Here is a 71,355-nt window from a genome sequence, read left to right on the forward strand (position 1 = left end):
GGCCGCGTGTGACGCAGAGCTCAGCGGCCTGGGGGGGATCTCCTGCAGACCACGGCTCCTCCGGCGACTTCCCGAGATTATCAGAGATTATCTGGGATCATTCGGCATCATTGGAGACATCACAGGCGTCGCTGGTTCTCACCGTCCTTGACGGCACGGAGCTGAAAGTGAATGCACGGTGCGTGCTCGGGGAAGGAGTGCCACCTGAGGCAGGAAACGAAGGACAGGCCAGGTGACACCCCCCCCCCCCCCCCCACGGCGGCAGTCCAGCCTCCCGGCCAGTGGGGCTGCTGCCCGCCCTGGACACCCGATGCCGGGACCCCACCTGCGCTCACGCCCCAAGGAGAGCGACGTGCTGCCAGACGAGGCGCGGAGGATGCCAGCGGACTCCAGGCCCAGGTGACATCTGCACACGTTCTTGTCGGTCATTCCCTGCTCATGCCTCCGGGGCCACAGGTGTGGAAGCCTTCCCTGCGCCCTGTCCGTGCCCGCCCCTCACCAGCCCCATGGGGACACAGCGTGGGGCCCAGACGCACGGAGTGCAGACCGGAGCCCCCCACCATGACCGTGGGCCGCAGGGCATCCACCTGTACCCCACCGCCAGACTGGTGTGAGGACAGCCCTCAGTTGAGGGCCGGCATTCCGCGAGCACCCAGTAGGAGGGGGTTGTCACCACCGGCATTAGCGCCCAGGCCAGTGACACCCATCACTGCCCGTGACAGCCCTGTGTGTGTGTGGGGGGAGGGGCTGCCTTTTACCCACGTGTGGTCCCTACCCCACCCATACTTGGCCCCCAGCACCGTCCCCAGCTGGTGTGGAGACCCCTTGTGGGGGAACACGCTCAGCTTCCGGGGGTGCCCCCTGCTGTGGGCCCAAAGGAGCCCCGTGCACCGAGGGCGGGACCCACGGCAGCACGGTCGAGCCTGGCCAGGCAGCTGTGAGCTGCCCCCGCCAGCGGGCCTTTCCAGTGAGTGCAGAACTTGGGGTCGGCAGGCCGAGGCCTGAAGGCTGCTGTCTGTGGGCCCCGGGTGCCACCCCCCTCCACCGCGAAGGCCCAAGGACCAGGGTCTTGGTTAGTTTTCACACCAGCTTGCACGGTACTGTTCTCGACTTCTACACGCTCCTGCTGAGCACGCAAGCCAGGTCGTGACGGAAATGATGGTTCCATCCCCACTTAACACCGCTGGCGGGACCCTAGCGCCAACCCCACCTCCGACTGCAGCAGTGTGCCCAGAACGACGTCCTCCAGACCACAGGCACCTGCCGTTCCTTCACCGACGGAGCCGAGGAGTCGCCGTCACCCAGGCTACTCAGTCCGGGCTCCCCCCCACCTCTGCACAGAGCACAGTGCGAAAGACGTCTCCAATTCGGACGTTCTCCTCAACCCCCTTACGCAAGGACTTGCCCACACGCGTGGACTCCGGGGACGGCCTCCGGCTGTGAAAATAGGGCCACTGAGCTCCTTGGAGAAGAGCGGGCAGAGACTTGGCCTTTGCTGTTGTCCCACCGTGAACGGCAATGACTTGTGGACAGCGGACCACCAGACTCTTGAGTCTTACACTAGCTTCTAATTAGAAACTTGATTTTTCTTAAAAAAAAAAAAATAGCGTGTCTAAATCCACACATGAATAAAGCGCATTCACCCCAACCCAGGTCACGGGCCTAGACAGCACGAAAGCGTCAAGGAAAACAGCAGCACAGAATTCTAAGAATGAAAACAAGTCCCACAGCGGACTTCCAGGAACAGAGACAATGTCTGTAACTGTAAAGGAGAAAAGGGCAAGGCTGCGGTGGCCGCGGGGACAGCGCTTCCCTTCGGCTGGGTCCCCTCCGTGACACGGAAGGCCCGCTGTCTACGTGGTGGGAAAAGCTGTCCGAACACACAGTGCAAATCCAGGTAAACATTTAAAATTTATTACACCTTGTGATCAAAATAGGGGAACACATACATACAATCCCATTAGACCTTTTTTCTGAAGGACCAGGGGGGATCGAGAACTCCGCGCCACACCTCAGATCTGTCAATTGTGCCACCATGGATATGCAGTAGGAATTATTTTTTTAATTAATTGTACTTTTAAATTCTCCATTTCTAACTGAATGTGAATTAAAGTGGCATTCCATTAACATTAATTCGAGACATTTGTTCTTACAGATCCATATCGTAAGTAAGCAAAATACGCCTTAAAATTTCAAGAGCAGTGCAGGCGCCCCGGCGCTCCCGCCCCTGGAGGACACTGGGATTTGGGCCCGTGTGTAAAATGCCAGGAAGGGCCAGTCACTTAGCACCGTCATGCGTCTGTTTCATCTTGGGAAATGCTGATTTCTGGTATCAAAGGGCCTACTTTGCAAATACACCCCAAGGCGGGGTGTCCGCACGCAGTCACAGTTCCCTCTGCCGCATTTTCAGCAATATGAAATTCAGCATGCATGTAATTTCAGCAATTTTTAAAAAGAATATCCCTCCCACAAGTACTCTAAAAAGGTTTTAAAAGCAAGCACGTCAGTGTTCCGGCTGTGAACCGGAGGCGTACCGGAACCCAGCTGTTTTATAGCAGCCGTCCTGCTGCTCGCAGGGCTCCTTCTCATAGGCGGTCCGAGTTCAGGTCCGCAGACCTTACCTGGCGCGTTACCTGCACTATTTCCACAGAAACGAAGCAGAGTTACCGAGTTTGGGACGGACGGGTTCAGAGGACACACGTTTTTCACTGTTCCAAAGCACGATTTTGCAGAATTTCATCATGTGCAAGGAAAGCAAATAAAAAGCCAATACTTGTCTTGGGTTTAAAAACACTTTTTATAGTGTGTTGCTTTTATTCAGTGGCCGCACCAGAAGGTGTGACGGTAGATACAGGTGTGGGGGGAGTAAAGCTGCCTGAGCCTGCTCGGGGAGCCCATGCCCTCAACGGGGGCCGCCTGGGCTCGGAGGAAGGCGCAGGGCGGGGGGACACGGCGGCACACGCGTGTGAAGGCCCGAGTGTGATGGGGGTGGGGGGGTAAGAGTTGCAGAAAGACAGACGTTCCATCAGACAACTTTTCTCTCGGGTGTTAACTTTTTGGTCTACAAACTGGAAAGGAAGGCTCAGACTGAAATAAATACATTTATTTTGATAATGGCCTTTATTGCGCATCATCCGCCAACTCGGCGCTGAGCGGGTGTCCCGGGAGCGGCGGCCCGGGCCCCCTCACTGCAGGCGGAAGGCCGGCCCCTCCCGTCTGGGAGGGGCCAGGCCGCGCTTGCTGCTCCTCACAGGGAGGAGGACAGCGCCCCTCCTCCGAGAAGACGGCCGGGCTCAGTCCCCGCACGCGCAGGCTTCCTTAGTTGACTTTGTCCTGGAAGATGTACAGGTTGTTGGTGGCGGCCACGGCGATGATGTTCTCGGCCGGGTGCCAGGCCGTGTGCAGGATCTTCTTGTTGAAGTCCAGACTGTCCACACTAATCTCGTCCTTCTTCCTCTTGCCGCCGGTGCACACCTTCCGAGGCTTCAAGCTGGCTCGAGGCTTGCTGTTCTCCCGGGAAGCTTCCAGCGTGACGTCCCGCCGTGCATTCCGATCAAACATCCTGAAGAAGTTGTTGTAGGACCCGGTCATGATCGCACTGCTCAAGACAAGAAGAGAGAGTAACGCTTGTCAAGGACGACGCGCTCGACACCCCCGCCGCATGTGGGCCCAGCCCCCGGGACGCCAGCGCGGGCGACCTTCCCTCACCCCTCCTCTATGTGACAAGACCATTTCTAGGAATGAGAACCGACACTAAGAATGGTCAGGAGAGAAATGCAATGAAAATTCCCCACTGAACTGCATATGTGCAATCACGTCAGCAAAAATAAATAGTACAGAGAAGGGAAAAAAGAACAGTCACACTTTTCATTACACTTTTTTTTTTTTAAAGTGATCTCTACACCCAGCATGGGGCTCGAACTCACACCCAGGAGATCACAAGTCCCGTGCTCTTCTGACTGAGCCAGCCAGGCACTCCACATTAGTGCATCTTTAAAAAGTAAAAAACCCGACGCACTCCTCTGTCCCAGCCATGAGTAACAGTGTGATTTACTTTCAGGTCTTGAATACTTGCAACTCTGTCAACAGTTCAGAGCTGGTTTGCGCTCGGTGGACATTAGTCAGGCTTGTCCCAGCACAGTACACAGTTGCCCAAAGAATACTTTTTAATTCATTTTGACGTCAAAAAGTTCTTTCCCAGGAAGCAACAGGAACACAAAGGGGAAATGTCCTAGACCTCAGTGCGGATCTCAGACGCTGCCGTGCTGCCCACGATCTTCTTTTTTTTCAAAGATTTTATTTGACAGAGAGAGCCAGCGAGAGGGAACACAAGCAGGGGGAGCGGGAGAGGGAGAAGCAGGCTTCCCGCTTAGCAGGGAGCCCGAAGCGGGGCTCGATCCCAGGACCCTGGGATCATGACCTGAGCCCAAGGCAGACGCCTAACGACTGAGCCACCCAGGCGTCCCCGTGCTGCCCACGTTCTTATTTCTCCAGAATTCTGACGGCTTCCACCGTCTCTACAGCTGAAAACATTTGTTACACTGATAGAAACTTCGGTCTTTTTCTATAACACTAGAGGAAAATGGCTTACAGCAAGTGCTGCCATGATTTGGCCTGTGGCTTTAGAACAAACCCCACTGCAGACAGGGAGGGGGTTCAGACCTTGCCCCATGGACCCTGTTGGCGGCACAGCCCGGTCCTGGCGGCTCCCTGTGGTCTCCTCCGAGGAGCCCACGGCCTCCCGTCTCATTGAGGCATGGCTAGCGGCTGACCCTGGTGGCAGGCAAGTCCCTCACGGTGTCACTAACCTCACCTAAAACCGCACCCAGAAAACAGGGTGAACTCAGGAAAGACTACTCGTGGCTCCACTTGTTCTACTTCTGCTCTTGAACCCCAGGAGTGCACAGCGCCAGGGCCGCCCAGCCCGCGACGCTCTGCGGCTCAGCCTCGTGCGCAAGACGACGTCCTCGGAAGGCTAAGCAGGGAGCGTGCCGACGCGCAGCTTACACCCATGCTCCTCACGCTCAAGCGGACCCGCCGCAGCCCCCGGAACGCAGAGCCAGACGGGATTCTTTCAGGACGAGGCTGTTTTATTATAGGCGCTGATTAGAACTGCTGGGGCCTGGGAGAAACGAAAGCAGACCAACCTCAATACAGACTCGTCATTTCTGCGGACTCTGACCGCCACGCCTGCACAGGAGGTCGGCGTTCCCACTGCACTGGTCCAGTGACGCCAACTGCCTAAGTGACCACCTTCCTGAGCACCTGGCCAGGTGTCTGCCTGTGCCCTGGTGGCCAAGTGGACTCAGGAGCAAGTGGCTATGTGCATTTTTGCTAGACAACCTGACTACAGCCAAGTGGTGGCACGCGACAGCATGGCCCTGGGCAGAGAGCAGGTCCCCCCCACGTCACACCGTCCCTTGACAGGCACTTCCTGTCTGCGGGGATGAAAGAACAGGTAAATGCTACTAGAAAGCCTTCGGATGTTCCTGGGGATGGGTAATTAATTTAAGGGCATTTTTCAGTATTTCGGATATACCAAGAGGCATAAAGACAGCCACTGCCAGCTCGGTCTAGGAAGACTGGTCTCCCACCCTGGGTCCCTAGTGGGGCGGTCAGTCTTCACGGAGGGTCATTCCCATACATGTTTACATTTCGAACAGTCACACATTCTTAAAAACGCAACCGTCTCGTACGTTCTAGATGACACAGAAGTCACCGAATCACATTCTTCCAACAACATGCTTTCTTTGCTCTTTACCCTTGTGAGATCATCTATCATTCTTAGTATCGTAGGTCATGAACAGACAAGTGCCTGGGGCTCCTGTAGGCATTCACTACTTCCTGTTTCTGAACATGTTTTCTTGCCTGTATGTGCACGAGGTTCCTGACCCCCGAGGGCCGCTGCCAGTACCCAAACAAGAGCCACAGTCAAGGCCATCAGCCTCCACCCCCGAGCCCGACATCCCTGTCGTTGTGAAAGCTGCGAGAGGGCATCCTGGTCACTCTGACCTGCTGACTCCTACAAAGGACGAGCATTTTTATCCATTTTCTTCCCATTTCTATGAATTCCCATTTCTAAGCTGTCACTTTCCTACTGACTAAGAATTCTCTGCATATTCTGGATACTTCTTTCTTTGCTAGTTATACCTGCTCTTGCGGGTTTCATTTTTATTGTTGTATTCCAATGTAAATAAATTTACCATGTAAATGTAGGTGAAGTTCCTCATGTTTTCTTCACCGTGGGACCCAGGGCTTCGGAAGTCGGCAGTGTCCCGGGTACGAGTGGTGCTCTCCCAGGGCTCTGGCCCAGCCTTTACAACACTCAGAGCTTGTGTGCTCTGGCTGACGGACAGCTGTAACCGGCCCCCACCCCAAACACAGACAACCAATTCAGACAAATCAGTATCATTCAGAGCCAACGTTCCTTAGCTTTGCTGGCAGGGCTAGGGCCAGCGGTGCCTGCCTGGCTCCCTGGGTCTCACACCCGCTTTCGGAGATGGTGTCCTTTCCTGGAAGCGCACCCTCTAGATTTCATGAGCTCCCTGTCAGGGTGTACTGCTCTCCATCTGAAAGCATTTTTTTTTCTTTAAACATTTTATTTATTTATTTGACAGAGAGCACAAGCAGGGGGAGCAGCAGAGAGAGAGGGAGAAGCAGCCTCCCTGCCAAGCAGGGAGCCCGATGGGGAACTCGAACCCATGACCCTGAGATCATGACCTAAGCTGAAGGCAGACGCTTAACTGACTGAGTCCCCCAGGCGCCCCTGAAAGCACCTTTACTGCACACATTCTGGGTGATTCTCGTCTCAACACACACCACCAGGCTGACGGCAGCTGTGTCCCAGCACGCTCGCTGAAGGGAGGACAAGGCGCTGCGTCACGCTACCTTCTGTGTGTCCGCCGTGCTGAGCGGGCCCCTCTCAGCCTGACCGTCTGTTCTTCAAAGTAGCGCGTCAGGTTTTTGATGGCTGCTTTTAAGATCATCTCTGCTTCTGCTGCCCTGCGATTTCATTCTGACACAGACGTGGATTTCTGTGCTCCCTGAATGCACGTGCTCAGTCTTCCGTGAGCTACAGAAAATCCCGGGCTGTTGCCGTGCCACACACACTCCTGGGCACGCCTCCGCATTTCACTGTGCAATACCCCCCGCTGTGCCCGACCTGCCAGCCCATGCTGCGCCTGCGCCAGGCACCTCTGGCGCTCTTTGGCTCACTAACCCGAGGTCTCTCTTGCTGCTCTGGGCCTCCTACCAAGTCCACAGTGATTTCCAACCACTGTGTTTTCCATTTCTTGACGTTCTCTTGGATTCTTTTACAAATCTCCTAGGTCACTTTTAGGGGTCTTGCATAATTAGGGTTCCTTCTGTTAATCTGAAAATATTTTCAGCATTCTCGTCTTATACTCTGCAACTTATGGCTCCAGTATCTGAATCCTCAGACGTCAGGTTCTGTTGCTGTTTCTGACTTGTTCACAGTAGCTTCCCTATGTGTACTTGGTACTTTTTACCTGTACACTCATGATAAATGGATTTTAATCTGGGAAATCCTGAGACCTGGGTGTACTGGGAGAGGAACACCGCCAGATTTTCGGTGGGTTTGCACGCATGCGATTCCTGAGCACTCTCTCCCTGGGCTGAGTGCCTGGGCCCCACGGCGTCCAAGCGCAGGCACGCATACCACTCTCTGCAGAAGCTCAGGGAGTGCTGGTTGGGACCCAGCCCCCCCACTTGTGCAGCACTGCTCAGGCCCTGGTGTCGCTCCTGGAGGTCTTGGGAAACGACTGCATGAAGCACACGCTGCTTTGCGGGGCCGGGAGGAGTCCAGTGCTGCCTGTGCCCCGGAGGCTCGCGTCTGCCACAGCGTCCATGAAACACTAAGAGGCGGCGGTCAGTGTGTCAGGAGAGAAACACCTGGACCCAAAGCCGTTTGCTCCTCCTAATGCCCAGAGCCCTGCCTACTTTGTACTACCCGACTCCTCTGTTAGCTTTCCCAGACCATGCAGCCAGTCCAGGTATAGACTCCACATCCTGGGGCGGGGGGCCGATGGCTCCACCTCTCAGGGGATTTTATGCTTCCCCCACCCCGTAAGGTCTCAGACACATTTCCCTTGGGACTCCTATCTGGACGTCGATGGATGATGCCTTTTCCATAATCCTTGAGGGTCTCACTGCCACTGCGCACTGTGTGGACCCAAGGCTGTAAGCGCACTAGCCTTCCACTGTGAAAACCCAGCCAGCAGGGTCCTGGGATCAGATGTCCATAGGCCAGCCCGGTGCCCCAGTCCCTTCTGCTTCCTGCCCCCTCTTCACACTGGCTTACGTGTGCGCTCAGTGACCCACGTGCAGAGATCTGTGGTGGCTCGGCCAGCAGCACGGGCCCTCTTCCCCTCACATCACTGGGAGGCCCCACCTGACACACCATTTTACTATGGACGATGGGGAACAGTCTCTTTCTGGCACCAGAAAGGCACTGTGTTGTCTGAGATCGAAGACACAGCCCTCAGCAGTACTGGTATTATCCCCCTCTTCAAAGGACGTGCACAAAAACTACCGAGACACGAGAGCCGCTGCCTCGTAAAGGCCACTGGGACTTCACGTCAGCCACCCCACCTGCTGTTCAAGCACAGCCAACAGTGAACTCGGAGGGCCTCTTCCCCTCTTCTTCCCTCTAGAAGAAACGGCAAACTGGGACGTGGCCATTCCACACACTTACCCTATGTCCTTCCTTCTTACTCATCTTGGAAATAATATAAGAAAAATTATTTTGAAAATATTTAAAAAACATTTTAAAAACAGCCCAAAGGAACCTTAGTGCCATGGGTACTGTCTGAATACGGACAGGATCGTTAAGGGGAACAGCTGCTCAGACGCCCTCTCTTCCCCACCTTAAACCAGCCACTCCAACAGGCTGGTGGCCCGGAGAACACAGCCTGGCAGCCCTGAGGCCCACGCGCCCAGGGCTGGTCCGTCACGACGCGTGCCCTACCTGTCCGAACCGCTCCAGCAGCACTCGAACTTGTCAAAGATGCAGTCGTTTTCGTACAGAGAACAAAGCTTGCTTCGCAGGTACTCGTGGACCTTAATGAAACCACAGGAAGGTTAGAAAGCGTTGTGCGCAGGTGGGCGCCGTCCCTGCGCGGTGGCCTCACCTGGTGGGTCTCCACAGGCCGGCTCTCCATGTTGAGGTCCCACACCTTCACCGACAGGTAGTCTCGGGTCATCATGTAGCGACCGCTGTGACTGAATTTTACGTCAGAGATGGAGGAGATTATCTCTGAGAAGAAGGACCTACTGCTGGGGTCTTCAGGTTCCTCAAAAACTGAAAAACACAAAGTTTTCAGCTTCTGTTTAAAAACCAGAGAACACAGGGACGCCTGGGTGGTGGAGTTGGTTAAGTGATTTCAGCTCAGGTCCTGATCTCAGAGTTGTGGGATCGAGCCCCGTGTCGGGCTCCGCGCTCAGCACAGAGTCTACTTGGGATTCTCTCTCCGTCTTCCTCTGCCCCTCGCCCCACTCACAGCCCCCCCCCCCCCAAACAAACCCAACCCACAAAACAACAAACCCAGAGAACAAACCACGTTCAAGTCCCTAGGCCTTCCCTGGGGACTCCAGAGGCTGCAGACTGCACACCACTCACGCTTCTGATCTTCCTGATCTCAGTATGTCTTCCGGCCTTCAATTTCTGAGCTCAAGAGACTTGGATGAGACGTCCCAGTGCCACTGACTGCCAAGGGACAGTGTCAGAAACACAGGCCCACCATCTCACTCAGACTCAGGAGCACCACATCCGTGCCTGAGGCCCCAGGCTGTGGCTGGAAAAGCCCCTCAGCACACTCCCACGTGCCTTTTGGTCAAGAATTCCTGTGCTGACCACAGGCTGCTACCGAATACCTGTGGGTCTAAGCAGCCCAGGCCCCAGCGAGCCACGTGCAGACCCGTCCCGTCCATATCACGGGAAGACGGAAACAGCGTCACCTAGAACACTGGGTCCAGACTGTAACCTCCACAATGGTCCCATACACCAAAGCCCGTCAGGAAAAAGGGTCTGTGTCTGCTGTTCAGGAGTCAAGCTCCACATAACAAAACAGAATTAGTCCTTTGAGAAAGATTCCAGATGCTTCCTTAGCAGACCTTCCTTTCTCCTACAGGTTTTGCTTTCTCAGAAGAAACTCAATGGCCCTCCACCTGCACCGTGGTAGAGACCCCAGAGACTCCACCAGACCCCTGACCCCTGATCGCACCACCATGCCCTCAGCTCAGGAAACTTCGAGTGAGCACTTCCTCATTTTAAGCTGCTTTATTTATTTACTTATTTATTTTTTTAAACGTAGAAACCCATGTTTCTTGCCTCTGCATTTGAAGTTAATTTTAACCAGTGGCAATACCAAGCATTTACTCAAACTACTCTGTTGACAAAAACTACTTCTGGAATCTAAAATGATTTACTCAAAAATATTATCTTGAGGGGCGCCTGGCTGCCTCAGTCGGTGGAGCGTGCAACTCCTTATCTTGGGGTTGTGAGTTCAAGCCCCACGTTGGGTGTAGAGATTACTAAAAACAACAACAAAAGAATATTCTTTTGAAAGACACAGGCCAACGTTACACGAGGCTCGTTCTTCCTTGCGGGAGTCCCACAGGAGGCATTCTCTAAAACACAGCCGTAGAAAAATGAGAGTAAGGCAAGAAGGTTACTGAGAACCAGTTGGAGCGAGCACATCTAACACCAGGCCCCGCTGGCATTGCTCCATTTCATACGGGAGACTCCCCAGACACAGCGATCCACGAATGGACTTCACCAGACGAGAAAGCGTCACAGGAAATGAAAATCCAAGGCACTTCCTCCGACAGGCTGGTCTGACCTGTCAGGGGACTGTGAGGAACATCAGCAGTGCCTCCAGCACACGGTCCAGCCCCCGCATGGGACCTAACGCACGACACACACACACATTCGGTTTCCTGGAAGGTCGGGCCTATTTATGGCTAAACATAAAAACAAAACCTTCCTCACCTAGAAGAAACTTCAAGGCTCAGAGGATTAAAGCACTAGAACTTCACCTGAGGGAACTGGTTCAAGTCCAGCAAAGCCCACTGTGAACAGAGCCCATCCCGACAGCTGAGAGCCGTCATGAGACAGATGCTCCAGCAGCCTCAGCCGAGGTCCCAATGCGCGGAGGTAGAGGCGACAGATGTTCTCGGCTGGACCCGGCCGGGGAGGCCTCTGGGGAAGCCCTGAGATTCTGGGCGGGAGGAACACTATGGGCTGCCCACCAGGGGACAGCTAACGGGGAGGCCACGGGAGCACGGCCTCACGGCCCACGTGATGCCAGCAGTGGCCCCCCAACGAGCCACCCTGGGACTCGGGATCAAAAGCAGCTCCTATGCCTGCACGGGGATAAGGAGACCAGAAGAGATGCCAAGTCTCTGGAGATGGTCTCGCGGCTGGAAAACAGAGGATTAACGTGAGACATTCTGAGCCGTCTAGGACTTACACTTGGAGTGTCTGTCACACAGGGCTGAGGAGCGCATGTCACACAGTCGGACGGTCCCCTTGCTGCTGCTGTACACAAACACGTTGCACTGGTGCGGGTGGAACTCGGCCGCGGTGATCACCTCCGTCAGCTCCTCCATGTTCGCAGGCTTGATGTCCACGATGTCTGGAGGCGCAGTTAAGGCAGAGCGCGTGGCGGGCTTTAGTCCACATTCGAGCCACCGTCAGGGGCGAACCGCCCCACAGCAAGAGGTGGGGGCAGACGCGTACAGGAGCCGGTCCCACACCCTGTACGCAGAGGCGCACGCCAGTAAGAGGACCCGGGTCCCTGCACCGCTCGCACCCCTGCCCCGCGCCTCACCAGGCCCGGCCCCACGCGCACACGCTGTGCCTGCGTCCTGCCGCGACCACTACCGTTCCACGGGAAGACGTGCCCAGCAAGATCGGACATGCTTAATGACGTAAACAAGAAAAGGAAGCAAGCAGCCACTTGTGCAAAAATCCCACACTTATATCCATAAATTACACACAGAAGAGAACTGCCAGGTTCCAAAAGATTCTGCTTTTTCTGTTAGAACAGTGTTAACACTGTAGCTTGCCAGACACGGAAATCACTCAACCGAAAAAAAACGAGGAAAGAGTAGAATCTGGCTTTGGGTCAGGATGGTACAACAGGGTCCAGACGAACCCTTCCACCGAAGCAAGTAAGAAACCTGACACCACAGCTCGTCGCTGGACATGCTAGCACAGGCCGTGTCCCGGAGGAGCTGGAGCCCTGCAGCCGGCCCAGAGGCTGCCGGGAGTCTGGAGAAGGTCCGGGACCTTCTGTGCCAGAGTAGAGCTCCCGGCAGGTTCACAGAGGAGCAGTCGGCAGCAGCCTGGGAAGAAACCACCCAGGCTGCTGGGGAGGCACCTCGACAGACCGAGCAGCGCCCCCACCACTCACACACGGGGCACGGTCTGCAAAGTTAACCAGGAGGCAAGAAGCCCGAAGCGCGCTGAGGGGGTGGCTGACAGCGCGCAGACACGTGCAGGGGTACGGGGGCAGGGGGCTGAGCCTCGGACCGCGCTCACGTGAGTGCATCAAAGGTACTTTTAAGGTAACAGTATTAATAAATACAAGTACGTGTATGGAGGCCTTATGTGTTTCATAACCCAGGTCACAAGGAAGGGCATCTGAAACAAGATGGTGGGACAAAAGTTTGTAAAGGCAATGGAAGTACGACTGCATACACAAATCATTTATGAATTAGAGTTCTCACAAATCATGAAAAAAAAAAAAGATGAGATTCCAACAGGAGAAAAATCACAAAGGACAGTAAAAAAGATTCACACTAATGGACAGTAAATGAACAGAAGATACTTTAACTCACCTATAATCAAATAAATTAAAAATGGTCTCATCTTGGTTTTACTAATATGAAAAGTTACTTTAAAGAAGGTCCAGCTTTCTGCTGAAACAAATACTCAGAGGCGGTGGGAGCACCCGGGTCTCAAAGCCCACACGGACGCATCCCACACGCGGCCCTGCCCTGCAGCCGACGTGCTGGGGACCGAGGCTCACGTGTGCGCACAGCTGATCCCGCAGCTGCAAATCCGCATTCTTACTGAGAGGGAAAGACGCTTAGAACGCATCAGAAAGCAACGAGGCTAACGGCAGGGGCTTTCTGACGTGTCCCAGGCCGCTCTCGGGTTCCACAGAACCGCAGGTGGCACCCCAGGAGTGCGGGTTTACAGAGGAAGAAAAAGACCTGGGCAGACAGAGGGACTTCATGCTAATGAAGGTCACTGAGCTGAACTCAGGCCCCCGACACCCCTGAGTCCCTGGAACTTCATTACCACCGTGTAGAGGACGGTCTTAAACATACACTTCCTCAGACATAAACAGGCTGGAAGGTGCGCATCGAACACCTACAACGGTTACCTGCCAAGGGAGGGACTGGGGGGAACTACCTGAATTTTGTTCAAGATGGTTACGTATTAACAGAAGAAAGAAGGATTTAAAATGTAAGAGTTTAAGGAGAATAAAAAGAAAGCAGGAACCACGGCCATGAACCTTGTAAGACGGGAAGTTCTGCCAAGTTGCAGAAAGAAGACAGGCGTCAGAACGCGAGTCCGTCCCCGCGCCTCTGCCGCCCGCGTGGCAGCGCCGCCGTGCACTCGTGTCACAAACCAAGTCATCAGGTTAAGTAAACAACCACAGCAAGAAAAAGGACAACAGATAATAAAAATGCACTGTGAAATGCTAGAACTGAAAACACCACATACACTTCACTTCATGGGTTTTCTTGAGCACAAGGGAGCACGCACACACGCCAAACCTCGTCTCGGCTGCGGCCCAGGCGACCCGCCACGTCTGACCCACTCTGGCCGGCCCGACATCGCTCCCAAATGTGGGAAATCCTGACTGAAGTCCCTCGATGTGCACATGTGACAGGACTCTCATTTCTGGAGAAATCAACAACTTTTAACATGCGTGACTAACCAGTCACACGCAGATTCTCACCCTAACAGTAACAGTGCCACTGTAGCATTACGAGAGTCCAATGTTGGAATATCCCTTAAACAGCTTGTCTTCTAAAACAGAATTCTCACATGATCGGTCGTTCCTCAGGCTGGGTAACTAAGCACCACTCTAACCAACGCCAGTGTCTTCTATTCTAGCATCTGTGAGCAGGTCTGGGGTCGGGGGCAAGGGACCAGGCAACACTGAACCTCCAGATACACAGTATCTGAAATCGTCTCTCATGAGCCCAAGAGGGCAATGGACTTGAGGTCATTCTCATTTTGTAGAGAACTCTCCCCAAAGGTAGAAAGCAGTTCCCACTTTTAGGGACATGTTAAATCAGAGAACGTACACCACAGGCACGTGCAGCAAGCCACGTTTAGAGGTATAGACTCTGAGACGCACGAGCAGACGTGCACCGAGAACTTCCCTGAAGAACAAACCTATCAACGATGCCAAGACAGCCATCTGATGAAGGATACTAAAACTTCTATCTGTGATTTCTAAATGCCATAGATTAATTCTCAGGTCATCTGCAGAAAGATATGTTTCATGATCACTATTTACTGAAATGGAATTTATATGATATGTGTGAGCATTTGCAAAAATTCGTCGTGGACTTGCTTCTACCATAAGATCCATGGGCTTCAATATTGGAACCTAAAAATGGAAGGAAATAGGAATTCAAAACAAAGATCACCGCAGCATAAAATTACACTTATAGTACAAAATAAAAAGGAACACATCTACATTGCCAGCGAGCTAAGAGTTCTGTACAGGCACTACCCCAAATAACCAATGAGCAGAGCTGTGAAAACAGGCTGCGAACGGGGTCCTATCCCTCCTCGCGGCCATCCCCGCGGCAGATCCGTTCTTGCCGAAGGGCAGGCTACACTGGCACGGGGACAAGCGCCTCTAGGACCTGGGTGCCGCTAACGGTGGGGCTTCGCTTTCCCGTCTGTCCCACAGCCACGGTGCGCTCACGGGAGACGCCGCCCAGGACTGCCCCCTCCCCTCCTCACAGCTGCTGCCCTGCAGAGTGACAGTCGGGCGCCTGAGCCTCTTCTCTGCCCCGGTGGTCTGCTGCTCAGGGCACACGCCGAGCGCCAGGCAGGGGTGCAGGGACGGGAGAGCGCACAGGAAGGCCCCCAGAGAGCTGAAGAGGTGCCATGCTCCATCTGCTGCCGGCCACGAGGGCTCATCAGCCACCGAGAGCTCGCGGGGCCGCTCACTTCTCTGGCAGAGGCGGTGTTTGGTATGTACAATGGGTGCAAAAACCCATCTCTGCACTGGGTGCTGTGGTCAGGGAGCAGGACGTCTACACTACTGTGGGGACAGTGGACTCAGCCAGGCAACAGACGAGCGCAAGGGGCCAGCCTAAGCGCACCTGCGCCACCACGAGAGCACGGGCGCCATCATGGGCGCTCGTGTCCACATGTGAAAAAGGAGGAAAAAAGTCCCAGCATCACTGATACCGAGTGGGAAAGAAAGCAGGATTTTAAAAGCAAAATAAAAAATTAACAGTAGTAACTGCTACTTTTCTAATTTAAAGCTAAAGGGAGCACCTGGAAAGGCGAGGCGGCGCGCTCTCCTATTGTCTTCTCTGCCCAAAAGTCTGCAAAAATGAGCTGGGGGCGGGGGGGGGAACATGCATAAATACTCCCTTCATTTTCAACCAGCTAGATACTGGAGCAGGAGGTGTCCGTCCTACAGGGCACAGGACAGGCCACCACAGCCCTCCGATGCGTCTCTAAATGACCAAAACACACGCAACTCTCAGGCTAGGACATAAAGGCGGCTCTGCCTAACCAAATCCCTCTCTGGCACTAAACATTTAAGAGGAAAACAAAATTTAAAAAGAGCAATATTTGACTCCTACACAGCTAAGTTTAGACAAATAGTCCTTTTTTAGCTTTCAGAGAGGCAATTAAGAAATCAAATATGGGCCTAAAGTCACAAAGGTCATTTTACAGCCTGTGACTCTGAAATCACAGTGTGTTCATAACAGCTGTTTCTGATAAAATGACACGTCCGGCCCAGTTAGACCAAGTGCATCCAGATGAACGTATAAAGGCCTCTGAACAAAACTGACACTGAGCCCAACGAGACCTGTGGTTTTTCCAGCAGGCACGTGAGCGTCTGGTGTGGTGAAGCAGGCTAAAAGCGGGGACAGTGTGCTTGGCGGGAGGCCATGAAGGCGGTGGGGGACGGATAGAAGAGACCAGGGCAGGAGGCAGGACAGCGCCACAGGGCCCCCAAAGCCTCCCCCGTGCGGTCACACTTGGGAGTTTCATATATCGGCAGCTGGAATACGAGAGGTGCTGTCACTCACCATGGTTTTTCACTGCTGCAGAGACGTGGAAGCAAGGGCATGGTGGCGAAGAAACCACCAGTGTTCAGATCAAAACATCCTGGTTCAAATCAGGGTTTTAGAAACTCGCCCTGAGTCACTCACATTGCTTCTCAGTGTCAACCCCGTGGAGGCACAGTGACACTCTGGACCTAAGAGTCTACGAGGACATGGGCCCATCCTGTGCTTCTCCTTGGCAATGCTGCTGTTTCCTGGGTCCTGGGGAGCACTGCCTCCGTGGCTGGGCTGTGGCTGTCCTGTGCGCCCGCCATCCCAGCACCCCACGTGCACCCAGCACTGAGCGCTTGGGGAATGGAGCCGAGACAGACCATGCGCACTCTGACCCTAGCGTCACCACGGTGGGGTGTGGTGTCCTTCCCTGCAGCACCTCACTACTGATGTGTGACACGTTCACTGATGAGGCCTTCACTTGAGAAACAACATTCAAGAAAGCTCTTAAACCTTGTTAAAGAACCAGCCAACCAACAATTTTCACAAGCACTGGGCAACGGTCTTAGGGAACACCTCAGAACCAACGCCAGTGCTGGTCTTCCTGCTGCTGTCCCGCGCATGCCCTGCGTCCTGGCGCCCACCTCCTTTCCCGTATCCCACCTCCTTTCACACAGCCTCCGGGGTGTGCACCACTGGGCAAATGACCTGACTCAGTTTCACAGATGTTACAATGCGAACCAAATCTAGGTATCAGAACTGATGAACATCGCCGTGTCACAGGGTGCCCAGGGATACCTGAGATTTAACAATCAGAAAAGGAAGCGATACTAGGGACTGACAGGCAAAGAATTCTGAAAGCGCAGAGTGCGCCTCAGCTAACTGAGGAAATGCCACGAAAGTCCCGGCAGCGTGCGGCTCATCGCACATCCGCAGCCTGCGTGGCCTCATCCGGGCACCGTCCTGAGTCCCACGGGGGCCTCACCACCACCAACACGCTACTTACAACCTTTGGAGTGAAAGGCTGTTGATACACGGAGAAAGATGTCTGTTGTAGGGTTAGACCTGAGTCTTTAGTATCATCAGACTTTCTGAAGTTACCGTGTGACTTCCTGCTACGTGTAATACGAGGAATCCCAATTTCCACACACACAGATACACTGAAGACTACAATTACAAACAGCTTCACGCATCGAGAAGGCAGAGGCCACAGCAGCCCCACCAAGCGGTCCTCCCTCAATAGCTGACTCACGCACCGTCCGCAGTTAACTAGGAAGAGAACGGGGTAGTTTGAGGAAAGGTGGCATGTACCCGCAGTGCTGTAATTCGAAATGGGTCTCGAAGCCGTCCATCTTCATCTTTTAAGTTATAACCTTCTGCTCTTTTGTCCCGTTCGCTTATTTTCCATAATTTAATAGTTTTATCTGAAAATAAAAACCTTAGTGTCCATATTAAAAGAAAAACCATATGCTGCACCTCTATTAGTCGACTGTTACATTAGAGAACTGTGTGGTTCTATGTTCACCGATAAGCTACGAGACTCTGAAGGTTACTCTCCAGTTATAGACAAACCTGGACATTCTGTCTGCACGGTAAGTACAGACATGCAAGTCTGCACCGCGGGCAATGCCACGCGGGGAGTGCGTGTGCCTGCTCGCTTTTGTATACTTTCGCGTTTTCAGCCTACCACCTCCTACCTGGCTAATCACTCACCCTCTCCCCAAAGTTTAAAGCAGAAACCACTTCTAGAATGGGTTAATAATGTAAAAAGTAAAGTAAAAATCTGCTACACCCAGCAAATTAAAAATAAAATCCAAAATCAAATAACCACTTAAAAAAAAAGCTCTTACCATTTGTAGAGAGTAGAAAATGAGCAGCATTCTGTTGCGGTAACCACCTAATTTTATTAATTTTTTCCTCAATTTCTAGACTTTTCAAATAGTCAAACTCTGGTTCATGACTTTGAAAGGTACTGTAAACATTATATTCTCCCCTAGAGTGAGGGCGACTTTTGTTCTGCAAGGAAACATGAGCTGGGTTAATGAACAAAGCACAGTACAGAGAAAAATTCAGTACTACCAATTCGAATATAAAATGACCACACACATTTTTAAAAGTTAAAGAAAATCCTGGATCAAAAATTATCAAACCGAGGACACTCCGAATTAATTTACTTGGAAAAAACCAGTAACAGATGATTTCGCAGAACTTCTCCCCCGCTGGTGGGCACTGCACTCTAGACCCTGCACTCTAGAGCGGGGTCTGCAGAACCCGCCTGCCGCCTGTAGGGGGCCAGGGACTCCTCAACACAACGAGGCTCCTTCACACACACACTTTTCCTGGAGAGGCTGGCCGGCCCACGGAGGGGGCAGCACCGTGCAGGCCGCACCGAGCTCTGCAACAGCCCGCCAAGACAACACTTGCCACCTCCCCTCCCCCCCGGGAAGAGGATGACTGACTAGCACTGGCAGAGGATACACCTGTGACGGAATTGTTAACATACGTAAAACAATCCTCTACGTTACAGTAGAAGTAGAAAAACAGGGAAAGATGCATGATGTCTTCAAAATAATAACCGACTCTGGGAAGGCAGAGTGAGAAGGAGGCAGATTTGGGAACAAAGCTGGAAGACAAAATAGGGAGAGCACCACGGGCACCTCATCTACCTGCCGAGGGCTTGCTTTTTAGGAAAGAGGAAAACCCCAGTGGTGGGTTCATAAATGGAGTTATATTAATCTCTAAAACGTTCTGTATCCAAAATGACATTTTCTATGAAACAGTAAAAATATTACATAATTAAAACCAAGCACACCAAGATTTTGTTTAATTCTTGCTATATAAACAGCACCTAAAATCTTACATTTTTACATTTAGGCTGTGTATCAAGGAAATCGAATGAAACAGAGGAACCTAGATTTCTTAGTATTTCTGAATTAAGATCACGTATTATGAGAGAACGTTCCCCCCGCTCCTCGAATCTCTCTACTTTTATGTGCCGCACACTCCTGGAAACCATACATGGACCCCAGGATCTAGAACATGGTTTCCACGCGTGGCTGTGTTAGGCCCGCAACCACCTCTATGAGAAAGCAGATTACACCAACAGACGCTTCTACCTTGCCAATGAGAAAAAGGAAATTGAAATCTTTGAAAAAGAAAAATCTGTGGAATCAGTTGGTCCCACGCCTCAAGACCATAACCAACTATGAAAAAACATCAGAATATGAATAACTACATGAGGCACCCACCCCCACGTGTCGCCTGTCTTTCCCGGCCCTGCTCTCCAAGAACCACAACAGACACTCCTGATGCTGCAGGCCCGTGTTCCCGTCACGCACCGCACCAACCCCCACCCCGACACCTAAAACCTCTGCCCACTAGGCCGAGAACCCGCGTCAGCCTCCAAGGCCCCCCAGGCAGTGAGTGGTCTCCATGCTCTGTCCAGGGAGAGGTAAGAACAGAAAAGGCGAGAGAAAGGGCCTTGAGGAAGACATGCCTGCCCATGGGAACTGGGTCCCGAGGTTGCCCACCTGAGGTGCTGGGAACAGCATCGGCAAGGAGGACAGGAAGCTGGTGGAAGGTACATTTTGGTTTCAGACATGCTGAGTGCTAATGTCAGAACTACTCAAATCGAATAGTTTGCACAGTGAACTGCAGAGTGGGAGCCACGTCCCTAAACTCTGCTCACCTCAGACTGACACGCTGGGCTTCCTGAAACAGAGGGCTCTGCCGCTAAGAAGGAAAAAAACTCGACCACCACACTGTTAACTACGCTCCCTACCTCACGTCTCATGCACACCCCGAACTTTCCGATGGCTCCCTCTCGCCCTGATCCCCTGGCCTGACACCCACGCCACCTTCCCCAGTCCAGCATGGCCCTGCACTGTCATCATACCTCCTGTGCTCCCACGGGCCTGTGCCCTGGGCCCCTGCAGGGAGGGCAGTGGCCGCTGAACTGACAGTGCTGGAAAAATCCAAGTCCACGGTGAGGGTTATATAAGGCAACCACCAAAATATTTTAAAAACAGATGGAATATGAAGGCTCTTTTTATGTTAACCAAAATACCAAGAAAAAGATGAGGGAAAAAAGTTGCCCAGGGCTTATGAAGTTGCAGATGGCCGGGTTTATCAAATTTAAACAAGGTTAACAACCCGCTGCTGTGTGAACCTGCTGCCCCATTACCTACAACGATTTCGTACATCTTGACTCAGCACTTTACGCTACAGGTGCTCACAACTGGGATGCCCAACACATTTTGTAACAAGATGCTGAAGTTTGAGGGGCGCCTGCGTGGCGCAGTCCTTAAGCTTCTGCCTTCGGCTCAGGGCGTGGTCCCGGCGTTCTGGGATCGAGCCCCACATTGGGCTTCTCCACTATGAGCCTGCTTCTTCCTCTCCCACTCCCCCTGCCTGTGTTCCCTCTCTCACTGGCTGTCTGTCTCTCTCTGTCAAATAAATAAATAAAATCTTTAAAAAAAAAAAAGATGCTGAAGTTTTACTATCATCTATCTCAAATCTGAAGATAGTATTTTTTAGGTTTAAATGATGACTCACAAAAATGAGAAAAATTTCATTTTCTCTATGGATATCATTAAGATGGCAAACTTTAAGGAGCTAAAAGTGAACTCTTAAATTTAAGACAGCTGACTCAGCAATCTGTTAAATAATCCTTCTAGTACTAAAAGTAATAAATATAGTTCTTTTTAAGCAGCACCATGTAATAATCTACCTCTGGAAAAGAATGTAAAATTATGAGCTTATCAAATCATCTGTGAAGATCTAGAAAGACTAATGACAATATATATAATATCCACAAAAGAATTCTTACCATCCCGAATCAGAAAAAATAGAATTAAAAACATTTTTAAATCTACACGGACATAATCAAAATTAGAGCTGCAACAGGTATATTTTAATAATGAGGCGCTGGCGTTCCGTAAATCTCTTCCCACTGCCCAACGCAATCCTCCATTTCTACTGCGGGGGGCCCAGGGCTCACCCTCTTACAGACGCCCCTGAGTGCTCCCTCTCTGGTGGCAGGGCTGACACTCGCTGCCACGCAGAGCTACTGGAAGGGGACAAGGGCCCACTAGGTGCCATACCAAAGCTGTACCATGAAAGTTGGGAGACTAGAATCTGGAGATGAGACGGTAACTGCCCAGTGACCTGCCTGGGCACAGACAAGGGGCCCCGTGTGCGAAGCTGTCAGGGGAAAAGACAGATGCTTTACAGGAACCCAGGTCGGGCTGCACCGTGTTCTTGCCCGGAGTATGCACACGACACGCCAGCGGGGCAGCAGCTTGTCTCCCTTCCTTGCTCAGCACCCGTCACGAACTCTGATGAGGCTCCCCAGAAATAAAGGGGGGGCTGGAAGGCTGGTTCTACCTCCCATTCCCCTCTGACGCATAACTGAAAAAGATGGGTTTCTCTGCCCTTCCTCCCAACCCCCCAAAGAGGGAGTGACCTAAAAAATGGCTCATGAGTGGGAGTCATCTCTGCGGCCCTGCAGGCCCCGTTCTGAGGATTCCTTCCTCTCAGCCCTGATAGTGGGGCCCTCAGGGGGCGGGGGAGAAGCAGGCTGCTCACCTCTGACTGAGGAGGGAGAGAGAATTCATGGCCCCCCCAATACACACAGACTCTTCCCTGCAGCTAGCGCCCAGGAGCCATTCAGAGCACACGGCACTCTGGACAGCAGGGCTGGGGCCAGCACCTCTAGGGGCTGGTGACATGATTTTCACCCACAGCCACTTTAATGAATCACAGGATGGAAGCAAAGAGATGCGGAATTCCACCACCCCACATTCTTCACTTGGTCCTCACAACAGCCCGTGGGTAGGGCCAGGACTCTCCTTTCCTGGAGACAAGGGCACAGGGGACTCCATCGAGCTCAGCGGCCGGATGTCAGTGAGCGGAAACACAGATCTTCTTGCTCACCCGACATAAGCAGCTTCTCTACGGTTAATGTGACATAACCGAATCTAAGTGAAGTCGGACACTGAGAAAGTGCCTGTGTGTCTTTCCCTCCTTCCAAGTGACATGAGAATGGCTGGCTTTCGTATGGCTTGTGGACTGTGAGTCACTGACCTCTTGTTCCCGCTGGAAAATAACAACTCTGCCACCCTTGTCTCCCGTTGCCAGAAGATCTCCAGAGTGATTAAATTCAACAGTTGAGATGATGTCAGCTGTCAATAAAATATAGAAGCAATTTACCACATTATGATTGTGAAAGGAGTCATAATCAATATCAAAGGTCAATAAGAAAGGTTCAAAAGGAAGACACACATAAAACCTTCTCCCTGGATAAAGCAAAATTTTCATGGGACACTTGTCATTACCAAGCAGCCAAGTCTGGTTCTGACACCCAGACCCAAGACCACATATGGGCTCATGGGTTTTGCTCAATGGATTGAATGCTTGGCCCCAGGGCACCAGGATATATTTGGACTGCATGGTCTCGATATAAGGATATCCAGTAAAAATTTAGAAAATTAATTTTGAAAAGAAAAAAAATGAAAAAAATCAGTCCTAGAAGACTGTCGTCTGATTTTATGATGCATGCCTAATATTAATTTATAAAATAGATCTGATTCTTATATGACGTTAATAGATGTTTTAATATTCTTTGCAATAACTTTTGCTGGCTTCTGTACAAAATAACATTACACACAGTAAAGACTCTATTTCACTGACTGGATATAGTCATTACTATCGATAATGACATCATCATTACCTAGTGAGACACTGCTGTTGGATACCTGAGATTTCTGACACTAGCCACACAAAGTTCTTGGCCATCAGCACACTATGGGTAAAGGCCACAGGGTACAAGCAACAAAGCCAAGCGCACGAAAAGCCCTTAGGAGTGCTGAGGCTAAGGCCTAGAGGGAACAGATCTGAATTCATGAAATGGACTCGATCAAGAAAAATAGAAAAGACAGTTTTCTCCCGCTCGGGGGTGCTGAGTGTGGGCTGAATCAGGACAAGGACATGGGTTTGGTCCCGCACGGGCTGCTGTCAGCCTGCTCCATCCAGCACGGGGACTCTTGACCTTCATCGGCTACCCCAGACAATCTCATCTCTGGCTGCCGTGAGGATGAGGACGGGCTGAATCAGTACAAACCCACCCCGGCTGGGGGAGGGCCTGTCCGACTGGCAGATGGCAGTGCGTGCTCTGCACACGCAGCAGGGCCCCACAAAGGAGGCGGGAGTGTTTAAAGGTCAATACTGCTGCACAGCTCCTGGAACAGCTGGTCCAATACTAAGAAACAGATCCCAATACTGAACGTACTTGAAGAACCCCCCACCCCCGCGTGCTCCCGAAGCTGCCATGAAGTCATACAGCTCTTGAAGGCGTGCACACACATTTTAGTCAAATAGTTATTAACACAGGACTTCCCGTGATACAAGCTCTCACCTCACCTACACTGCGCACGACTTAAAAAAAATTTTTTTAAAGATTTTATTTGAGAGAGAGTGAGAGAGAGCATGAGAAAGGGGGAGGGGGGTCAGAGGAGAAGCAGACTCCTCTCTGAGCAGGGAGCCCGATGCGGGACTCCGGGATTATAACCCAAGCAGAAGGCAGCTGCTTAACCGGCTAAGCCACCCAAGTGCCCCCAGCGCATGACTTTTAAACACACACTGAAGGGGCGCCTGGGTGGCTCAGTCGTTAAGCGTCTGCCTTCAGCTCAGGGCGTGATCCTGGCGTCCTGGGATCGAGCCCGCATCAGGCTCCCTGCTCTGCTGGGAGCCTGCTTCTCCCTCTTCCACTCCCCCTGCTTGCGTTCCCTCTCTTGTTGGCTCTCTCTCTGTCAAATAAATAAATAAAACTCTTTTAAAAAAAATAAACACACACTGAATTCTTTTGCCTGGGATGTCTTTCCTTCTTTTTTAGAAACAAAAACAAAAACACCCCTTCAGTTACAGATGGGAAAAGGATAAAGCTTCTTGTTAGAAGTGCCACTTTTTAAATTAAATTACTCAAAATAACCCAATTTGCTTAAATGAAATTAAAATATTCTGTATTGGACTAAACGGGACTAAATCTCTGTCATTCATACCCAGGGGGCGTACGATATTATATAATTAATGGCATTCTAGTTCTGTCAGTGATTTTTAAACTTAATTAAAATGGACTGAATCTTTTAAAAGAGAAACTCCTATGACTCCCACTGGTGAGAAATTATTTTCATTAAGCTGCGCAAATATGTATGAATCTAAAATTAGAAAATGCTGTCCATGGGGCGCCTGGGTGGCTCAGTCGTTAGGCGTCTGCCTTCAGCTCAGGGCGTGATCCCAGGGTTCTGGGATTGAGCCCCACATCAGGCTCCTCCGCTGGGAGCCTGCTTCTTCCTCTCCCACTCCCCCTGCCTGTGTTCCCTCTCTCGCTGGCTGTCTCTGTCAAATAAATAAATAAAATCTTTAAAAAAAAGAAAAAAAAGAAAATACTGTCCATAGAGTTTAGAAGAGATGTAAAGTCAAAATAAATATACAAACTAAATACCAACAAAATTACAAAACCAACAAAATTTAAATTACCAACATGAATTTAATGTGATGGCCATTACTTTACAAAACCAGTGTGATGCTGACAGAGGGCACTGAGTGGGTCCTTTACACCTGCCATGTACTACAGGAGGGCTCTGACAGCGCTCCCTCTCACTGAGCGGCCAGAGGCCCCTGTGCAGCGCCCACAGAGGCACCTGCTGGCCATGGGGAGCAGCACTGGGTCTCTGCAGAGGGGCAGCCAGGCTCCTGGGAGCCACAGCACACGGCCACACCGAGGCACTCTGCTGGGAGGGGTCACCTGGCTGATGCAGAACTTACTTAGTCAATGTTGAAGTCACACTCGGAAACCATGACACCCGCCTGGCAGCCCCTAAGAATCCAGCTCAGACTTGCTGTCAAGTGTGGCCCACTGTGAGCATGGGCCTTTCCCTCCCACCACCAAGGTGCCAGAGAGAACTGGAAAGGTGTCCGTCCACCAAGCAACAATGGTGGGCAGGCTTTGACAGGCAGAGGATGGCACGGGGCAGGAGGCGTGGTAGGTGACCGTCTAAGTGCGCAAAGGGGGCCTCAGCCAGGCCGCACACCAGGTGCCGGGCATGGAGATGGCAGAAGGTTGTTTCCTGAACTGCTGGGTCCCCAAGCTTGTCCCCATCCTGTCAGGTGGGAGCACACAGTTACTCCCCCTTCCTGTTTCCCAAACTCCAGCTGCCAGGAGGGAAGGGTTCCCACCATCTCCAGGGCTCCTCTCCAAAATGATAAATCTCGGGAGAAAAGGCCTCAAGATTCAAACACGTGGGGTCCTTAAAGAAATGACCAACCACAGGGAAGCCCTCCAGCTGGAAAGCCCACCTGCTCGCAGAACTGCCTGCTGGCTCCAAAGTGGCTGCATCTTAAGCGTGCACCCATCGCTCGGGATCTGCAGAGGTGAGAGAAAACGCCCGAACAAGGAAGTCGGAGGAAAGAGGGACAGGGCATCAACAAAATGTCGAAGACACGACAATTAATGTCCTCAGGGAGCTAATGCCTGCCAACAGGAATGACATCACCAATGTTGGCCGGGCGCCTGCCAGGGCCCAGGTGCTGTTCTGACTGTGCGCGGTCCTGCGTGAAGCTGGCGAACCTCCCAGCAGCCTAGGAAGCAGGGCTCCCGTCACCCCTCTCTGAGGGAGAGAAGCAGGCCCTGGGCACTGTACCCAGCTCACCCGTGTGGCAGCCCCCCGCCAGTCCTCAGGGCGCCACCTCATCCAGCGGGGTCCCTGGAGGGTGAGCGGCATGCTACCACAGAGAGACGGAAACAAGAACCGCGCTTTGAAATTCAAATGGTAATAATTTCAAAACTCAACACCTCTTCCAAAGGGTAGAGCAAAAAGACAAAGAGATGGACAAGAGAAAAGATACTCAGAGGATCAGGTTAGGTGGCCCATCACCAGGTAAGAAGCTCCAGAAAGACGAGTGAAAAGGAAGCTACACAAACATCAAAGGACTAAGGTGAGTGTGCCCCAGAGCAGGGAGCCTGCAGGCTGACAAGGTCCGCGGAGGGCCGAGCCTGACCCGGGAGCAGACCCTGGCCACGCTGCCTCACTGAGAAAACTACAACACCAAGGATAAAGGGAGATTCTAAAATTCTCCAGAGAAAACAAACAGGTCACACACCAAAGAAATCGGATGGCATCAGACAGGACGCAGGAAAATGGTGGTTGGAATACCAACCATCCTCAAAATTCTGAGAAAAAATAATTTTCAACCCATAATTCTACACCTAGCCAAATTTTCAATCGCATTCAAAAGGGAGGAGTAAAGATGCTTTCAAACATGCCAAAAAAAAAAAAAAAGGCAAAAACCCCTTTCTCAGCAAACCACTGGAAGATGCAATTTGGCAAAATGACAATAAACCAAGGGAAAGGAAAATGGGGGACCTGACCTCCCCATGCTGGGGAAGACAGGATAGGAGCCAACAGCCGTGGGAGCAGCAGTCCCGGCTGGGGGAGACGTCGTCGGGGGAGAGGAGAGCTAGCGGGTGCCCGCTGTGCCTGGGACCCGCACGGCTCTCTTCAGGCCGCACCAGACACACAGACCCAAGCCTGTGGAGCCACTAGGCAATCATCAGCTCTGGGGAAAATGAAATCTGTATGAAAAAGAAAACGTGTACTTCAGTCCAGGGACCAACACTATCTGCGCAGTCAGCACCGGGAGGAGGAAACGAGACTCCTGACAGAATCCTCTCAACTCTTTCTTTCCTTTCCTGTTCTTCTTCTTCTTTTTTTCCCCAGGGTAGGGGGGTTGCATGTGGGTGGAAGGTGATGTTAGCAAAAAAGCTAAGTCATCCGTTACCATAACAGGAAGTCAGTACTTACTGTTCAAAATAAAATCAGGAAATGGGAAGTTAGCAGTACAAGACATTACTCAGGGGCTGCTGAGGATGCTTCACGGCTGGGAGGGGGCAGGTGACAGGCGGCGCTGGATGTAAGAGGACGTGGTGCGTGCGACATGAGGAAGCAGGAGTAAGACATGTGGAGGGGGGCCCAGAGGGAACATGTCGTCAACAAGGTGTTAAAAGATGGAGAACATGAAGTCACATTCATGTGCCCATGGCACGGCCGAGCCGAGGGGGACTGACGACACAGGACAGCTGGGTTAGCAGACAGGCGGGAGCAGGGGCACCTGCACGGGGCGGGGCGGGGGGGGGGTGGTCACGGCGTGCATGGCACAGGAGAGGCAGGAGTGGACCTGGGCCTTGACAAGTGGTCTCATCAGATGGCAGCTCTTCTTTCTAGGAGGTAGGAGAGAAGGTTCATCCGCTCAGAGCACAGGTGCTGTGGGGGCGAGTGGAGAAGCGTTCTCAGGACAGACAGGAGGGAACCGCACCAGAGAAACACGGGGCTGTGTCACAGTATCAATGCCCCTGTGAGATCTGCGGGCAGCAGCTTGTTTTTACGATTTGGCAAACACACTGAGTGACTACTGTAAGCTGGGCAGTGCCCTGGGCACTGGGCACACAGAGCAAGGCCGAGTCCCTGCCGCCCGGGGACCGACATCTCCGTAAACGCAGTGTGGAGATGCTGGAGTTGTGCGGGCAGGCAGGTGGGGAGACCGGGTTTGGGGTTCCGCCAGGAGGGTGAGGACAGGGGCTGAGAGAGACGGGAGGTTAAAAGTGAGCCAGGCGTGACATGTGTCAGGACCTGGGGTCCAACCGAGGAGACGGGGAGACAGCTTGAGCGGCGGATTCGGGCATGTGCTGAGTACACAGGTGTTTGCTGTATTAGTCTTGTATTTTCCCAAACTTTCAAGCTTTTCAAAACTAAGCATGAAAGTGTGACAACTTAATTTCCTCTACTTCACTGCCCTACGTCCGACGTGAGCGTCCCCTCCGGCCGAGCCCCTGGGACAGCCTCCCGAGGGGCCGCTCCGCGGCCTGCGCTGCCCGGCCGAGTTCAAGCTGCACAAAGGCGCGGATCACATCACCGCCCCACCTACCGCCCCATCAACACCCCACCATCCCCGCTCACTGTTTACCAAATAAGTGACACTCCGCTTCAAAATGACCAGCTAAATTGCTGAGTCACTGTCAAAACAAAATGAAACCACAACAATGACAAGGGAGATACAGTTTCCGGCCATTTAATTTTTTCTCTCCTCTCCTCAGGCAGCTCGAGCTCTGGAGGATTATTCAAACGCCACCTTCAGGCCAGGGGCCCGTCTGTTCCAGGTAAGGCACGCAGCTCTGGGGACCCAACAGTACCAGCAGGACGTGCGGGGACGGGCAGGAGACCCAGACTTGCTGCACGCTCCTAGTGAGACAACTGTCCCCTTCCTGACCTTCTCCCCTCACTGCCAGGACTGCGTGAAAAACAGTCCCCAAAAGTGCTCACGATGAAAGCCGATCATCTACTTCCCCTTAAGGTCTCATCCGAATGCATCCCAGGCCAGTAAGGGTCTCAGGCGGTGTGAGTGAAAACCACCACACACCTGCCCAAGTCGCCGTGGCAAGGGGCCCGGGGTGGGGAACAGCGGGAACTCTTGCACACTGCTTGTGGGAGAAACCCTGCACTAGCGCTGGGAAGACTGGCCGTGCCCGCCGTGCCCGCCAGAGCTCAGCAGCCACACACTCTAGGACCCAGAAATCCCACTGCAGACACGCGGCCGCCAGCAACACGGGCGCTCAGCGCCACGGCACTCGGCAGTGGCACGTTCACCGGAGAAACCACCCGCGTGCCCGCCACAGGGTGACACCACCCAGCAATGAAAGCGGACAGATGTCGGCCACGCCGAACACAGCAGATTAGTCTCACGAAGAAAATACTGAGGAGCACTTACAGTGGGATCCCATTTATATCAAGTCCAAAAGCAGGGGGATCTCACCCACAGGGTGAGTACTTCCACGGGCAGGAGGGCCCGAGGTGCTGGCTCACCGGCCCCCGGGGAACGTGCACCCCATGCTTGCGTGTTTTCCGTCAGCAGCCAACTACACCTCCCCTACATCCTGTTTACCGATGGTCCACCTTCTCCCGGGTTCTCATCCCCCCCACCCCCGCCCCCAGGCCTGGGCTTCCCCGAGTCTGACTCGAGAGCCCGCCCTCCCCAGCCTTGGTCTCCAGTCCCGGAGCCGTCCCGCAGCCCTCTCCAGCGGCGGGGCTCTGCTCTCGCTCCCCCGCCTCCGCGGACTTCCGCCCCGGACCCAGACCACCGGGCAAGCACCTCTCCACACGCGTCCTCTGCCCACGCCTCCTGCGCGCCAGCCCCCCGCCGCACCCTGCGAGTGATTCCGCCCACTTCAGTCACACCAGGAGCGCCCAGAACAGATCCTCCACACAGTTGTGCCATCAAGAGGTCCCGTCCCACCTAGGCTCCTCGAGGACTTGCTCCGAAGACAACCTTCCCGCTCTCTGCAGCACCATCCACTTTCTCCCCTCTAACAGATGAGTCCCAATGTCACACAGAAATACTGTAATCTCTCCTCTTAAAAAAAGTTGACCTCCACTTCATCCTCTTAAAGCAAAGCTGGACAGTGCCCTGTCCTCAGTCTCCGCGTTCTCTCTTCCCACTCTTTCTGGAGCTCACTCTAAGGAGTGTCTGCCTCCACCACTCAGCAAGGTCACCTGCTTCAACCCACCCACGTCCTTTCCCACCATGGCCAAACCCATTCTCTCCCCTATCTGTGAACACGTAAGACACGGATCGAGGGCAATGGCCGCACCATTCATCTCATGCTCCGCAGCACCTGTCAGAGTGCAAGTGTATATATTGTAGGAACTCCAACAGCAACACAGATGATCAATCCAGTGACAAGAGGCTTTGGGAAAATCGCACTCAAAAATAGTGAAGATGTTTTCCTATATATTCAGATTTAGGAGTACTATCTCCTCTCCAAGGACAAAATCTCTAATGAGAATGTCAGATAAATCTGAGAATTTCCGATTATGGTGAATACAATAGTAGAGCACTCTGAAACATTACACATTTCCATAAAAAAGTGGAAAATTTTCTACTACCAGACACAAATAAATGTGCGTGCGAGAGTGTACAGCATTTCTAGCTATCTTTTTACAGCAGATCACTGAAGGCAAAAGTTCTGTTTCAAAAACCAGACATGAACTGACAGAAGTGAATAAGCCTCCACCAAACATACAAAATGGAAAACCACCTGTAGGAGATAGAGTAAGGTTCTAAGCTAGAGACACTATAATCTTAAAAGCTCTCAAAACTGAGTTTCTCCAAATTATGAGTAGACTGGATAAAATCGACAAAGCAGAAAAATCTGAATATTGTTTTCTAGTCAATCACTAAAAAAACCCAGTTTGTGGCAAATTATCTAAATAAACTGGACAAGTCAGAAAGGAGAACTGAAAGTCATTTCCTCTGCTACTAGAATAAACAGTATTTTAATAAAAGGAAGAGTAAACTGTATGTTAGGAATACAAGGGTAGTTTAAGATCTGAAAATGAACCAACATAATACACCATATTAACAGAACGAACAGACAGAACACATGGTTCTCTCCTGTGCAAAGCATTTGACAACACCCAGCACCGCATCACTATAAACGCACTCAGTAAACTAAAACAGAAGGGACCTTCTTCAATGAGATAAAGAGCACCTACAGAAAAACCCACAGCTAACAGCATATTTAATGGTGAAAATGTGGATGCTTTCCCCATAAGATCAGGAAGAAGACAAGCATGTTTACCCTGACCAAAGGCTCCGGCCAGTGTAATTAGGCAAGGAAATGAAAGGCATCCAGACTGAAAAGAAGTAAAAGTTTCTCTGTTCGCAGATGGCATTATCTTACGCAGAAAGTCCTAAGGAACCCACAAACCACGATCAGCACCGATAAACCAGTGTAGTGAGGACTAGGGACACATGAACAGACACAAAGAGCAACTGCATTTCTATACACCAGCAATGAACAATCCAAAACGAAATTAAGGAAACAATTCCATTTACGGTATCATCAAAAATAATAAGGTACTTAGGAATAAATTTAGCCAAAAGATTGCAAGATTTATAAACTAGAAATTATAAAACAATGTTGAAAGAAATTAAAGAAAACCTAAAGGAATGTTAAGATTTCATGTGAAGATAGAAGTATTCTCCAAATCGATGTACAGAGTACAGGCAACACCCCTACAAAGCCCCAGCAATCTCCCCTACTCCATCGGCCCCCAGCAGAGAGTGACCAGCGAAATGTAAAAATGCATGTGGGACTGCAAGGGACCCAGAACAGCCAAAACAATTTTTAAAAAGAACAAAGCTGGAGGACTCACACGTCCTGATCTCAAAATTTACTGCAAAGTTACAATAATTAAGACAGTGTGGTACTGGCATAAAGACAGACATAAAGACCAAGGGGAGAGAATTCAGAGTCCACACAGATACCCCTCCAACTATGGCCAATTCATTTTCAACAGAGGTGCCAAGACAACTCAAGGGGGAGAAAAACAGTATTTTCAACAAATGGTGCCCGAGACAACTAAGTAGCCACATGCAAAAGAAAGACATTGGACCCTTACCTAATGCCACCCACCAAATTAAAACAAGACAAAGACCTAACTATAAGAGCTAAATCTATAAAACTCTCAGAAGAACACAGGAGAAAACTTTGTGATCCTAGATTAGACAATGGTTTCTTAGATACGACACCAAAAGCACTGAAGACAAAAGAAAAAAAAAAACAGATAAACTGGACATCATCTAAACAGATAAACTGGACATCATTCTTGTGCATCTAAGGACACTGAGAGATTGAAAAGACAATGCACAGAGTGAGAGGAAATATTTGCAAATCATGTATCAGGTGAGGGTCTACACATCCGGAATAAATAAAGAACTCAAAAAAAAAAAAAAAGCCAACTAAAAAAACGGGCAAAGGACTTGAATAGACATTTTTTCCAAAGAGAATACACAAATGTTGAATAAGCACAGGAAAAGATGCTGGACATCTTAAGTCTCTAGGGAAATACAAATCAAAAGCACAATGGGATAGCACTGCACGTCTGTATTACAATGGCTAAACAAAACCCCCCAAACACTCCACCAACTGCTGACCGGGATGTAGAGAAACTGGAACTCCCACACATTCTGGTGAGATTGTGACATGGTGCAGCCACTTGGGAAAACAGTTCGGCATCTTCTCAAAAAGGCAAACAAAGTTAGCAAATGACTGAGCAATCCCACTCTTAGGTATCATGCCTGAAAAAACTGAAACACACGTCTACGTAAAAACTTGTACAAGAATATTCACAGTAACATTATTTAAATAGCCAACTACTGGAAACAGCCCAAAGTGTTCATGAAATGAACTGAAAAACAAAATGTCTATATTCACGTGACGGAATATCATTCAGCCAAACAACGAATGAAATACTGACACGTGCTAGATTGTGGGTGAACCGTGAAGACATTTCGCTAAGTGGAAAAAGTCAGACATAAAAAAGCCACCTAATACATGATTTCATTTCTACGAGATGTCCACAACAGGCAAATCCAGAGAGACAGGAAGGAGGTCAGGGGTTGCCAGGAGGTGGGGGAGGAGGGAATGAAGAGGGACTGCTGATGAGGTTTCTCCTGGGGGGATGAAAATGTTCTAGAACTAGACAGTGGTGACGGCTGCACAAGTCAGTGAACATACTAAAAAACCGCCAACTGTAAACTTTACAAGTATGAGTTTTATGCTGAGTGAATCGTTATCTCAATAAAGCTGTTATTTTTACAAGTATACGATAAAAATGATTGGACCAAGCCACTGGAAGGGCCCTCACAACTTGTAACATTTCTCAATTGTATTCTGAAAGTAGACCAGATTATTTCAAGTTTTTTCTAAGCACACAAAAACCTATGAATTGTTCAACAAAACACTATTTATTTTTAATCCCATTTCACTTAAACCAAAAAAGCCTTTGTTTCAGTGTTTACATCATTCCCCAATTACAAGTCTTGTCAGACCAATTTCAGTGGACTTCAAAAACTTAGGAAACCACATTTCATTTGTGTTGTTAAAGCCCCTCAGAGATTTAACCACTCTTCAAGGAAAATCTGACCATACAGAGTATTATTCCATGCGCTCTCTCCTCACCCCATCCTAAAAAATTGAGAAGTTCTTATCCCTAAAGGCCATCTGACAGAATACAACCCCCCTCTTCTGCAGACACGTTGAATAATGAGAATGATCATTAGGGGACTGTGTGCTCACTCCCCGAACCGTAATTCCTTCAGCAAACAGCCACTGTGGGGGCCACAGCACAAGTCTGAGCCAAGGCAAATCAGAGCACGCCGGAACTACCAAAGACAGGACAGTATCTCTGTAACACAATCATCAACGTACTTATTAGAAACGTTCAAAGAAAATTAGAAATACACACTACCCAACTGAAAATCTTGCCCCCAAAAGATTCCAGCCCACCTCGACACAGTGCAACAGAGCAACTTTTATTTTTTAAACACAAATGTGATCATGTCACTTTCCTACTAACATGCATCAGGTGAATTCTCAACTGCCCCTAGGATAAAGATCAAAATCCTCATTCTATTCTCCCCTTTGCTTTCTATGGTCTGATCACCCAGGCCTTTGTTTGTTTCTTTCTTTCTCTTTCTTTCTCTCTTAGATTTTATTTATTTATTTATTTATTTATTTATTTATTTATTTATTTATTTCAGAGACAGGACAGTGAGAGAGAGCACGAGTGTGGAGGAGAGGGAGAAGCAGGCAGCCTGACTTGCAGCTCCATCCCAGGATGGAGGCAAAAGCTTAACGGAAATGGGTCACCCAGGCACCCTCAGGCCTTAGTTTCTTAAACTGGTCATAATTCTTCCTGTTTCAAGCCCTCCTTCGTGCTGTATACTCTGCCGGGACAACTCCTCCTATCCCTCGACCCTGTCCATATCCATCTGTCCTTCACACCAGAGCCCAAGGTTCCACTGTCCAGGGAAGACCTTTGACTCCTTCTGGAACCCTCATCAAAATGGCAGCTTAGTTGCGTATGTCTCAGGACCATGTGTGTGGTGTAGCAGTGCTTTTGCTCATGGTACACCCACAGTAGGGACGCACACCTGCAGGATGGATGCACCAAGAAGCAAAACAATGGGTTCATTTGTTAACCTAGGTCACTCACTATTTATCAGCGAAACTCCCCTTCCTGTCGCATACCCAGACACGTACCTACACAACTATTCCTTGGAATTTCAGACTCAAACTAGCAAGTAGCAAGAAGACAATGATTGGCATTTCTGTCATAGATGTAAAAAAAGGCCATTAATTTGAAAAATTGGTACCAAAAGGGGAAGAATCCCTCTCTAAATTTGGGAAATGATCTTTAAACCTAGGCTGTCATATTAGAAAAGCTAGGCTGCTATCATTTCTCTCCTGATATGCCACCTTTATTATTATTATTTTTTAAAGTAAGCTCTATGCCCCATGCGGGGCTTGAACTCACAACTCTGAGATCGAGAGTCACATATTCCACCCACAGAGCTAGCCGCATACCCCCTTATGTGCCATCTTTTATTAGTATCTGCTAGGCACACCCACAGTCCTGACAGTCTTCCTTATACGAAATAAACACAGTTCAGTATATTTAAACACATGTGGAAGAACTCACAGATATTTCTAAGTTAAAGAAATCCTGAAATAGATAAGATTATCAAAAAAGTGACATATTTGCAAGGTCAATGATAAAAGAAGTCAAAGTTTTATCAGATTTTAAGCAAACAATGATTACTCACCCCCAGTGTGTGATTTTATTTATTTGTCGGAGCGCGGGAACGCACGTGTGAGCACAAGCAGGGGGGAGATGCAGGCAGAGGGAGAAGCAGGCTCCCCACTGAGCAGGGAGCCAGAGGCAGGACTCGATCCCAGGAGCCTGGTATCATGACCTGAGCCAAAGGCAGATACTTAACTGACTGAGCCACCAGACGTCCCCCCAGTTTGTGATATTAGAAAAACTGTAGCAAGTTATTTTTGACCAGTAAGTTCATTCAGTGCATAGAAATAATTCAATTTCCAAATAGCTTTTGAGGAATATATTTATTCTTTAAGCATAAAATTTTTAAAATTTTCAATGACTAAAAATAAAAAAAAAATTAGAGATGTGGAATTTCCTACTTCAAAAAATCCACACTTAATTCTGCCATAAAATTGAATGAAATTCTGATCCATTCAAGAGAATGAGAAGATAAGACACATACCAGGAGAAAATATTTGCAAAAGATACAGCTGATAAAGGACTGTTATCCAAATCTACTAAGAACTCTTAAAATCAACAATAAGAAAACAGCCCAATTACAAAATGGGCAAAAACCTTAACCGACATTTCAGCAAACAAGATATGCAGATGGAAACTAAGCATATGAAAAGATGCCCAGCATCACACCCTCAGGCAAATAAAAATTAAGACAAGATAGCACTACACACCTATCAGAACAGCAAAACCCCAAATCGCCCGCGGGACAGAAGGCTGGTAAGGACGTGGTGCAGCAGGAACTCTCCTTCACTGCTGGTGGGGGGCAGCACTTTCAGGAAAGTTTGGTCATTTCTTACAAAACTAAATATTCTCTTCCCATACGATACAGCAATTGTGCTCCTTGGCGTTTACCCAAAGGAGCTGAAAATTTATGTCCACGCAAAAACCTGCACACAAATGTTTACAGCAACTTTATTCATAATTTTTAAAACTTGGAAGCAACCAATACGTTCTTTGCTCTTCAGGAGGTAAACTGTGGTCCATCCAGACAATGGAGTATTATTCAGAACGAAAGAGAAGGGCACGAAAGAACCGTAAATGCATAAAATGAAGTCAGAGAAGCCAGAACGAAAAGGCTGCATATGGTGTGACCCCAACCACAAGACATTCTGGAAAAGATCAAACTTTGGAGACAGTGAAGCGATCAGTGGTTGCGGGAGCGAGTGGAGGAGAGGAAAAGGCAGAGCACAGAGAATTTTCAGGGCAGAGAAACTACTCTGCATGATACTGTAATAATGGACATGAGTCACTGCACATCTGCCCAACCCACAGAACATTTAATACCCAGAATGAACTATAACGTAAACAGGGTGATAATGGGACTTTGGGCAATAATGATGTGTCAGTGTTGGTTCTTTCGTTGTCACTAATCTACCATCTGGTGGGGGATGTTGATAGTGGAGGAAGCTGGGTGTAGGGTGAGAAGGGGAGCAGGGGGTATATGGAAAATCTTTGTAGCTTCCCCCTTAATTTTACAGTGAACCTAAAACTGCTCTAAAAAAATAAAGTCTTAAAAAAAAATTTCTGATATGTGCTACAATGCGGACAGACCTTAGAAACATTACGCACAGTGAGATAAACCAGATACAGGTGGACGATGTTGCATAACTCCACTTACATGAGGTCCCTACAACAGGCATATGAATTTTCATAGAAACGGAAAGCAGAACAGAGATTACTGGGGGCTGAATGGGAGGGGAAAAGGGTTTTTTTTTTTTTTTAAGTTATTATTTAATAGGGACAGAGTTTTTGTTCTGGATGATGAAAAAGATTTTGGTATAGATAGCGCTGATGGTCACACAACATTGTGAATGTAATTCGTGTCACTGGATTATATGCTTACAAATGGTTAAAATGATCAATATTAAACTCTGTATAGTTTACCACAATTAAAAAAATTCCCAGACCTCACAAGAACGTCCACTCTCACCACTTTTATTCAACCGAGCACTGGAAGTCGTAGCCACAGCAATTAGACAACATAAATAAAAGGCATCCAAATTGGTAAGTAGTAAAACTCTTATCTGCAGACGACACGATACTCTATATAGAAAATCCTAAAGAATCCACCAAAAAACTACTAGACCCGATAAATGAATTCAGTAAAGTCACAGGATACAAAAATCAATGTATAGAAATCTGTTGCGTTCCTATAATACTAATAATGAAGTGGCAGAAAGTGAAAATAAGAAAACAATCCCATTTACAACTGCACCAAAACCAACAGAATATCAGGAATATACTTAACCAAAGAGGTGAATAACCTGTACTCTGAAAACTATAAAACAATGAACAAAGAATTTCAAGATGACGCAAAGAAATGGAAAGACATTCCATGCTCATGGGTTAGAAGAATACTGATAAAATGTCTATACTACCCAAAGCAATCCACACATTTAATGTAATCCTCATCAAAATAATACCAGCATTTTTCAGAGCTAGCACAAATAATCCTAAAATTTGTCTGGAACCACAAAAGACTCTGAATAGTCAAAGCAATTTTGAAAAACAAAACCGGAGGTATCACAATCCCAGACTTGAAGTTAAATCACAAAGAGGTAGTAATCAAAACAGCATGGTACTGGCATAAAAACAGACACAGAGATCAACGGAACAGAACAGAAAACCCAGAATTAAACCCACAACTATATGGTTAATTAATCTTCAACAAAGGAGGAACGAATATCCAATGGGAAAAAGATCGTTTCTTTAGCAAATGGTGTTGGGAAAACTGGTCACATGCAAAAGAATGAAACAGGACCACTTTCTTACACCACACATAAAAATAAACTCAAAATGGATTAAAGGCCTAAATGTGAGACCTGAAACCATAAAAATCCTGGAAGAGACCACGGGCAGTAAACTCTCTGACATAAGCCACAGCAACTTCTTTCTAGTTATGTCTCCTGAGGCAAGGGAAACAAAAGCAAAATAAGCTATTGAGACTACATCAAAGTAAAAAGCTTCTGCACAGCAAAGGAAACAACCAACAAAACTACAAGGCAATCTACAGAAAGGAAGAAGATATTTGCAAATGATGTATCTGATAAAAGGCTAGCATCCAAAATATATAAGGAACTTAAACAACTCAACACCCAAAAAACAAATGATCCAAATAAAAAATGGGCAGAAGACATGAGCAGACATTTCTCCGAAGAAGACATCCAGGCGACCAACAGACACATGAAAAGATGCCCAACATCACTGGTCATGAGGCAAATGCAAATCAAAACCACAATGAGACGTCACCTCACACCTGTGGGAATGGCTAAAATCAACAACTTATAAGAAACAACAACAAGGATGTGGAGCAAAGGGAACCCTCTTACACTGTTGGTGGGAATGCAAATTGGTGCAGTCATTGTGGACAACAGTATGGAGGTACTTCAAATGGTTAAAAACAGAGCTCCCCTACTATCCGGCAATCACACCACTGGGTATTTACCCCCGAGTACAAAAACACTAATTTAAAGGGGATACATGCACCCCAATGTTTATAGCAGCATTATCTACAATAGCCAAAGTGTCCACTGACTGATGAATGGATAAAGAAGAGCTGGTATATGTATATACATACACAAAGGAATACTACTCAGCCATCAAAAAGAATGAAATCGTGCCACTTGCAACATGGATGGAGCTGGAGAGTATTACGCTAAGCAAAATAAGTCAGTCAGAGAAAGACAAATACCATATAATCTCATTCATACATGGGCTTTAAGAAACAAAACAAACCAGCAAAAGAAAAATACAGAGGCAAACCGAAGAAACAGACTCTTAACTATAAAGAACTGATAGTTACCAGAGAGGAGGTGGGGAGGTGGGGGGGGGATGAGTGAAACAGGTGATGGGGATTGAAAGAAATAAACTTAGGGGGCACCTGGGTGGCTCAGCTGGTTAAACATCCAACTCCTGATTTTGGCTCAGGTCATGGTCTCAGGGTGGGTGAGATCAAGGCCCACGGTGGGCTCCACACTGAGCATGGAGCCTGCTTAAGATTCCCTCTCTCTCTACTCCCCTCTCTACAAAAATAAATAAATAAAAATAAGCTTAGAATATAACACAGGAATCTAACACAGATTTCAATTAAAAAAAAAAAATCCCAGTTCTCAGGGCGCCTGGGTGGCTCCGTCCTTTAAGCGTCTGCCTTCCATTCAGGTCATGATCCCGGGATCCTGCATCATGCTCCCTGCTGGGCCAGGCCGGAGTCCCCTTCTCCCTCTCCCTCTGCTACTCCCTGCACCCCCCCCACCTGCTCATGCTCTCTCTCTCTCTCTCAAATAAATCAAACCTAAAACAAAAACAAAAACACAAAAAACTCAGTTTTCAAAATACAAGGTCCAAATCAACGTTAGCCTGAGTGTTCTGTACTTTTCTGTAGGTCAAATGAAAAGATGCAACCCCAGGAGCCAGTTTTCAAGGCAGTGGCATGTATTCTCCATGCCAGCCGGCCCTCCACCAGGACACCACAGGCCCTCACGGCCAGCACCCCCAAAGGCAGCAGTCAGTGGATTTCTAAAGCAACAATTTATAGGATTACTATTTTACCTATTGACACACTTTACCCCAAACAGTATTAAAGAGTACACAGAAAGTTCTAAGTAGTTAATTTCATAATTCAAGTCAATTCCTCCTTTTACTACTGAATTCCAATGTTCCCCTGTGAACATTAAATAAATTGAAAATGGTGAAACTTTCTCGTTCTCTCAAATTTCTGGTTGCAATCATGATTACTACCTGAATTTAACCAGGCTCTGTAGCAAAGCAGAGCAAGAATATTTATGGTAGGGCCACCTGGCTGGCTCAGTCAGTTAAGCGTCTGCCTTCAACTCAGGTAATGATCCCGGGGTCCTGGGATCGAGCCCCACATCAGGCTCTGCTCACGGGGGAGCCTGCTTCTCTTTCTCCCTCTACCAACTCCCCCCCGCCCCCGCGTGTGCATGCTCTCTCTCAAATAAATAAATCTTAAAAAAAAAAAAAAAAAAAGGAATATTTTTGGTAACTACTACTCCTACCAGGACTATCTCTGACATTTCCGATGACTTCAACATGTGACAGACACATCCTTTCTGGTACCATAAAGTCGAACCTAAGAAATGCGATCTCTAACAATGAGATCACTGAAGTCTGGCAAGAAAGAGAGAGCTGGAAATAAAAAAAGGAGGGGGGGGCGCCAGGGTGGCACAGCGGTTAAGCGTCTGCCTTCGGCTCAGGGCGTGATCCCGGCGTTATGGGATCGAGCCCCACATCAGGCTCCTCCGCTATGAGCCTGCTTCTTCCTCTCCCACTCCCCCTTCTTGTGTTCCCTCTCTCGCTGGCTGTCTCTATCTCTGTCAAATAAATAAATAAAATCTTTAAAAAAAAGAGAGAGAGAGAGAGAGAGCTTGACAAACAGCAGCAGCAGTGGGGGAAGCAGATACAGTAATCTTTCCTTGAGGAAAAGCCGTAAAAGGTGAGCCGTGCATCTGTTTTCGTACAAATTCATAAGCGGGGATAGTTCAGATGCCAATTTCATGGCAGAAGCTGCCGCTGGTGAGGGAAGGGATGAGGCAGGGAGTTAGGTTCTAATGGGGTACTCGCAGGCCAGCAACGGGGAAGGTCGGAGGCCTGTCCCGGAAGACCCCACAAGCAGCTGGATCAGACCAGACAGGCCCAAGACACTGGGTGCCAGGACGGGACCTCTGACCAAACAAGGAAGAAAAGGTGCAAAACCCCTTCCAAGAAATCCCTCCCCCAACTGACGCGTATTCCTCCCCCTAATTAACAACTGTCCATAAAAGAGAAAGCCAACCCCCAAGTCGCACAGCCCCCTCTCCCTAGAGCTCTGGGCTCTCCCATCTCCAGAGTGTGCTTCCCTTTAACAGACTTTCCCGCTTGTGTGGCTCTCCTGTCTGGTGGGCTGCAACTGTCTTTGAATTCCTTCTCAAGACATGAACCTTCGGCAACTCCTTTGGGACAGGCTGGGACGAGACCCCATAGCCCAGGGTTTCCCCAGTTCACTGGGCAACAGAGACAGAGGCTAGCAATGGAACTGGGGGTTAACAAAAAGGACTTCAACTTGAACGGCAGCTTTTACTTTTTTTTTTTTAAGATTTTATTTATTTGACACAGAGAGAGAGAGCACAAGCAGGGGGAGCAGCAGGCAGAGGGAGAGAGAGGCAGACTCCCCAATGAGCAAAGAGCCCGATGTGGGGCTCAACCAGGACCCTGGGATCATGACCTGATGAGCTGAAGGCAGAGGCTTAACTGACTTGAGCCACCCAAGCACCCCTGTAACTTTTATTTAAAACAGTCTGAAGCAAATAAGACCAAATATCGAAAGCATAACTATTTATTATTATTGTATCATGTTAATAGTATGTATGTAGGTTATTTTGTTTAAAGGTGACTTACAGAGTTTATCAAAACACGAGGCGGCAAACAGTCTGAAGATTTAAAACATCTCTCCTGCATGTAAGGTGTATCCTGAAAACAATGACATCATAACATTTCTTTAGAACACGCAGGTAGATGGTTTACTGCGAACGGCAGAAACAAAGCCGGACGTAGCCCCTGCCGCTTTATGAAGTTGGGTGCGCTTACGAATGCTCTGACACACAAAACGCACTGAAGCCCCCCCACCTTTCAATAATTATTAGCAGGGTTATTGTTTGGCTTTGTTTTAAATCTAGTTAATGATACTAGTGCTTTTTAATGGGTGTGCTTTTATGGATATCTACTTGCCACTCAAGATGCTGGGAGCAGAACCATGAAACGTCAGCGACGGTGTTGCGGGAGTTTTCACGCACAGCGGGAGGCAGCCCAACGGCAGGTGCTCAAGAGCAGCAGCAAGGGGGCCTCCTCCTGTGTTCCCTTCCTAGAAAGCTAGTCTTCTCCTTTTCCCAATGGCCCTTTTCTCCTTATCATTACAAAACACAATGCCTCCGTGGTGTGAAACGTGTAACGATACAGAAGTGTACAGCACAAAAGCAGGCGTCCTTCGTCAGTGTAAATGTGAGCCCTCGCTCTCCAGGGGCCCCCACTGTGAACCGCTGGGCAGGTCACCTCCACACCTACGCATTTACAACCACTCCTGTTTTACAGTGGAGTGCTGTTCTGCAAGCCGCTGTTGGTTTTTTGTTTTTTTAAAGATTTTATTTATTTGAGAGAGAGAGCACAAGATGGGAGATGATCAGAGGGAGAAGCAGAATCCCTGCAGAGCAGGGAGCCCGATGCGGGACTCAGTCCTGGGATTCCAGGATCATGACCTGAGCCGAAGGCAGTTGCTTAACCAACTGAGCCACCCGGCCACCCCAAGCTGCTGTTTTTAACCTTGTGTCACAGACTGCTTTCCAACAGGCACGGACCCCTTCAATGCACATTATGGGCATACCATAATGCTTTTAATCACTTCACCACTTTCGGGTATTTCAGTTTTTCCGGACGTCTGCTTGCTGCACAGTGCACAACTCTGTAAACACATGATCCTGCAGTGCTGGCATGCTCCTGCAGGGTTCCTGGAGGTGGACTTGAGGGGTTGCAACCTGGCTTTAAGTTTAACAGACACATACGCTAAACTGCCCTCCAGCAAACAAGCACAGAGATCCTCTTTCCAGAAATGTCAAACAAAAGTAAATCTCACCTACTTTAATTAAAATTTCTTTGCTTAATACCATTTCTTTGATGATTTATATTAACTCTTTCACTTACCCCTTTTAAAAAATGAATTACATGCCTATAGATAAGGTTAAAGATGAAGACCTCTCACCTGCTCTTTTCACCCCAAATTTCCTAATTATCACCTGGGAACTTGCTACCTTTGGCTCAAGGATGAGGACTCACTGAGAATTCACAATTTATTAAAACATGTCCTGTGGGCCAACATTGTGCTCGGTATTGTGCAAAATACCGTGTTCATTCACACACCCGCAAACTTTTTTAGTTGTGGTTTTCTGACAGATAGACATTAAACAGGCCATAGTCTGTTCCACGCTCTAAGCCCAAAGCCCTGTCCAGGATTTCTGTTTTCAGTATCTGAAACTCAGAGCACTGAACTGCAGCTTCTATTTACGTTCAATTTATGAGCCACTCCTCCTGTCCACTTACCACTCCCCGTCTAAACCATTACTGACCCACACACATTTCTGACTTTCCTTAATTTCCAACAGCAGCGAGAGCAACAAAAAAAATCCCCTTGTAAAAGATACATGTTTAGCTGACTTAACTGAAATCTGGGTAGGACAACATATGAACTAGGGGGCAGAAGAATTAAAATTCAGAGTTTATAATAAAAAATATTTAGAGGTTAATATTCATAATGTATAAAAAGCTTTTAAAAATTGATTCCAAAAAGCTCAGGAGAAAAAAACAGAGTAACGATACGATCTAACAATTCACAGAAGTAACAAATCGTCAATAAAAACATCTCCATTACTAACTGGTAAGGAAACACAAATTACAGTATTCAATTTGCCATGAAGACAGCTAACATGAAAAAGCCTGGCGTTCTCAGCGAATGGGGTGAGGAGAACTTCTGGGGAAGGTATAAGTTGGCATCGTCCTTGGGAGGGCAATTTGGCAGCATCAAGAGGTAAACGATGGGCTTTGCCAGTGTGTCCATTCCTAGGAATCTAGCCACAGAAATGCCTCCACAGGCAGGTGGGTGACCAGACTGTTTACTGCGGCATCTTCAGTAACAGCAAAAACTGGAAACCACCAATGGAACTAGTTAAATACATGAGATAATTTGTATAATGCAACAGTATGCAGCTATCAGAAGGGACAAACAGAGCTATGCAACAAGACAGAATGGTTAAGAACACTTAAGTATGGGCATGGGCTTTGGACTCAGAACACCTGGACTGGATGCATCCTGATGCTGGCACCCACTAGCTCTATGACCTTGGGCAACATGCCTTAATCTTCCTTAGAGTCGGTTTTCTCATTTATCAAACAAAGGCAACAGTAGCACTTACATCTCAAGGGGAAACTCAACAGTCAAATGAGGTCAAGTATATACACAGCTCAGCAGAAAGCCTGGGTCACTGTAAAATCTTAAATTACATACTAGGGATGCAAAAAAGTTGCAACACAATATTTGTAACAAGATTCACATTTTGTAAAAGAAAAAATTTTTAAATGCTTATATACAAACTAAGTTTTAAAATAGAAATGAATAAATAAATGCGTAGGAAATGGTACAAAAATACACACACGCTGTTAAGAGTAGTTACCTCCGGGGAGGATTCCTGGACAGCAGTGAAGAGGACATTTCACTCTTACTCTTTACACATCCATATCATTTGATTTTCTTTAAATATTGAATGCTCTGCTTTTATACTGAGACAAAACCAATAAAATCCAGTAAAGATGAGAGAGGACAGTTAATCTTGAAATCTGCCCTATCTCTTATTACCACTGCTTAGAGCTCACTTTAAAGCAGCAGTTCTCAAAGTGTCGTCTGTGGACCCCTGGGGGTCCCCAAGAACCTTCCAGAGGTCCCTGAGGTCAAAACTATCTTCATAGTAATGTGCTGCCATCTGCACGGAGGAACAAAAGCAAGGGCGGTGGAAACCACTGGCACCTCTGCTTACCGCATGGAAGCAGCACCACGCTGGACTGGGCGGCGGGACGTGCACATGCGTGCGAGCACGCCTGCACACACACGCGTGAAAGCAAGCAATCCAGTCTCACCTAGGACTGTCCTAAGGTCAAACCCATTAATTTTACTCAATCCCAACCCTTTGGTTTGAGTTCTTTTAATATTCTTTATGGTAAAATGGTCACTATGCATAAATCACGTCTGCTCCACATCCAAGCACAGTGACGGTCTCAAGGAAAAAGCACATGCACAGCTGTTTGTGTTGCAAGCTGAACTAGTCACTCTTCTCATGGAATGCCATTTTTATTTGAAAGAACAACTCACCAACTATGGTTATTCAGACTTGGGTATCTGGCAGAGAAGTTTCCTGAAAATGAACAAAGGGAGCTTCTCACTTCACAGAAAATAACTGACAGCATTTGTTGCCAATGTTAATATCCACACTTTCAAGAGGAAATTTGAATTTTGGAAAACTTGTATCTATTTCTATTACTTTGACAGCTTCCCGCTTGAAGACTTTTCTGATGAAATCTGCTGTGACATTAACAAATGTGATTTTCTTTGATCTTCTATAATGAAATGTACCAACATTTTGAAGATCTGAAGTGTACCAGTATTTGGAAGACTTGATCCAAATGACCAAAGTATGATGTTACCAAAGCGTGCACATAAGCAAGAGATCCACTCAAAGTACAGGACAGAAGTAAGAGACGTTAACATAATGGGGAATAGAAGTTCAATGACAGTGTTGGGTTCTAAAGCATAACTGAACTTGAAGAAACCATCATGTGCCCAGTTTTGCTGTAGTATTAAAGAAGATCCAGAATTATATGAAAAGGCTAGTAATTCATTCTTACTCTTCCTAACTACATGTGTGAGGTCAGATTTTCTTCATGAATTTCAATAAAGCAGTTTCAACAGACTGAACACGGAAGCAGAGCATCTGAAAATCCAGGTGTCTTCTATTAACCCCTATACTTGAGGGTTTACAAAGTGTAAAACAATGCCAGTCTTCTCACTAAATCTTTTGTTTGTTTTGGGAAAGTTGTTTTTCATTAAAGATGTTATGTTCACATGTAATAGACTCATTATTACTTTAAAGTGAAATAATAAATATTTTAAGTTCTTGTTTTAATTCCAATATAGTAAATATTGACAGATATAACCCACACAAACAAAAGCTCTCTGATCCTCTTGGAACCAAAAGCTCTGAGAACCACTGGTATAGCACACGGGCTGGCAAAGTACAACTTGAGAGTGAAACCCAGCCTCTGCTGTTTTAACGGTGATGCTGGCCCACTGCCGCACCCCTTGGTTCTGTGGGGTCTGTGGCTGCTTTCCAGCTTCACAAGCAGAGCTGAGCTCAGTCATTGCAAGAGAGACAGCCTGGCCTGCAAAGTCTAAAATATTTACTATCCCCCCCTTTTTTTTTGCAGACCTCTGACTTCGAGTAAGTCCACATTTCCAGCTTTTATTCCTGCACTAACTTCCTACTGGCGTCCATTCTTCCCACTTAACCAACCATTCTCCCAGGGCCTGAGTGACCTCCTTAAAAAAGGTAAAGCTGGTGTCACTCTTCTGCTTAGAATCTTAAAAGGCTTGCGATCTCGATCTCCATCACTTCCAGATACAATTCGAAGTCCTCAGCATGATGCTCAAGGATGTTACTCAACTCAGCACTCTCTGGCCCTCCCACTCGGCCCCTCAACAGGGCCACTCCCCTCTCTGCACAAAGACCTGCCAAGCACTCTGGTTTCCCAGAATGCACCATGTGCTCTCCAATCTCCTCTCTGAGCCTCCTCCATCTGGAACATTCTTCTCCTCTTCCCTTTCTCCCCCTCCCCCCCCCCCCCCCCCCCCCCCCCNNCCGATTTCCTCCCCTTCACTCTCCAACCAAGTCTGTCTGGGGCACTTCAAGCACATTCCCTCTACTTACTCTGCTCTCAGGAGGGTGCAATGACCTGTCTGTCTCAACAGAGGGCTTCTTAAACAGGAACAGGGTTTCTCTATTCCAACATCCACACCAGCAGCCCTTCAGGGCACGGTCATGAACTTTCAGATGAACTAAGCTCAAAGCCGGTCCCCGTTAACACCCTTCCTTTTCTTCAGTTGGCTCCTGGGAGCAACACAGAGTAAGCTCTTCTATGCAAGAGTGTCTCCTGAAATAACATTCCCCCAGTTATCAGTTACTGTGTGCCTGTTTGCCAGAGCTTTCCTTGCATTTATGTGGAATCTTCCTAACAACCTGTAATGGCCATAGGGAATAGTACCCCGGATGTACAGAGAAAAACCAGAAAGTAAGTAACCCATCAAGTTAACACAAAGCTAGTAAGAGAGTTGAAATGGGATTTGTACCAAATGCCTTTCCATACCCTGTGTAACGAGTTGAACAGGCAAGCCTAACCCATGCACTAAAACTGGGGAACAAGAAGGACAGAGCCTAGAGCTAAATACCACAATATGCTAAGTAAAGAGAAAGACAGAACATGAGGTGTTAAGAGTGGCTGAGCAGTGATTTATAAAGAAAGTGGACTGTGAAAAGGACTGGTAGGGTGGGGAAGTAGGCAGGAAACACAATGAATATTCTCATTGGGAAAAGAAACATGAACAAGAATCAAAGAGTACGAACAAGAAATCCAAGCAAGAAAGGAGCACCGAGTAATAACGGAAAAGCCAAGAGGTCAGGCCTAATTGAAGGGATGTGGGGTGAGTGAAGAGACCGGGGGGAAATCAGGAAAAACCAAGAAACTGCGATTTTTAGGTTTACATAAAGCTACAACCAAACCCAAACAGCCTGAAATACGTGAGAATTAATTAACAGTCATACCTAACACTCAAACAACACTTCACAAGAAACAAGAGCACTGCAGACTGTTTAATCCTGACAGAAACCTTTATTTTTCCTTAAGATTTTATGTCTTTATTTGATAGAGAGCATGGGGGGCAGAAGGAGACAGAGAAGCAGACTCCTTGCTGAGCAGGGAGCCCGATGTGGGGCTCGATCCCAGGACCCTGGGACTACGACCTGAGCATAAGGCAGAGCCCAACCAGCTGAGACCCCCAGGCACCCCTGGCAAAAATCTTTTGATATAATTTGTAGATAAGTGAGCTGAGGTTCAGAATGGGCCTTCACACCGATAAATGGTAGACGCGAACTAAACCCAGAACCTCCCTTCAAAGCAAGACTTTTAAAATCAAGGAATAAAAAAAAAATCGAGGAGTATGATTTAACAATACCCTAAATCTTATACTTACATCTGATTATATAACTACAATCAGTCCAGCTTCTTGAACATGCAGCCTGATTTTGGAAGCATTATAATATAACTATGGTCCTAAGTATGTGAAATGCCCTAATCTCAAGAAAACCACACGTATCTGATTTCCTAATGGCCCAGTCTTCCGGTGAGGCTCTCTCCTAAATTAAGCAGCCAGAATGTTACTAGATCGTTTTCTTGTTTGATGGCTTTTCCCCCACAAGATGCTTTCCTGGAGGGCTTTTTCAATGGCAAAGATATAAATATTAAGTAAATGGGAATCAATCCTACGATGGAATGTAGACAATGTATCAGATTAGGAATACTTCAAGTAACCAGACACAGTGTCTCAACACAACTTAAAAAAAATCAATGATAAATACTGAATGTTCATTTTCTAGATACAGAAAAAAACCCCCACAATACTCTAAAAATAATAAATAGGATCAGAAAGTTCTGCATTCACAAATACTGGATTTCACTGATTCTAGGGAGCACGGGTTCCTACATGTTAACAGCTCTGAAATCAGATGCAGCTCACATTCTATGAAACACAGTATCTTCCTGGTATTGGTACCTACGTGCCCTTCATTTTTGTTTCCGTTCCCCGACTTCAAGGTTTTCCTCTAATAATATATCTACATAAACCCCTTTAGAAAGGCCGTACTGTATCATTGAGATATCCATAGGATTTATAGAACTCCCCAGACTTAAGCTGGAGTTACAGATGAACCTTTAGTTTTATCTCTTTAGAGAAAGATTAACATCCAATTCAAGACCATAGACCAGCTCACAGATTAAGAAACAGATTAAAACAAAACCATCAAGTAAAAAGTCGAGACATGTAAAATTACCGATGATGAACAGCGGCCATCAAGCTATACAAAAGCTATAAAAGCAGGTCATAGCTGGCTACAAGGCCCTCCTCCAGCCCTCCCCGCTGTTTCTCTGGAAAAGCAATCAATGTGCAAAGGCAGCAGGACCCAAAGCTTCCCTGCAAGAAGGTGAGTACAATCGTGCTGAAGTAACCGAGCGCAAAACTACGGCATGTCTGTGGGTGCACAGGGTTTCAGGCTCTTCCCATCTTGTCTTTGGGACATCTGCTCTCTGAGGGTCATGTTTTAACCCTTGTTCCTAAACCTTCCAAACCTGGAATAGGCACTTCCTCTCAAGGTATCTCATTTTCATTTGCTTTCAGAAGTCGGAAGCCGTTTCCTACAATTCCGGCCGGTGGGCACTCTCGTGAGCTTTAGAAGGAGCCACCCCGAGGCTGGCAGCCACATCCCACAGCGAGGGCTGCAGCAGTACTGGCCACAGACAGTCCCTGAAGCAGTCCAGCATGCACAGGCTCTGGACCAGCCCGCCTGGCTTCAAACCCTGGCTCTGCCATTACAGCGGCTGCTGACCAAGTTAAGAGTCTCTGTGCCTCGGCTTCTGCATCTAAAACTGGGAAGAACAGTCCCTCCCTCCTAGGGCTGCATGGAGAGGGAACTAACGGATGCCGGTAAAAGAGCCACATCTGGAGCACAGGGAGCACTCAGGGTCTGTTAGCTATCACTACTCCAGACTGGGTCCTCTACAAGGTGCGTGTGGGGGGACAGCCAGCCTTCAAGCTGGAGGAGACAGACTAGAAAAGGACTGTAGTATCGTGTGGCATCTGCAAAAGGCATTTGTCCAGTGGAAGTTGCCCAAGGAAAGGGCATAGGGCCTGGTGACTGAGCACCACACATGGAAATCTGCACAAACACCTAACAGCTTCCACACAGCGCTCTCTGCCTAGAGCATAAGGATTTGGAGGCACAAGTTAACAAACCACTTCTCTTCTCACTTCATTTTGGAAGCCTCCCCCTGGTTTTTACTCTAGACTCTTGCTTCTCTGGGCATAAAAGTTCACCTGTTTCACCTGCAGAGGGTGATGACTGCAGCCACAGGCAGCGAGCTGCAGGGGAAGAAGCAGTGATCGTCACTCCTGCATCCTGTCACCAGCAGGAAAATTACCCTCTGAGCCCAGCTCTACTACTACCTGCAGGAGATGAGGAATCCCTGACAGTGCTATGTTGACCTGGCCCACGCCTAAGCAAAACCCCACTCTTAGAAAAGAAAAACCATCAACTTTTACACAGTACCATACTTCCTTTGGGAGTTATGATTTGAGTCCCCCAAACTATCAGTTTCAAAAACAAGGAAATCAAAAGCCTCTGTCCACTGTACACACTGCTCAAGCATTGAGCCCTGAACTGCCTCATGCTGCCAGGTGCTGCCCTCACTCAAGTGGGGACAGGGCCCCTGCTGCACCTCGGTCATGGTCGCAGGAAGCAGAAAGACATCCACGGCACAGGGTTCCAGTGGAGCTCAGACCGGGACAAACACATCACAAGCCACAAACCTCAACAAATAAAAGGTACCACGTCTGAGCTCAACAGCCCAAGTGTCAGGGCAAGAGAACCTCCTTCAAATTACCCAACCTTAATTATCTCCTCCCAACACTTCTCTATCACGGTTGAGTCTGGACACAAGCTTCTTTATCCTCCTGGCTCAAAAATCACGAGTTCCTAACAATTCCGTTTCCGTTATCGCTGACTTCTATGGCAATGATACAATTCAACAGACACTGCCACAACTCGGCGACAAGAAGTCATGAATGTGTTCGCCCCAGTGAGCACTAAGGTCGAAGCATACGTGGACGACAAGAGAGAGCGCAACACATACAACAATCAAAAAATGCCTGAGTAATGACCACAAAGAAACCTTACAAAAAAAAGATAACCTGCAACACCAAACTTTTAGATCTATTCAAAATTGTGAAGTAGGGATTTAAAATTGCAGAAAGTTCCAATCAGTTTGATTCAGTGAATGAGATTACTTCTGCGATGACCTTTTCAAGGAAAGAATACCATTTTTAAAGTGCAATATACCACTGAAAACACATCATTGTGATTAGATTTCACCGTTAATTCATTCGGTTTGTCAACAACTTTTTTTGAAAAGGGAAACCAGAAACTGAGATGGGCATCAAGTTCTAAACTAACAAGTTTTGCTTCACTCCTGATAAAAACTGAGTTAAAATGAATTGTCACCCACTGGGCACATGTAAAACAAAGTAATATACCTGAAACGAGTATAAAAGAAACTAATTATTTACAGGATATAAAACCATCTACTTTCAAACCTCAAATCGTATACACCTTTACAAATTTCTTAAAGTGCAGTTTTACTTGTTTAATAATGTGGGTGCGGTTTGTCTTGGCCCTAAAATCTCCACATGTCACCCTGCCAGGGGAGGGGTGAAGGAGGAGGGAGCGAAAGGTCACGGGAGAGGCGGACGTTCAGGAAAGGTGACAAAACACCTGAGCAGAGTTACTGTTACTTGGGGCGAGGAAGGTGTATTTCGGGTGAAGACAGAACCTTTCTAGGATGAACAGTAAGATGAGTGAATAAAGGAAGGGTCGCTGCATCGCCATGAACTTCTGGGTCTCACAGTCAGCCCCACAGTCAGTTACGCGCGTGGGAAAGAACGGACAGGTAGCTTCGTGCGAGCTGGCGCCCGAGGCCACCCCAAAACCCCGGACCCTGGGTCCCGTACGGTCATGTCAGGGAAACAAGGGAAGTTTAAAATGCACCACTGTGGTGAGAGAACCGAGAGTAACTCAGCATCGCAGAACGCTGCACGGCGGCCTGAAGGACCGAGCCCAGCGACTGCTCTCGGAGCCGTAGAAAGTGAGGCACACGGCGCGTCCCACCCCCTCCGCCATCCTGCAGTCACCCCGCCGCCGAGTCCCGCGTACCCGCAGCTCCACCGAGCGCAGGAGGCAGCCACCTGCGCGGGGAGGAGCCCGGAATGCACCCAGAGCACCCGAGTCCTCGGGAGGCTCTGTGACCTTGGCTCCCTTACATAACCCCTCGGGGCCGCCTCCCCGGCCAGGGGCCAGACCTCCGCGCCCTCCCTGCGAGCGGGCGCCCCGCCGGCCGGGGGTGGGGGCTTCCCCGGGGACCGCGGGCAGGGGGGAGGGGGAGCCGTGCGCCCGCGCGGGGATGCCCGGCGGAGCCCCGCCCGCCCCCGCGCCAGGTGCGCGGCCTTACCTTCGGCCACGTCCTCGTCGATGGCCCCCTTGACCTGCGAGAAGCACCACTGCAAGTCGTTGCCGCCCGCGGGGCAGCCGCCGCCTCCGGCTCCTGCGAACACACACCGGGCGCGTCAGGGCCCCGCTCCCGCCCTGCGCCCCCCGCCCGCCCGGGACCCCCGCCCGGCGCCCCGCTCCCGCCCCGCGTGGGCCCCTCACCTGCCATGGCCGGCCGGCCGGCGGGCGGGCAGGCGGGCGCCGAGGCGGCGGCGCACTAAGTAGGCGGCCGCCGCGCTGCTGCCGCCCGAGCACCTCAGCCCGGCCGCCGCCGCCGCCGCCGCCGCCGCCGGGGAGGGATTTTTTTTTCCCTTTTCAAAATGGCGCCCAATGTCCGTCGCCCCGCTCGATGACGTCATCCCCCTCCGCCTCCTCCGCAGGCCCGGGCGGGGGCGGGGCCGCCGGGAGGCTCCCCTGCGTGGGCGGGGCGGGGCGGGGCGCGGCGCGCGGCCGCGGGGGCTGCCGGGGGCTGCGGGGCGCGCCGACCGCGCCTGCGCGAGCCGCCCCCTGCTGTGCCACGCCCCCCAGCCCGAGCCCGGCTCCACTCGAACCCGACGGGGTCGTCCAGGGCGGCGGGGCTGCAGGGGCTCGAGGTGGGCGCGACCTTGAAGACGAGCTGCTAGGCTGCCGCTCACCGCCAGCCTCACTCGCCGGGTCGTGCTAGGACTCCCGGCGGCCCTCGCCCCCAGCGCGAGCCGGGCCCGCCCTCAGTCTGAGCCTCGGCCAATGGGAGCGCGGTCCATGGGCGGAGCAGCCAATGGAGGGCGCTCTCGGAGGCCGGCGGGCGGAGCACCGGGGCCCGGCCGCTCCTGGGGCGCGCCGCACCTGTGCGCGTCCTCCCGGCCGGCGGGCGAGACCGTCAATCCTTCTCATACACGGAGGGAGCCCCGGGAGTTCCGTGTCCGTCTTTGATCGCAGCCCTGCGCAGAGCTCAGGCTGCCCACCAGAGCTTCTTTGAGCTCCCAGGATGCAGTCTTAGGGAAACTTTTGGTGTTCAGAACACGTGGGTGTTCTTTTTCTGTGGCTTGTGGAGGGATTATTCATTTGTGGGTTTTATGAATCTGAAATCATACCTTCTCCCAGTGATATTGTAAATTCGGCAGTGACCGTATCCCACCACTAGAGGATCGTTCCCACATAGGAACTTTTGCCCGCTCCACAAATACTGTTTACGGGTCAGCTCCTGCTGCGTGCCGCACGCTGTTCGCGGCTCCAGGACGCGGCTGCCCACACAGCAAACTGCGCAGGGAGCTTCTGTCTCAGGTAGACAGACGATAACGGAGAAAAGAATCAAAACGTGTAGTAAGTTAGATGGGGCTGGATAGAAAAATGAAGCAGAGAAGGAGGGATTGGCATGTAGCAGTAGGTGATGGGAGAAGACACAGGGGGATGAGGGAGAAGAAGGTTGTGCCAGGGAGGGGGATGGACGCCACACAAGATAGGAAGCCGTAGGGCCATAAGCAGAGGGCAGTTGTGATGACTGGGTTTTAACAGGGCCAGTGTGACTCCAAGGGTCAGATCAGGGAGCCGCCTGACAAGACGGTTGGGTCATCCGCACAAAGGGATGAGGGTTGTGTGACTATGCTGGTGGGGAGTGAGAACAGGTCGGATTTCAGAGATGAGCACCTGAAAAGCAGAGCCCCTGGGATTTACAGATGACGTAGGTGCAGTGTGACAGGAAGAAGGGCATCGGGAATGGCTGTGCTCCGGTGGGCTGAGCACCTGGCAGGCAGGACTTTCTTGGCACAGAGATGGGAAGGGTTGCAGGAGGGGTGACGGAGAAGGAGTGGAGGTTGGTTGTGAACTCGCAGAGCTGTTGCAAATGCAGTCGCACATACAAGTCTGGCACACACGGGGCAGCTGGGGTCTGGAGGTATAAATTCAGAGGATGAGAGTGTCTGCAGGCATTTCATACCAGGAGAGACTGGGCGAGCTCCCCCCAGAAGGGAAGGCGGATGGGGAACAGGATGGGGACAGAGCCCTGAGGCAGGCTGAGGAGGAATAACCACGAGGTGGGTTTCTGGAGAACCAGAATCACAGGGAGTCCCGAGCCCCGTGAAGACCGGAGCGGGAGCGGCTGGCTCTCCAGCGCTGTGTGATGAGTGCGGACGATGGACTGGTTGTAGCAGTTGGGATGTCATGGCTGAGCTGGACGAGAGCGGTTGCTGTGGAGTGGACCGTGCAAATCTGTTGTGAGAGGGTTTCAGAGAAAGTGAGAGGAGAACGGTTGGAGGCAGTAACAACAGTTTGCTGTGAAGAGGAGCAGAGAAACGGGGCTGTAATCTTCCCTTGTACGTGTAGATTTAGCCAGTCTGCCTCTGAGCAGTCGAAGGCCTGGCTAACTATCAGGCTCTCCCACAAGCAGTTGCCCTAATGTGTGTTACAGATACGTATTTTGAATCAATAGCATCAAAATATTAATTAGCTACCATTAAATTAAATATAAAAAGCAGCAGAAGTCACACAGAGGTGCCACATTCCCGAAGTGGTGTGCTGCCTTCCTTGCGTCCCCGTGTGTCAGCTGACCAGCAAGAGATTTTTAGCTATTCTATTTTATGATCTGAAGAGGTTTAAATATCTCACTGAGTTACTCTGGATTCTAACTGGCTTTTGGCAATTTTCTTGTTTTATTATTTTTAGGTCTCATGGCCAAATTGTGAAGTGCCTGGTGTGTATTAGACTCCAGCCTGCTATGTTCATGCAAGAGGTACGATTCTGTGATAAAAAGGAATGAGGCGCTGATACAGGCAAGGATGACTGTCAGAAATGTCACGCTGAGTGGAAGGAGCCACACTGACAATTGTACACGATGTGTAATTCCACCTGTAGTATCATGATCGATAGCCTCAGCTCAGCTTGACTAGGGCGTAGAACTTAGTTATTTAATCGAACGTGAATATAGATGCTGCCGTCAAAGTACTTAGTAGATGCAATTAACACCTCCAATCAGTTGACTTTGATGAACAGAGATTACCCTTGATAGTTGGGGGGGCTCATCCAATCAGTTGAAGGCATTACGAACACATAACTGAGGTTTCCAGGGGAAGAAATTCTGAGTCGAGGCTGAATTTGCAGCCTGCCATGCAGATATCACACTTGCCAGCACCCACAATCATGTGAGCCAATTCCTCAAAACGAGTCTTTTAATGTATACACATAGATCCAATTAGCTCTGTTTCTCTGGAGAACCCTGAAGTCTAGAAGAGGCTAAATGGCTCCATATGATAGGGGCAAGAATGACTGTGGGGTGGGGAGGGCATTGACTCGGAGAAAGCAAGGGAGCTTTCTGGGATGATGGAAATGTTCCATATCTTGTTGGAGAAATGGTTACACTGGTGTATACGGCTGTTGGACTACCCATTGAACTATACTCAGAAAGCGGATCCATTTTATTTTACGCAAGTTATATCTCAATACATTGGTTTTTAAGTCTAATTTAGCATATATCTAATTTTCCACCAAGCCGAACACAGACTATGTATCTTAATAGTTTGAAGGAAATCACAGAGGAACTTACCCTGTTCATCGTTCTCCCCGAATACTTTTACTTTAAAAAATTTCTTTGAGTTATTCAGATTTCAGTGCCTACCTACCATTTAAAATACTGAGTGAGGATTGTTTTCAAGTTCGGATTTAGTAGCTAGCTCAGAGCGATCACAGATGTGCCCCACTGCAGAGAGGTCAGTCTTCTGTTCTGAGATGCATGGGATTTAGAGACTTGTTCAAGTGCAGGGAGTCCCGGTCCACCCTGTGTGCACTCCTCGGGTGGCCACGTGGGCTGGAGGGAGTGGCGGTAGGAAGCCCCAGTGTGTGTGTCCCACTGGCCATTCACCCTCATCATTCGATGCACAGCTGTGTCGTTGACAGAGTGCAGTGCCTGGAATTTCGTTTCTGATTCTTTCTCAAAAAGACTTAATTTTTTTAGGGCAGGTTTTTCAAATTGACAAATAAAAAGGGAAGGAAGGCACAGAGATTTTCCGTGTGCCCCCTGCCCCCACAGCTGCACAGCACCCCCACTGTCAACGTCACTCATCAGAATGGTATGTGTTTTACCAACGACAAGCCTGCATTGGTGTGTCATTAACCCTGGAGGTCCATCAGGGTTCACTCCTCATGCTGCACATTCCTTGCGTTTGGACAAACATAGAATGCATGTGTCCATCATTATGGTGTCATACAGAGTAGTTTCTAACAATCCCCTGGGCTCGGTCTATTCCTCTCTCCCACTCACCCCCAGCAAACACTCATCTTTTTACTGACTACATAATTTTACCTTTTCCAGGATGTTTTATAATTGGCTTTTTTTTTGCTTCGTAACATGCACTTAAGGTTCTCCATGTGCTTTCGTGGCTTGATAAATAACTTCTTTCTATCATTAATACTATCCCATAGTCTGGTTGGACCACAGTGCATTTACCTGTTCACCTACCGAAGGACATCTGGGTCGTTTCCAAGGTTGGAAATGATGAATGAAGCTGCTATCAACATCCTTGACCTCACAACCTGCTGCTTCCTTCCTGCTGGAGCTCCACAAGGCATTCAACTCCATCCCATCTTTTTCCTTTACTCTTCCCTGAATTTTTCTCCGAATGATGAAGGGAAGGAAGGAATAAACAGAGGACCGCATTAGGACTACATGACATTACAGGGTAAAAAGGACTTTGCAGAAGGAATTAATGTTACAGACTGCCCTGTAGGAAGATTATCTGAGATTATCTACGTGAGCCCCATCGAGTCACACAAGCCCTTTAAAAAGGCAGAGAACTTTCTCCAGCTGGAGTCAGAGAGACAGAGAAGGCGCAAGTCAGAGGGCTTCAGAGTGTGTGAGGGACTCGACCTGCCCTTGCTGGCAGGGACCACATGGAAATCTCTAGAAGGAGCGCAAGCAGCCCGTAGGGGCAAAGACCAGTTTCTGCTGCGAGCTCACAGGCCCACGGGACCCTAGTCCTACAACCAACCACAGGAAATTGAACTCAGCCAACTGTTTGGAAGGGCTAGGGAGTACCCGCATTCCCAGAGCCCCCCAAAAGCAGCACAGCCGGGCTGAAAGGGACCTCGGTTTCAGCCCAGGCAGAGAGCTGCCAATCCGCCCCCGGGTGGGAGATACTAGATAGTGTGGTTTTAAGCCATTGCATTGGTCGCAATTTGTTACAGCTGCGAAAAAAACCTGTCCGCTCACCCGCTGGCTGTTCTTTGAGTCTGTGAGCGGGGAGTGCTGTCAGAGGTCAGGGTGTCCTCCTGAGGGCTCACGGCCAAGTCCTCTGCTTCTGAGCGGTCTCAGGCTGCAGGTGACACAGCAGCAAGCACACAGTCCCTGTCACCGAGCTGGGGCCATTGGTCACTGTGAAGGGCACACCAGTCCTAGCAGCCCTCCCCAGGCCCTAAGCTCTAATGGGGCTGACGGGTGTCCCCATGAGGGTGGACCTCAGAGCCATAGCGGGCTCTGGTGACTCGCTGGGGGGTCCCTGTTCTTCCTTCCGCCGTATCGTGCTCCAGGAGACCCACCTCTGCAAGCCCCTGCTCACTTCTCCTTTCCAGCTGCACCCAGTGAGCCTGCGCTGCTCACACCCGCCCCGTCTGCTGCGGGGCTGGGACATTTGGACCCGAATATGATAAGCAGCCCTGCTACAGACACGGGAAACCTACGGGCTCGGGCGGGGTCTCTGCAAAGCCGAGGCCGAGGCCCCGAATCTGGGTAGGAGTGCAGGAGTTTCTCCAGCAGTGGCCCTTGGGAAGAGACGGCGGGAAGCAGGTTGGGTGTGTCTGTGGGGCCCAGCAGCAGCCCAACAGGAGCTCCAGGGCAAACACAGCCCTGAGGAGCCGTTGTGGGGGCGACCGGCAGGGCCCTGCCTGCCCACTTCAGTCACCGGCCCTCAGCTGGAAAGTCGGCTGGCCTGAGGGAGCTACCAGCGTGGGCCTTTCCTGGGGGCATCTGAGCTGCTCATCTGGAATCCTAGGCTACCCGACCCTACCTGCCTCCCGAGTGGCTGTATGATGGGTCACTAACTCTCAGGGCCACGGTGCCTCCAGCTCCAGGAGGGTTTGGGACATTGCACGAGCAGAGGAGGGGACCTGGGTCAGACAAGCTCCTGGGTAGGATCAGCCTGGCCTTCGCTGCCTGCCCTGTTCTCCTGAGCTGCAGGAACCCCGGCGAGGACACACTGTGCTGTCTTCCCCTGTTCCGGCTGCAATGGCACCTCATTTCTGATGCAGGAGAGGGAGGACACAGAGCAGCTCTCGGGGATCGGCCTGGCACTACCCGCATGGCCCACGTGGTCCCTCCACGTCACATCCAGGCTCAGAGGTGGCAGAGGGACTTCCCACCGTGGCCCTGCGCAGAAATCCTCCGGGCTTCTTACGCTTTGCATTCTTGCAGAAACAGAGCAAGACCGTGGGCCTTCAGGTGACCAGCCCCCACGTCTCCCTGTGCCCAGGAGCAGCCGAGGCCTGTAAGACATCTGCACATACCCTCGGGCAGAATCTTCCCTCCCTAAATCCACGTGCACCTGCTCCTGTGTTTCTCTGGGGTTTGGATCACTGTCAACCGTGTGGTGCTTCTTATTTTTAAATCAGGTATTTAAAAGTGGAAAACACTTGCCTGATTTAAGTGTTTTTTTTTTTTTTTAAGAAATAATTCACAGATGGGCATAACTTCATTTCAAAAATAAAAACATTAGCTTCACGATATTCCACAATATGCTTTTTCCCCTCTAAATTATAAAAATTAAGGCAGCTCTAAAGCAGGTTCGTATCCTCACGTCAGCGAAAGGATCAGAGTGAAAGGCCCACAGTTCAGAATATCTGGTAATTTTCCTTCATTGGGAGCCGATTTGAATTTAAATTATGCACAATAAATGTCAAATCCTCCCCCATTTATCTCAGCAACTGAGGGATTCCATATCCTGAAAAAAGATCCCTGTGCTTCAAAGGCTCCTTGCCAGTGAGTCTTCTTGCCTCCTCGTGGGTGTTGGCTTGATGGCTGGCTGGCTTCCGTGCTGCGGGACGGGCCTCGCTCAGAATGAGCACCTTTGTTTTCTGTCTTGTGTCGTCAGTCAGATCCATTCTGCCAAGCGCTGTCTGCCGGTGGTGAGTCTGCCCCAGCGTCATGCTGTCCCCTGGGTGGGTCGCCTATGGACCAGGGGCACCTATGGACTGAAGAAGGTGCCCAGACTGACCGGGCTCATCCACGGAGGGCGGGTCAGGTCGCTGTGAAAACAGGCCCAGCGCGTGGTCGTGCGCGTGGGGGTGCAGACACGTTACGGCAGCTCCCGGGATCACACAACTGGGGGGAGCACATGCCCCAGGTGATGCCTGTTTCGGGAGTGGGTGGCCGCGTGCTCCGCCTGGGCAGGTGCTGGCGGGGGGGCCCCTGCGGGCACGTGGACTCCGCCACGAGGTTCCAAATCCCTTCTGCTCCCACAGCCTGAGCACCTCACGTGGTCCCTGCCTGCGTTTGTCTCTTCATCCCAGAAAGATGGACCCGCCGTCCCAGCTCTGCCTGCCCCCAGGGGCCACAGGGAGGGACGAAAGCTCTGACAGCTGTTACATGTGTCTAACTCTATGTGACCTGTTTTGTCCTTGAGCTTTAGAGAGGTGGGGACTCCCATTCTGGGCCCAGCCCTTCAGATGTCAGGGGGGACATCTCCGTGGAAAACGCCGGCACATGGGCTGGGCAGTCCTGGCGCTGTTCCCTGGCAGCTGCTGCCCTCTGCCGGCCAAGATGGGGCAAGCAGGAGGGTGCTGCGGGGACCAGCGAGGGGTGGCTCCACGGAAGCCGTGGTTACTCTGTGCCCAAAAATCACCCTGGAAATGGAAAGCCCCTCCCAGTTAATGCCCCGCGCTCCCGGCACCACGTGGATGTGTGTGTTTACGGGGGCCCCCAGGACCCTCCGGGCGATGAGTGCCTGGGCGGGCACCTTCAAACTCAGAGCACTTTGTCTCTGCATCTGAATGGAGGACGGAGGACCCTTGGGATACGTGTTAACCAGAGTTGCTCTAGAACCCTCAGACTTTGGCCCTGGGACAGGTGAGGACCAGGTCTGGTGTGAATAAGGCACCTGTCGTCTCTAACAGCTGCCCTGTATCCAACCATCGTAGGGAAGCAGAAACGGGACCTCCTTCATCCTGGGTCTTCGTGGACAGTGCTTGTGGCTGGCCTTTTGGGAGGCATAGCATGTCCTCCGGTCACCGGTTTCCAGGGTGTGGCCTCTGCTGACAGGCCCTGTGGCCAATGTCTTGCAAAGTGTTTGTGAGTTTAACGTGGTTTTTTAAAGATTACTTATTTGAGAGACAGTGAGAGAGAGCACAGATGGAGAGGGAGAAACAGGCTCAGGACTCGATCCCAGGACCCTGAGATCATGACCTGAGCTGAAGGCAGACACTTCATGGACTGAGCCACCCAGGCGCCCCCGTGAGTTCGATGTTTCGATAAATGTGATACACACCCTGGGAGGAAAGGCATTCTTTAATTTATTCTTATTTGAATTTTAAAAATCAAGCCTAGACTCCAGAAGGAGAAGGCGTGTGCTGCCCTGTCCTGGTGAAAGCTTGGGACTTAGGCTAAGAAGGTCAGAGGTAATCAGGCCCAGGTCCCAGGCAGGTGGCATCGTCTGCCGTGAGACCCAGGCTGTCCCAGGTCACCAGGGCAAAACCATGGGCTGGCAATATCTTCCTGGGAGGCCACTGGGGATGGTTCTGCCCCCAACCACCTGGAAGCCAGTAATGCCCGCTGTTCCCTTGCCCAGAAGGCGGGGATGCCAGCCCCGTTTCTGGTCACCCCTGCAGGGAGCACAGCTGGAACTCAGTGCCTCCTCGTGCGACAAAGTGAATGAGCCATTTGGGGGGGGGGTCGATAACTATGAAGGTTTTTGACATGAGAGATACAAATATAAAACAAAGAAGTTAAATGGAAACCTGTCCGTCAAGTTACGTCAATATGCCTGTGGTCTTACACACACACACACACACACACACACACAGACACACACACTCCCTGACTCTGTCCACAGAACGACCCAGGAGCAGTGACTTGAATGGCATGAGCACCTCTGTGCCTGAAATTTGTGTTTAAATAACAGTCCCCACCAAGAGGGGGCAGGACTCCTCAGGCCTGAGGCAGAGAGAGTACGAGGGAGCCCATAAAACAATGAAGTTTGAGGTCGAGGGTCCCGAGAACCCCACATCCCCTGCCAGGGACAGAGGCTGGTGCCAACCTGCCATCTACGTGGGTGCTGACCACCCCCGAAGATCCCCAGAAGGAAGCAGGTTGGGGGTGTCTAGGGTAGGGGTGTCCTGATGACCCCATAGAGTTGTTGCTGGGGCTTCTAGGAACCCCACCTTCCATTGCCTCAAGACCCCTGGTGGGCATGGGGCTCCCCTGGGGCAGGGGTCCCTGAGTCCTGGCCAGACACAGGTCCTTAGTGGGCACTTGAAGGGGCCCCACAAATAGCACTGCCTTGAATACAGAATTTATTTATGTATTTATTTTTAAAGATTTTATTTATTTATTTGTGAGAGAGAGAGGGAGAGAGAGCAAGCAGGGGGAGCAGCAGGCTCCCCACTGAGCAGGGAGCCCAACGTGGGGCTCGATCCCAGGACCCTGGGATCATGACCTGAGCTAGAGGCAGATGCTTAACAGACTGAGCCACGTAGGTGTCTCTTTTATATAGAATTTATTTTAAAAATGTAACTTAGAAAGGCAGTTTTTCCTTTAAAAAAAGATGGTTTTGGGGCACCTGGGTTGCACAGTGGTTAAGCGTCTGCCTTCAGCTCAGGGCATGATCCCGGCGTTCTGGGATCGAGTCCCACATCAGGCTTCTCCGCTGGGAGCCTGCTTCTTCCTCTCCCACTCCCCCTGCTTGTGTTCCTTCTCTTGCTGGCTGTCTCTCTCTGTCAAATAAATAAATAAAATCTTAAAACAAACAAACAAACAAACAAACAAAAACAAAGAAGAACCAAGTGAATGGAGAGGAATCCCATGTTCATGGATAGGAAGACTAGAGACTCAACACAAACCCAATCAAGATCCCAGCAAGTTACGTGTGGATGTCAACTACCCGATGCTCACGTTTAGATGGAGAGGAGACACAGGCCCAGAACCGCCACGAATACTGACGGGGAAGAACAAGGTCAGGGGACTGGCGTTACCCGACCTCAAGCGTCCCTGGGAAGCTACGGTATTCAAGACGGTGTGGTGTTGGTGAAAAAGTAGACAAATGGGTCAGTGGATCAGAGAAATAGACCCACGTAAATACAGTCGACTGACGTTTGACAAAGAGCAAAGGCAACACAGTGGAGCAAAGATGGTCTCTTCAACGATGGCGCTGGAACACTTGGAAAATCGTGAATCTAGAGCCGGACCTGACACCTTCACAGAAGTTGACTCGAAATGCATCACAGACCTGAATGTAAAATGTGAAACTGTAAAACTTCTAGGAAATAAAACAGGAGAAAATGTAGGTGACCTTGGGTTGGCAAGGAGTTTTTTAAAGACAATCACTTCCCCTGATCTGTGGAGAGATTGGAACTCAGGACCCGGAGACCGAGAGTTGCATGCTCCACCCACTGAGCCGGCCAGGTGCCCCTGCAGGTGAGTTTTTAGATGCAGCACCGAAGGCACAATCCATGAGAGGAAATTTGTAAGTCGGACTTCATTACAATACAAAAAGTGTTCCCTGTGAAGCACGCCGTTAAGAGAATGAAAAGACGAATCACAGACTCTTAGAAAGTATGTACCGAAGAAACAGTGGGTAAGAGGTCTACAGTCAGTATCCCTGGGGGAGCCCCAGCCACGTGGTGGGTCTGCAGGGCATGCCAGGACACAGGCCCACCCCAGCCAGGACCCTCTGGTGCGGAGCCCCTCTCCCTCGTTGGCTGAGAAAGGAGGAGCTGCTGGGATCACATGGCCAAAGTGCTGAGCGCAGGGATGGCCGGGCCCCAGGTGCTGACCCCGGGTGCTGAGCTGGGGTCCCGGGAGGACTGGCGGCACCCCTGCCTGCGGTCCACCTGTGAGATTTCACACCTTCCTTCTGGCCTCAGCAGGTGGGCATTGGGACTGTGGGAGAGTGCGGACAACTGGGGGGAGCATGGCCACACTCTGAGGCAGCGGGGCGCTGAGGACCGCGGGCTTCCTGACAATCAGTTTTCCCAGCAGAGCACTGGTCCCCCTCGTGGCCACCCCTCTGTCCCTCAGGGCTGCTCACATCCCCATGCACCCGTCTCCTGGCCAGCCACCCTTCCAGCCCAGGCTCCTCCTCTCCCCAGGAGCCCGCCGCACAGAACAGAGGCGGGTCCCTCTTGGGGGCTCTGTGTCCACTTTCTGAACCCGTGATGGCAGGACTCGGGGTGATGGTCATGTTTCAGACGTGAGCTCGGTGCCCTCGCGCTCGGAGCCCAGCTCTGCGCTGGAGACCACATCCCTTGGGAAGAGGCCTCCGCTCTCCAGGAGTCCCTGGAGCAGTGGGGAAGGGGCACGTGGATACGCTCCCGGGACACCCCGGGAGGCATGTTGTGGCGTGGAGCGCAGCGGCCTGCGAGGTCAGTGTGGCGGCCTGCGGGTCCCGGCCGGGGGTCCCCGCTCGTGGTCGGGCTGCTTAGGAAAGACAAGGTCAGCTCCAGAAATGCTTGCGTATCAGACCTCACGTGACCTCAGGCGACTCAGCGTCATGTCAAAAATGAAACATTTGTAGTCTAGATCATTGTAGAGTTCTACAAACCTCTGAGGCCACATATGTACCTCATTTCCTTTCAAACAAACTTTTTTTTACAAGGACTCCTGGGATCCCCCCACAGGCCAAGAGTCCGCACAGGGGAAGTGCCTGAGGCCTCCAGGCCTCCTCTCACTTCCAAGCTGAACCCCTCCCCCTTGGCCCCTCCAGAGGAGGGGTGGGTCAGTGGGAAGAGAGGGTGGGGGCCAGGTCTGCAGGCCCCTTCTCCCCCAGCCCCTGGGACAATAGAGAAGAAAGAGGGGAGCAGGGAGCCCTATGCCTCCCTGCTACAGGCACGGGACCCGCTTCTAACCTACTTCAGCTCCACCCTCGGGCCTGGGGCCCAGGTCACCGGCCCAGAATCAGCTACGTTGCAGCCCAGACCCTCACCCAGAAATAACCAAAATGGAGCCCAGCACCCTTGCTCCTGGGGAGTCAGGAGGGGAACGTGCTTCCCAGCTATGCCCTCTCTGAAGGCTTTGCCCCCATCTTTCCTGGGTTCTCAAAGCCACCCAGGGAGGAAGTCCCCTATTGCTGACCCTGGGGCTGGTGGGGAGGGGACAGTGTCGTGGACCAAGGCCCCAGCTGGAGCGACACACAGAGCCTCTCTGAAGGCTTCGTGCCAAGGCCCATCCCCACCCCTGCAGGGTGAAGGAGCTGCTGGGCGCTGGGGTGACCAGGCAGGGCTGGAGGACCGGGGTTGGGGTCATGCTTACAGCCCAGGATAGGGGACAAAGCCTCGCATTTGTCTTTGGGCCTGGTGTCTCCCCCCTCAAAGAAAGAAAACATGCAAAAACTGGCAAGTAGCCTTTTCTCCACTCAAGGCAGTGGCAGCTGTGGGTGTGAGGTGGGCATGGCCTCTGACTCAGTTTCCCTAAGAGCTCATTGGAGGGTGTGGGTCTGACCACCTGGGCTCCATTACTGCGTCCTTCTGGGGGAGAGAAGCAGGGCCGGCTGAGTAGACCCGTCCCAGGGCTAATCGGATTCGTGACTGTAGGTGTTGGCCCCAGCCTTTCTCAGGGAAGAGAGCCCCTCACCGCGGAGCCCCCCCCCCCATTGCTGGGAGTGAGGCCCGGGCTGGGGTGGCAGGGTTCCTTCGGAGCAGAAAGGGGGAGCTCTGACAGCCTGCGCGCCCCCTCGCGCTGTCCCAGATGTGGGCTGCGGCCGGTGGGTGTGGGCTCCCAGGCCTTCGGATAAAGGAAAGAGCAGGTGCGAAGGGCACGAGTCCAAGCGGGACACTCACAGTGCGTCGTGAGCGCGGGCGCCCAGGAGAGGGACATGCCACAGGGTGGCGCTCCTGTCCCTCGTTTGTGGGCTGGCTGGGGCCCTGGTCAAGGCAACCCCGTGTCTCCCGGCCTTCTGCTGACATGTCCGACAACCAGAGAATGAGGGAAGGAAACGCGGGGCTGTTGAAATCCACCCGGCCCTGGGCTCCATTTTCCAGGGTCACCCCGTCACCCCTGCCGGCACTGTCCTCGTCCCTGGGCAGGAAACCAAGGACGGCGCTCATTTCTCGTGAGTCCTCCCCCTGGGGCGGCCCCGGGGGCACACTCTCAAACACCCCGCGGCTGCCTCACTTTACCCTCAGAGCCCCGAGGACACACCGCCCTTGCTGAGCCTCCGTGACGGCAGGTTTAGGACTTCTTCCCGGCTCTGTGTCGCAGAACCAGTCCTGGGAACTGGAGAGAGGCAAGTTTGCCAAAGCACCGATGAAACTGCATGTGGGATGCCGGGCACCTCCCTCCAGGCTGTCGTGGGCCCCCCAGCTTTGCAGCATTGCCCGAGGGGCCAGGCCCATCCCTGCGAATGAGGAGCCCTACAGACTGACCAGCCACTGGACCACCATTTTCTAGGAAAAGTTGCATTCGGTTTGTGTTTTAGTTAGATTTCCAGCACTCGAGGGGAACAAAGTCACTTTCTAGGACAGAGGAGACGCATCGAAGAACATAGGGTAGCTGGTGACGTGTTTCCTTCTGGGTAGGCCGATGCTTCAGGAGTTAGGGTCCCATGCACCTCTGCTTTCACCTGGGGGAGGGGGTCAGAGCCTCTGAGATCTCCCTGCCCCCCCGGCCTGGGCACCTTGTTCTTACCTTTGGGCCAGGCCTCCCTGGGCAGAGAGATAGTCAGAGAGCAGTGGGGGAGATGTTAGGGGGCAGGGGGAGGTGGTCGGGGGTAGGGAGGTGATGGTCAGTGGCAGAGGGGAGGTGGTCAGGGGTAGGGAGGTGATGGTCAGGGGCAGAGGGGAGGTGGTCAGGGGGTGGGGGGTTAATGGTCATGGGCAGAGGGGAGGTGGTCAGGGGCATGGGGGAGATAGTCAGGGGGGAGATAGTCAGGGGGCAGGGAGGAGGTGATCAGAGGTTAAGGGGTGATGGTCAGTGGACAAGAGGGGAAGTGGTCAGGGGGTAGGGGTTGCTGGTCAGTGGACAGGAGGAGAGGTGGTCAGGGGGCAGGGATGATGGTCAGGGGCAGAGGGGTGATGGTCATTGGGCAGGGGGGAGGTGGTCAGGGGTTAGGGGGTGGTAGTCAGTGGATAGGAGGGGAGGTGGTCAGGGGGTATGGAATTGATGGTCAGCGGTGGAGTGGAGATGGTTGGGGGAAGGGAGGCGATCAGGGGCATGGGGGGGGGATGGTCAGAGGACAGGAGGGGAAGGGTCAGGCGGTGGGCTGGGGGATGGGTGGGACAGACCCTCTGGGCCTCCTTCTGGAGCAGCCAGGGGCTCAGGCCTGAGGGCATTGTCAGAACCACTAGGAGCCAGGCCCCCCTTTCCAAGGCCAGTTTCTACAATAGCTCTGTCTCCACATCAGAGGACCCTCCTGCTATGTGTGGATTGTTCTTTGCTCAGGACAAAGGTCCCCAGCAGGGATGGCCCACCAGCCAGTCTCCTGGGACTAGACCTGCTTCATCTGTCCTCTGTGTGGCCGGCTGGCTTCCTGCCAGGGAGCTGCATGAGGGGTAGGGGCTCGCTCACCCCTTCTTGGTTGATGACCTGGTTGGGGTCCCACTCTGGGAAGGGTCCCCCGGCCGGCTTTCCTCATCATACAGAAGGAGCACGGTGGGGGGTGAGCCCCCTGCTGTCCTGACTCCCTGCATCCCGTGGCAGCAGCGCTACCAGAGCGTGAAGCTGGGAGCCTTTCCAGAGGACAGCGGTCAGGCTCCGCAGCCCTTCCCTCCTGAGGTGGAGCATTGGGGAGCCTCTCTGCTGGATTGGGAGGGCCCCCATTCCCATCACCAAGCAGGAAGGACTGAAGGCGTTGGGGGTATCACAGGAAAGGGGAGCCTGGTGGCTGGCAGGGGGAACGGCTGTTCTGGGCTCAGTGGTGACACAGGGTGCCCTGGCGGAATGGCTGACGGTCGGTGGGAGAGCCAGGGCCAGGGCCCCCACGAACCTGCAGGGCCCTGGGCTTCTGGCCGCCAGGGCCACAGAGGGCCGCACGGAGAGCTAGAGGACCTTGGGGACTTATCTCCACAGCGACACAGGACGCCAGCTGGGGTGGCCACCAGGGCAGATGGTCTCTGAGGTTCCCCAGCGGTCACTTTGAGGGTGGGGGTCAGATGGAGATGCTGGGCTTCGGGGAAGACACTTGGACAACTAATAGCATTTTATCCTAGGCAAGTTTTCCCTCCAGACTGTGACAACCTGAGGGCCAGGGTGGGTCCTTGCTTCCCCCATTCCACGGTGGTGAATGTGGGGGGCCCCCCAAGTAAGCCCCCACCTGTGACCCCCGGGGCCCCGGTCTCCCCAGGGCTGGGCGCACAGGAGGTATCAAACACGTCTGCAGGATGGGAGCTGTCCCCGCGTGCACTCTGTGCCCTGCTCGCCCGCCGGCCCACCTGCCAGCCCTTGTTTGCAGGTGGCAGGTGAGGAGTTTTGACCCCGCAGCTGAAGGAGCGAGCGTCTGGTGTCATACACTCAGGCGGCCCGAGAGCGCTCTGTACTGTCAGCAGGGTTCTTAGGAAGAGGGCTATTTTAGGGACCGTGAAGTGGTCAGTTGCTCAGTTTCACCACCTCTCTCTAACATCTCCCAATTGTCTGATATTCCAAATACATGGATTTCAAATAGGTTTCCAGGAACTTCTGCTGCTAGGCCTGGAGATTCATTTCTCTTTAACTTGAAGCTCATTTCATGCTCAACATTTCAACGCTAATCATTTTAGACCAATACATCAGAGTTGTGGAGAAAATAATTGATTTGGAAAAATGAGTCTCCATAAATTATATAAGTAACAATACATGAGTAATTTGGGTGCCTTTGCAGAATACTGAGCACTTGAATGCTGGCTTGGAATGGCGCCCTGTCCTTGTCATTAGCTGGACACACGGTGCAAGGCTGAGGCCTGGCCCGTCCTGCCATGTGCCCAGCAGCACATGGGACGGCAGCGGCTTCGGCCTCCAGACACGGGAGGCCTGAGGGAGCAAGAGTGCCCTGTCCTCAGCTCGTCCTGACGCGGCAGGTATGCGCAGAAGGAAGGCCGTGTCCTTGCTGAGTCTCCTCCTGCCTGTCTGAGCGTCAGCCTCCCCTGCTCGGGCTGGACGGCTTCCCCGCCTCGCGGGTGTCCCAAAAGCACACGGCGCATCTGGACGGATGACGCGTCTTCCTGCCACACCGCCTTCCTCCGCGGCAACTGGTTAAGTATCAAGTTCTATATTAAAATGAATGAGTGTATTACAGACGGAGTGAAATGTTGGAATTCAAAAAAATAGGGACTAGAACTCATAGGCTATATTTCGTGTTGGCAGGCCGCTCCAGGCCACACCCCAGATCCCTGCGTGGCGAGTCGACTTGCCTCTGAATTTGGAGAAAGTTCCAGCAGGCCTGGGGTAGGTGTCCTCCCGCCTGGCGTGGTCTTCAGGCCCTGTCATCCAGGGTGCACAGCTCAGCATCCCAGAGCTCATCCTCCCTGACTGTCTCCTGGCTGCGACCCCACAGTCGCACGGAGGTGGGACCCGAGCCTGGGCAGGCCCGCTCTCCCCACCTCCATCCCTCCCACCAGGCGGGACAGCGTCCCCAGCGGGAGACACTCAGGCCCCTGACCTAAGCCAACCTGTGTTTATTCAAGATGTGACCGTCTGAGTGTGTTAAAGCTTGATGCCCTGGAATCGATTTAGATTTTAGTCTTAGGGCTCAGTTCCACCTTTTAAAGACGATCTCTGTGTCACGTCTGGGGGCAGAGAGAAGCAGTATTGTGGACAACGAGCTGAGCTGTGGAAAGTGCCTGGCACGCTGTGTCCCAGAGACCCTTGGACACCATGGAATTCTGTGCCGACCCCATCACCCTGGGCTTCCCTCCGCACCTCACCCGCACAGACTGCACGGACCTCTGTTCATTAAGGGGGGGCAGTGTATTATATATTTACTTATTTTTTAATTTTTATTATTTTTATTTTTTTATTATAATAATATTTTTTATTATATTATGTTAGTCACCATACAGTACATCCCTGGTTTTTGATGTAAAGTTCCATGATTCATTAGTTGTGTATAACACCCAGTGCACCATGCAATACGTGCCCTCCTTACTACCCATCACCAGTCTATCCCATTCCCCCACCCCCCTCCCCTCTGAAGCCCTCAGTTTGTTTCTCAGAGTCCATAGTCTCTCATGCTTTATTCCCCCTTCTTTTTTTTTTTTAAGATTTTATTTATTTATTTGACAGAGATAGAGACAGCCAGTGAGAGAGGGAACACAAGCAGGGGGAGTGGGAGAGGAAGAAGCAGGCTCATAGCGGAGGAGCCTGATGTGGGACTCGATCCCAGAACGCTGGGATCACGCCCTGAGCCGAAAGCAGACGCTTAACTGCTGTGCCACCCAGGCACCCCGCTTTATTCCCCCTTCTGATCACCCCCCTTTCTTTATCCCTTTCTTCTCCTACCGATCTTCCTAGTTCTTACGTTCCATGGATGAGAGAAACCATCTGATAATTGTCTTTTTCTGCTTGACTTATTTCACTTAGCATTATCTTCTCCAGTGCCGTCCATGTTGCAGCAAATGTTGAGACATCGTTCTTTCTGATAGCTGAGTAATATTCCATTGTATATATGGACCACAACTTCTTAATCCAGTCATCTGTTGAAGGGCATCTCGGCTCCTTCCACGATTTAGCTATTGTGGACAATGCTGCTATGAACATTGGGGTGCATATGGCCCTTCTCTTCACTACGTCTGTATCTTTGGGGTAAACACCCAGTAGTGCAATGGCTGGGTCATAGGGTAGCTCAATTTTTAACTTTTTAAGGGACCTCCACACTGTTTTCCAGAGTGGCTGTACCAACCTGCATTTTCACCAACAATGTAGGAGGGATCAAGGGGGGCTGTGTTTTAAATGCTGCTCTCAGGTGACCCCATGAGCACGTCAGGGAGGAGGATGGGCCCCATCAGACGCTTTCTTGTTGCTTTCCTTCACCCTCCCAAACCCTCCACGCCCTCCCCAGTTCTCGCAGGGGCCCACCCCCTTGCCTTCCTTGCCCCCCAGCACAGGACTCTGCAGGGAGTGGGCTCACGTGTTTGTCGGCATACATTGAATATGCTTATTTTGGATAGGATTTCAGTGTTCATCAGCTCTGCCTTTAAAATATTTGTTGAATTAACAGCAGTTCGATTTCTTCCGTTGAACAGAGTCAGAGCCAGTGTTGATTTATTTAGTCTGCTCAACATAATTGCAAGGTTGGGTCTTAAATACAGCTTATTAACACTTTTAATAGAATGCAGAAAGAGAAATTTCAACAGAGATAAAATTTCAGCACAATGATAAAAGCAATTAGGAAGGCTTCAGGGGTGTAAAGTCAACTCCATGCCTCCGATGGGTGACGCTGGGTCTTTAATTAGTAAACATGGATTTGTGGCTCTGAGTTTGCTCTCCCGCAGGCGCCAGCAACGTCACTCTCTTGAGCCAGCTGCCCTCCATGTCCCTGGACACGAACGTGACTGTGGCGTCACTGGCTGCTTATGCAATGGTGGACATTCCAGGAACATCCACTGAGCATGTGGCAGGAAGGGGAGCCCTCTTGAGTGTCTCTTGCTTCTGGAATTGCTCACTGCCTCAGGGCCACTGAGTAGGTGTGAAGCAATCGATCCTCGATGTGACCTCACTTTTTACCCCTGAGAGAACTCTATGAACAGAACTTCCTGCCAAGATGGAAAGTTCTAGGTTCGCACTGTCCAATACAGTGGCCACTGGCTACCCGGTGCTATGGAACCTTTGAAATGTGACTAGTGTGGCTGAAGAACTGAATTTTAGATTTTTTAAAAAAGATTTTATTTATTTATTTGACAGAGAGAGAGACAGCCAGCAAGAGGGAACACAAGCAGGGGGAGTGGGAGAGGAAGAAGCAGGCTCCCAGCGGAGGAGCCCGATGTGGGGCTCGATCCCAGGACCCTGGGATCACACCCCGAGCCGAAGGCAGGCGCTTAACGACTGAGCCACCCAGGCGCCCCTGAATTTTAGATTTTATCTGACCGTAACTAATTTGAATTTAGATGTCAGAGCTACATGTGGCTGTAGTACCGTGTGGTGCACTCTAGCGGGAGGCTTAGAGCTCATCCCCCTCTTTACGGAAGAGTAAGGAGCCTCTCTGTGGCATTTGGCCTGCATTTCCACCTCCAGGGAGGGTCCAGCCACCGCTGTGCATGCTGGGAGAATCGCAGGACTGGGGAGAGGGGCACGT

The 71,355-nt window shown here is 50.6% G+C and overlaps 1 protein-coding gene and 1 long non-coding RNA gene across 6 annotated transcripts; one reads left to right on the forward strand and one right to left on the reverse strand.

The window, feature by feature from the left end:
- Window positions 1-3,088: 3,088 nt before the first annotated feature.
- Window positions 3,089-52,189, reverse strand: PPP2R2D (protein phosphatase 2 regulatory subunit Bdelta). 5 transcript variants are annotated; one of them, XR_005833174.1, is made up of 11 exons: window positions 52,148-52,189; window positions 51,948-52,040; window positions 22,378-22,475; window positions 18,144-18,309; window positions 17,605-17,717; window positions 14,477-14,654; window positions 11,490-11,654; window positions 9,150-9,319; window positions 8,987-9,078; window positions 4,814-5,122; window positions 3,415-3,598 (listed from the first exon to the last, which is right to left on the reverse strand). XR_005833174.1 is itself a non-coding variant. In XM_040624104.1 (10 exons), the coding sequence occupies exons 1-10, from the start codon at window positions 52,152-52,154 to the stop codon at window positions 3,319-3,321; spliced, it is 1,362 nt and encodes a 453-aa protein (XP_040480038.1). In that variant the 5' UTR covers window positions 52,155-52,189; the 3' UTR covers window positions 3,089-3,318. The 5 variants fall into 5 exon arrangements, 3 of the variants coding, with proteins under 3 accessions (XP_040480038.1, XP_040480039.1, XP_008684094.1); XR_005833173.1 differs by having other exon boundaries at window positions 4,809-5,122; XM_040624104.1 differs by lacking the exon at window positions 4,814-5,122 and having other exon boundaries at window positions 3,089-3,598.
- Window positions 25,722-29,803, forward strand: LOC121101221. The gene is made up of 4 exons (XR_005833175.1): window positions 25,722-27,299; window positions 28,442-28,504; window positions 28,634-29,164; window positions 29,381-29,803. It is a non-coding gene; the product is annotated as an uncharacterized LOC121101221 (long non-coding RNA).
- Window positions 52,190-71,355: the final 19,166 nt, after the last annotated feature.

Source organism: Ursus maritimus, unplaced genomic scaffold (genome assembly GCF_017311325.1).
Source record: "Ursus maritimus isolate PB19 unplaced genomic scaffold, ASM1731132v1 scaffold_7, whole genome shotgun sequence".
NCBI classification, from domain to species: Eukaryota; Metazoa; Chordata; class Mammalia; order Carnivora; family Ursidae; genus Ursus; species Ursus maritimus.

Excerpts from the sequence above, each read along its gene's own strand:
- PPP2R2D (XM_040624104.1), bottom strand. Across the intron at positions 11,655-14,476 it reads AATCACAGATAGAAGTTTTA|ACATCGTGGACATCAAGCCT; the intron begins GTATCCTTCATC and ends CTGCGCCTCCAG. Across the intron at positions 9,079-9,149 it reads GGCCTGTGGAGACCCACCAG|GTCCACGAGTACCTGCGAAG; the intron begins GTGAGGCCACCG and ends GGTTTCATTAAG.